The 72,089-nt window shown below is 39.2% G+C and overlaps 2 protein-coding genes and 2 long non-coding RNA genes across 4 annotated transcripts; 3 read left to right on the top strand and 1 right to left on the bottom strand.

The window, feature by feature from the left end:
* Positions 1-38,390: 38,390 nt before the first annotated feature.
* LOC118489027 lies at positions 38,391-39,929 on the top strand. Its single transcript, XR_004885819.1, has 3 exons — positions 38,391-38,686; positions 39,176-39,489; positions 39,628-39,929. It is a non-coding gene; the product is annotated as an uncharacterized LOC118489027 (long non-coding RNA).
* A 25-nt stretch (positions 39,930-39,954) lies between these two features.
* Positions 39,955-41,473, top strand: LOC110922294. Its single transcript, XR_002583042.2, has 4 exons — positions 39,955-40,273; positions 40,338-40,511; positions 40,712-40,951; positions 41,211-41,473. It is a non-coding gene; the product is annotated as an uncharacterized LOC110922294 (long non-coding RNA).
* A 9,560-nt stretch (positions 41,474-51,033) lies between these two features.
* LOC110924423 (proton pump-interactor 1-like) lies at positions 51,034-53,019 on the top strand. Its single transcript, XM_022168430.2, has 6 exons — positions 51,034-51,192; positions 51,301-51,621; positions 51,701-51,895; positions 51,962-52,156; positions 52,627-52,725; positions 52,820-53,019. The coding sequence occupies exons 1-6, from the start codon at positions 51,037-51,039 to the stop codon at positions 52,958-52,960; spliced, it is 1,107 nt and encodes a 368-aa protein (XP_022024122.1). The 5' UTR covers positions 51,034-51,036; the 3' UTR covers positions 52,961-53,019.
* A 606-nt stretch (positions 53,020-53,625) lies between these two features.
* LOC110923005 lies at positions 53,626-56,689 on the bottom strand. Its single transcript, XM_022167203.2, has 4 exons — positions 55,018-56,689; positions 54,683-54,931; positions 53,898-54,017; positions 53,626-53,808 (listed from the first exon to the last, which is right to left on the bottom strand). The coding sequence occupies exons 1-4, from the start codon at positions 56,089-56,091 to the stop codon at positions 53,758-53,760; spliced, it is 1,494 nt and encodes a 497-aa protein (XP_022022895.1). The 5' UTR covers positions 56,092-56,689; the 3' UTR covers positions 53,626-53,757.
* Positions 56,690-72,089: the final 15,400 nt, after the last annotated feature.

Below are 72,089 nucleotides of genomic sequence, written 5' to 3'. Positions count from 1 at the left end.
GACCTTCGGGTCACAAATAGAAAAAAACGAATTGTTGAGGTCTCACCTTAATAAGGTAAAAAGGTGAAAATATAAAGGAATAGCCTACGAGGCTGAGTGAAAGAACCTACGGGTCAATTGGAGAAAGCGAGGGAACTTGCTACGATCCCTCGCGTAAATGAGAACGGAAGGGAATAAATTATGGGTTGTCAATTTACTTGATATGAGTAATTGACTTAGTTAAAAAGGAAAACATTAAACTAAAATTTAGTTTTAACAAATATGAATATTATAAGACGAATTTAGAAAATGATTAATATCAAAGAATTTAGATCTTAACACCGATGGGTGCAAGGCAATGCATTCGAAAGAAAGATTTTCGATAAGATAAGACGACATAAACTTAAACATGACGTGATGTGATCACAGTCACAAAGGTGATACAGAATATAACCACGTTATAACGTGAGTTGCAAGATATGAAATCATAAACACGCAAAAGGCCAATGACGGCAATATAGTAAACCCGGGTGATGGGGCATAAGGTAACCGGTGACTAACAAGTCTAACCGCCAAATTAAATAATCAATAAAGATAATGGATACCAGCTGAAAGTAACGACCCTCGAGGCCTTACACATGAAAGACGCACGCGTCAATATAAAAGTGAAAACTTTTGACCAAAAGGAACGGATGCCTTGAAAACGAAACTAGGTTCGTTTGATTAAACCAATGAACTACGTAAATAAGGTTTCGGGGACAAAACCTCTTTAAGGGGGGTAGACTTGTAACACCCCAAAAATGGGTTTGGTAATTAAACCATGTTAATACAAAAGAGCGGGTAAAATACTGTTAGCGGTAAAGATTAACCCGGAAATTTATTAGGATTTAAATAAATAAGCCTAATAATTAATAAAAAGGAGAATAAATGCTTTGAGAAAACAAAGTTATAAAAGGCCCGAACTAACGAGACTTAAAACATAACAGGTTATAACTTCCCAAACCCGTTAAGGTAACTAGGAATAATTAACCTAGTTGGTAGCATGAGATCAAATGACTAATGGTGAGTTATAGCTTCAATTGGTCAAGGTAAAACATGAGGGACTAATATTGCCAAGTGGGAAACTTGGTTCATTAAAACAAAAAAATAAAACACAACACACACATTTGTTGTGTGTGTGTGCGTGAAATCGTCCAGGAGAAGGAGCAAGAGCTCCAAACCCTAGCTCATCCAAATTCATCAAATTGGAGGGCCAAACGACGCTTAAATTCACAACCGAACGTGGATTAATGATCACCCGAACAAGAGATCATAAGGTTTGTAAAATCTTGGTGTTTGGTGAAGTTGTAAGGATTTCATAATCATCCTAATCGCAAATTAGGCATGGATTAGAGAAGCTATGGCTAGATTACTGATGTATACTTGCTTAGGAACGAAACCCTAAGTGAAAATCATATATAACATGCTATGAATTGAAGGATTTGATGAATTAACACACTTAGATAAGTGGATTTTAATGTTATGATAAAATTGATGATATAACTATGCTTAGAATCAACATGCATAATAACAAATAGAAGGTGTTCGATTAAACCATGAATTTGGGTACAAGATCATACTTCTCACGAAGTGGGTTTTGTTTGATATAAGAGAATTGATGTTAAGATTGTGATATAGATACTTGAAATCATGTTACCTAGTAGTTAGTGTGTAAAATTTGATTTCGTTAAGAGTTCGGATGAAATGCCTAAGCGAAATTCAATAAACCAAATGTAGATTGAATAAGTTGATAAGTCGATTGACTTTAAAAAGTCAAACCAACCAAGTACATGATCGAATGATAAATTCGACATAAGGAGCGTAGGATGGAGTAGTCGTAAATGATTATGACTAACCTAACCATCTTACAATTTCAATGATAGTTTGACGCTTGGCAAGCTAGGTGAAAGTTTGGGAAAGGAAGCGGGTCAAACAAATCAAGAATGAAGGAAAAGCATACTTCGGATGCAATGTAAGTATAGCTTATGCTAGTCATATATTTTGGAATATTCTTTGTCGTATTGATCACGAATAAGACAAATACCTAATTGAGATATGGTGTTCCGGCGTGTAGTTGTACGGAACAAGATAATCAAATATGATAAGAAACCATAGTGATGGCTAAAAATGAGTTAAATCGGTAATTCGATCATGTTATGACGAATGAAACATGTACTTTTAAGGGTTACCATATAAGGTAAATCATAATAACCAATAAGGGTAAAATTGTAATTGGTCACTCGTTGACAATAATTGTTGTTTTGAAAGATACATTATTTTGAAAGCCTTGATAGGCCAAAAGGCGTTAAGAAGTGATTTATAATTAATATGACCGCACGATGTAAACTGGAGCGAGTCGTGTAGGCGAGATGGCAATAAGCTCCGTCTCGCCTATATAATCGGTCAATTAAAACAAACGGGTCAAAAGGGTGAAAATATCACCCTTTGATAATATCGACTAGCAGTTTGTCGAGTTGTATGATTTCAGGAATAAATATCAAATGGATACTTACATCGCTATTACTTAGCGGTTACTAAGGCAAGGTATCGAAACGGGTCAATATAAAAATTGATCCGAGCCAGGTATGTATAATATAGATTAACTACTCAATAGGAACTAAAGGCTCCTTGATAGTTAAATGCAGTCATATAGACATTTGGTTACTTTAATCAGCAAACCGAATGATTCATATGATGATCGTTGTGTTTTGAAAATATAATGACTTTTGAATCAAATGCATAGTTTAAAACAGGGCTTTTGGGTCGAAAATGCTTTTAAAAGTCCTTTATATTAATGAAAGGACTAAATGGACCAAAATGCCCTAGTAAGCTAAATCGAGCGAACGACCCATAAAGGTTGTTCGGAAAAGAGTAATATGCATAATTAAACACTTAGAATGAGTATACAAAAGCGAAAGATGTGAACCCTTAGTCATTTGACTCTATAATAGTCCTTGCCGTAAAATAATGATTCGAGGGGTAAAACTCGGAGTTTAGGAATTTCCACACTTAATACAACACAAATATAGTTGTAAAAAAAAGATTATTTGAAAAGAAATGTGGTAGTATAATGCTTGATGTGAGTGAAAGAGATTCATGCTTAAAATAGGCTTAATTACCCGTAACGGGTCAAAATAAGCATATGAGCGAAAACAGGTTAAGAATGCGTAAGGAGCGCGTGATTCGAACCTAATATGATAGTCAATATTGAAATGATGAATCTCATGAGTTTATAGATCAAATAAACATGTTTGTTTGATAATATCACGAACGGGTCAACATTTGGTAAAAAGGGTAATAAGTCGAAGACCTAAAAGTCAGAAATTTTGTTAATCCGGATGTTGGATTTTAACTCCATTAGATGGAGAATTAAATTACGGATGCGTAGGAAAAAGAATCGGGTAAAACGGATTAAAAACGAGAGAGTTATGATCGTTTCCGTGAAATCGGGTTATGCTAGGAATATGCAGCACCAGCAAACAACAATCTGATGAAAATAGGTCGTGGCGTAGCGCAACGGGGAAGGCCCCAGGTCGTGGCGCTACGCGAGTGGGTGTCAGTTTCTCGAAAATCGTTTATTTTAACCGTTAATGCATTGCGAACCCGTTTAAATACGTTCTAAGTTACGTATGACTAATCCAACTCATGTTTTATGAGTTTCAGGTTAAATTTTAGCACCGGAGGACGATCAAGCACAATGAAGAACCGAACACGATCAAGAAATAAGCTTCCGCGCGACGTTTCGTTGTTACTTTTAAATGACGAACTTAGTCACGTTATGTTCTAAACATGTAAATTGTTAAAAGGTTTTAATAAACCGTATTTCCGATGTATATGTAATCTTAATTACATGATTGTTTTGGTAAAATATACGTTAAACTTTGGTTTATAAGAACGGGTGTTACAAGTTGGTAATCAGAGCTCAAGGTTAAAAGAATAAAGTGTTCGGTTCGAGGCTTGATCGCAAATCCGGTAAGTACATGTATGTTAATAGTTTAGCATGCTAAATTGTTGTAAACACCACATAGGGCTATCGTGTGATACACATTATCCCAATTAAAATGATTGATATAGTTGATAAAAATACGCCCGTTGACGCATATAATAGAAAAAGCCTTGTATTATAATACGGGGGATTATTGAAGTTGACATTACTAACTTTTGTGAATGTTTTAATTGAAGGACACTCGCGTCTAAAGATGACGAGAGTTGAACGAATTGTGGATATGATGATGGAACGGTCCGAGGTATGACAAGAAGAGCATACTCATCGAGGACCTAAATCGCGTAACGATCGCAAATAAGTAAGGAAAGGAAAGCCCGTTAGGGCAAGCATTTACCAGGTGCACGTTTAAATTTAATTGCATAAATAGTAATATGCAACAAATACGTAGAGATTGAAAGTTGCATATGTAGATTGAAAACTTGGAAAACCCCGAATAGAAAACCTATCCGGGATATTGTTTCCAAGAGAAACAAATAGAGGCACTACTTACATGGGGTGTAATGTGTAAATTATAAAAAGGTCATGTATACCAGGTATTGATCGCTTACTCTGGCCAAGTAAGTGGTGAGCACGTGGCATCATGAACGTTTTATGATGGACATGCTTACATTCGATGTAGTAAGGACGGGGTGAGTGGGACAAATTAAAAGGTACCCAACTGAATCAAATGAGCAAAATATTTGATAATAATGTAAACGCACAGCCGGGTGACGGAAGCGTATTACATTAGGATAATGAGCCCTAGTGAAGGGACGAAGAAACATGTAAAATGATTAAAATACGCACTGGGAGGGGGTGTACTTACACTCGAACCCGGAGAATGCAAACATGTAAAACGATTAAAGTACGCACTGGGAGGGGGTGTACTTACACTCGTACCCGGAAAATGCAAACATGTAAAACGATTAAAGTACACACTGGGAAGGGGTGTACTTACACTCGAACCCGGAGAATGCAAACATGTAAAATGATTAGAATATGCATTGGGAGGGAGTGTATTTACACTCGAACCCGGAAAATGCAAATATGCCTCTTAACGGGCCCTTTTTGGTAAAACGTCAAACTTGAGGACAAAGTCGAAATATAAAAATGAAGCGAGGTCTTAATGTGTACCGGGAGGTTTGCAATAATAACGACTTCGGTAAAACACCCGAATGACAGGTAAGAACTAAACACATGCGTAGACCAAGAAACGGGAACTTGGATGGAAAGTTAAAAGACTCGGGTTTTGAGTCATAACTAAGAAAGCTGATGCCTTGAGTAAACTCGCTTCTCTCACCTTTGCCCATCTCACCAAAAAGGTATTAGTAGAAGTGTTGAAAGCTCCATCAATTGAAGAATTGGAAGTTCAAGACATAATCACCGAAGAAGGCACCAACTGGATGACCCCAACTAAAAAATTCCTTAAAAATAGTGAGTTACCTACTGATCAATTAGAGGCTGAAAGGGTTAATGTCAAGTCTAGACAATACGTGTTACAAGATGAAATACTCTACAAAAAGGGTTACCTTGCACCCTTGCTGAGATGTGTCGGTCCTGAACAAAGCTAGTGCTTGATCAAAGAGGTTCATGAAGGTATATGCGGAGCTCATATTGGAGCTAGAACGGTGGTTGCTAAACTAATGAACCTTGGGTATTTTTGGCCCTCCATGCACCGAGACACCGCTGAACAACTGAGAAAATGTGATTCCTGCCAAATTCACGCACCAGTCCCAAAGAGCCCTAAGCATGATCTTGTCCCGATAACCTCAGCATGGCCATTTCATAAGTGGGGAATGGACATCGTTGGCCCATTCTCACCAGCCAAAGGTGGAGTGAAGTTCTTATTAGTGGCCATAGACGACTTCACCAAGTGGCCTGAGGTTAAACCACTTGCAAAAATCACAGGCAAACAAGTCATTGACTTCGTTTAGGAAACATCATTTGTCGCTATGGATTGCCGGGAGTGCTTGTCACCGATAATGGAAAACAGTTTGCTAAAAAGCCTTTTAGCGTTTGCTGCAAAGAATTCAGAATAGCTCAGGTTTTCAACTCAGTGGCATATCCACAGTCAAACGGTCAAGTGGAAAGGATGAATAGAAGCATAGTTGACGGGATCAAAGCCAGATTGGGAAGACACGAAACCAATTGGCTTGAAGAATTGCCAAGTGTTCTATGGGCCATAAGAACAACTGAAAAAACAAGCCACAAAAGAACACCTTACAGCTTGGTGTTTGGATCTGAAGCCATGATTCCAGCTGAAGTAGGAGTTTTAACTCAAAGAACGTTCAACATGGATCTCGAAGCAAACAAAAAAGAGACCATGTTGAACTTACAACTCCTAGAGGAAGCACGAGACAAAGCTGCAATTCAAGAAGCCAAGTACAAACAAAGGATGGAAGCTTACTATAACAAAAGAGTCAAGAATGAACGTTTCAAGCCAGGAGACCTGGTGCTTAGAAACAATGAGGCTAGTAAGAAAGAGAACCAAGGAAAGCTTGGCCCAAAATGGGAAGGGCCATATACAATCCTTGAGGCACACAAGGGCGGATCCTATAAGCTAGCAGACTCAGAAGGTAAAAAGCTTCCAAGGCATCGGAATGGAAAAACCCTTAAGAGGTTTCACGTCTGATCAAGAAAGACTGGTTTGTATTTCACAAGTTCTATTTCAAGAGTTGTCCTATGATCACCTTTTGTAACACAGTATCTCTTGAATGAATGAAGATGTATTATCAAATTTGTCTTTCTATCCTAAAATCATGTTGAGAACCTAGCAAAAAACTCCATGGGAAATGGCCATGTAAGGGGATGAGCTCCTAGGCCATATCGCTTAATAGGTTCAAGGGTTGAATGAACCTATATAAGGGGTGAGTTCCTAAATCAATACAACTCCATGAGACTTATAACTGAAAACAAAGTTGTCTCATAGACGGGTCCAAACAGCCTACACCAAATGTTCCTTAAGCCTTAGAAAAATTATCAAAAAACAGGCTTACGAAATAAAATCAAACTAAGGAAAGTAATGAATAGGATGGGTACTATGTCTTCTTGTTAAAAATACCAAGGCTAAGTGATGACTGTCGAACGCGTCATGCAAAAACCTAATTAACCTAGGTAGCTAGGGTAAGCAGGGTATCAATCCAGGGGAGTATGTGGTCAGTTAAGTTTTCTGTTTGATTAACTAAAACAAACTAAAATAAATTGAAAGTGGAAACTGAGTGCTTTAAATAATTATATAAAAAACTAAACTAAACGGCTAAAACAATAGTAAAATAGAGCAACTCCCTCCAGATTTCAGGTTCTAGATTTGACATGTTCTGAATTAATTAATTTAACAGAACCACATAGACATAGTTCTGTTAACGTTTATTTACCAGTTGTGATAATTAAGGACCATTTACCCAGACTGACCTAACAGCGTGGGGTTATCTCAAAATTACCAACTACACGTTACCAATCCACCTACCTCTCTAATATAAGCCAATTACTAGAACTCTCGGCCATTGAAAGATAAAGCAGGTGAATATAAAATAACGCAAGTCTATTACAACCGGTTCATAAATTAGTTAATAACTAGCAATTAATTATATCAAGTGTACCCTCTTTATGTCACACCCAACCCGCTCAAAGTTTTGTCATCAACCGAACACGTTGTAAAGAAGGAACTCAAAATAAAAACAAATCACAAGTCAACCGAACCAACCAAGTTAAATATCTGTCACATAAATAACATAGATTGAATACATAAAAAACTCAGACATGAAAAACCTAGAAAACCATCCACCTGGAGCAAGCCGCGAAGAGCCTAGCCGCACATGTGGGTTGACTGATCCTTCCAAAGCCCCCCCCCCCCCCCCCCCCCCCGATTCTGTCGATGATGATAAAATCCCCCCTATTTGGCGGCTGGCCTCCTTAATTTCTCTCCCTTTCTTTCTGTGTATCATATATTTGTGTTAATGATGAATTCCCAATTAACCCCCAAGTCCAAGATGTATGCGTATAAGCCCCTTAATGTCCAGAGTGTGATGATTGTAATGATAAAATTCTTAAACACAAACCCAATGCTCCCTAGATCGGCCCACTATGTCCGCCCATGTCCAACATGTGCCGTCCAACTCTTTGCCAAAAAAATCCCTTTGAATTAATGTTGAAAGTCATTCAAATTCCTCCCACATGGATTGTCGGCCCACTTTAGGGTTTTAAATTATCTTCTTTTTTTTTAATTCCATCCAAACATGTTGCCTTGTATCTTTGTGCCTTAAGCTATGCATTTGAGCCGTAATCTACTGTACGAACTTACTGTTAATACATGTACTCACAACCGTAGGTTATGCTTTGATGTCTGTAGCCTACGTTTGAAAGCTGTTGGATCAGTTATTGTATATTTTTAACATCACAACTTTCATGAAATGGCAAATAAGCCCCTGAACTTCATTCTTTTGTGTGTCTAGCGCATCCAAGCTATCGCTTTTGACCCGAAACATATACCGAATAATGTAATATGTCTTGACTTCCATCCACGGTCGTTCCGGTTCATCACTAAACACTTCAACTTTACCGGTTTAAGCCGACTAACCTGTAAAACCACAAACTCTCGTAGTTACTATATTCGAAACATATAATCGCATAAACCGTATTAAATCACACAAGATAATACTTTTAAGGCTCGTGTTTCAGACTCCCCATCACATCCCCACACTTATCATTGATTGTCCTCAAGCAACCATCATACACATTACTCACCTTGTTAACAAATCACCATTAAATTCCTTACCGAATTAACAAATCACATACGTTAAAGTAAAAGTCAATACACATAGTGTAAAGGTGAGCATACAAGTGTGATAATAGCATATAGAGTTTGAAAGCATTACGCATAACCAGCACGTACACAGTGTAAAATGAGGCATGTTAGTTATCGACATGAACCTATCGATACCAATGACTGCGGGTTGACTGCCCAAGGCAGTTCGCGATACATTCTCACCACTGTGAGCCATGTAGGTAATTGTCCTTAACAACCCTCGAGTGAACGGGTGCTGAGTCCAAAAACAAAGTACTACCGTTGCTAAGGCAGGTAGACAGCATTCCATGTGTAAACATAACAACAAGCATTCATTTAGTCACGTATAACATGCGGTAATGGTTAGCGTTTAAAGTACTGCATAGTGTGTTCGATGTGATTTAGTATAAGTAAGGTATGTAACACCCAAAAGTGCGAAAGCAAAAAGGGATCGAGTACACTCACAACGGTTGAATGGATTGAAGGGAGCGTTTGAGAATATGGTTAGCCTGATCAGAAGGATACGATAAGTGACGCGTAAAACGAAACAAGTGTTGGTGGTTCGAACAGCTGGTCGATCGGATGGTAGTCTGTCACACCCCCAAAAATCCACACGCGGAGTATCACCGCTTGGGAGCGTGACTGACCAGGATCAAGCCACCAGTCATATTGAACATGTAATTTAATATCAAGTAAAATAAATGCAAACCAATCATTCAATACGATAGGTGTTCAAAACATAAGTATAGTTTCAAAGTGTAGCGGAAGCATAATATGAAAACCCAATGTAATAAGTTTCAATCGTCTAAATGTTTAACATGACATCCTCGTTCCATGTCCCACAACGACCTGCTCCTCCCTGTGCAATCTCCATAAGTACCTAAGGTCCTGCAAGGCATGCAGCAGAGAGTCAACAACTAGTTGAGCGAGTTCACAGTTAATAGTTCAGTAATCGTAATAGTGTGCATAGAGTTATGTTCGTTCATTAAGTCGTGTATCGTATTAGTTTTCATCACGGCCCTCTAGGCATGTGTGCGAAGATTAGGGGATGTTTTCCCAAGTATTCTAGACTATGTATATTTGTATTCGCGGCCACCCTGGCATGTGTGCGAAGTTTTAGTATATAGTTCGCGGCCTTTCCAAGGCATGTGTGCGAAGATCAGTCATAATATCGCGGCCAACCCCGGCGTGTGTGCGAAGATCAGTTCAATTAGTATACTAGTCTAGCCGTATCTTATCATTTACTATCCTCACGCTGAGGACCATATCATTAAATTCTATCATCTGAGTATGTGCGAATAAATCATCCAATCCCATTCCCACCCTGGGAACCCCATGCCTTGGCTGTGTGAACTCACCTTGGTTTGCTCGGTATGCTAAGTATGTGCTCAAAGTAAATCAATAACGTCCTAAAGTATGCACGTATACAATAATCAGTTTATATCCAAGTTGTGCACGTATAGGTATAATCACAGGAGTACTGAATACGTATCTAGTATCATACAAGTCATGCATATCACTTAACAGCAGTTAATCATTCCAGTTAACATTTAACAGAGTTAAATCGGGTCACAGTGCAAGTTACCCATTCGGCGAAACACCCCTGTTTCGCCGTGAATCCCTTTCGACGAAACGCATTCTGTTTCGTCGTGACATCCCTCGACGGAACACTCTTGATTTGTCAAGTTTGTTTTACCTTGATTAATCTCGGCGAAACACAATGTGTTGCGCCATGTCCGTTTCGCCGTCAAAGGTGTTTCGCCAATGCATTTATTACGCCCCAACCCAAAACAATAATACAGATTCTAAATAAGATTATTAGTAACAAATTATTGACTTGGCTCCCTAGCACTATTGGGCCGAAGCCCACCACCAATGATTTCGGTTGACCGCCCAACCCCCACCAATCAAAATGTCTCACCTCATAACCTTCTGCAAGCTACTGACTTATTTTCATGAAACATGTGCACCACCAAATACCTATATGCTAGCCGCCACTTTTAGAAATCATCATTTCACCCATCATTTTATAATGAACCGACCATTATTGGTGTTTGACTTAATATAAATGATAATCTCATGCTATTGGACCGATTATAAGGGTGGGTCGGTTCACAATAATCTAGCCGACAATTTATATGTAATTCACCATAAGTCTCATTTAATTCAATGCATAGTGGCCGACAAATTTTTATCATCCCCAAAGTGTTATTGGACCAAAAAGATTAGTGAGTTTGACAATTATACAACACCTACATATGATTAAATCTGGATATGCATATACACTGAAGACGAAAATAGCCGCCCAAGACATGATTGGACCGATTATATGATGGCACTTCCATGACCTTTGATTTTTTTTTATTTTATTTATTTTTCAATATGATCAAGCACCAACAGGAATAAAGACTCCTCATGCAAACAATAATCATAACAATCTGACATGACATATACTCCACATCAACAGTTAACAAATTAGACAAACAAGAAATAACACTAACCAATAATGGTGATCCCAACCGGGGGTTTTTCTTTTGCTACTGCCGTTCGCCTCTTGCCTAGGGTTTGCGAAAATATGATAGGAGTTGTGTATTATTCCTCTAATGCGCGTATACATAAACCCAGGGAAACAGTTGGGCCGAATCCAATGATGTTGAGGGGATTTGGGCCGATTCAAGGAACTTATTCTATGCTAAACTGAGCCCGATTTGACCCAGGCCTACGCAGCTAAGTTGGGCTCGGCTAAGTTTGTTCGGGTCGGAATAAAGTGTAACACAATTTCTAATATGGCCCGATAATTTGCGGCCCAAACGCAATGCTAATAATATTAGTTCGGTAAAGTTGTCACGCACACTAAGCAAATTTAATAGGCAAACATAAATGCGGAACGTATAACACATCCAGAGTGGAATAATAAAGAATGTTATTTAGAAAATTAGGCGTTACTAACGTTAAAGGTTCGGGTTGTCACATTATCCCCAACTTGAAAGAAATTTCGTCCCGAAATTTAGCATGCAGTTACCGAGGAAGCTGGTTAATTTGTATTGTTTACTGGTTTTCCTGGGGTGTCACATCATCCCCCCGTTGATTTGGAATTTCGTCCCGAAATTCTGCAGTAGTAGCTTCAGCCTCAGTAGTGGTTGCACGGTTTTCGAATAACTGGGGATACTTGAGTTCCATTTGATCTTCTCGTTCCCAGGTATACTCTGGGCCACGACGGGAGTTCCAACGAACTCGTACAAGAGGTATTCTAGTGTTCTTAAGGACCTTGACATCCCGGTCCGTGATTTCAACTGGTTCCTCGACGAACTGCAACCGCTCGTCGATAGTGAGTTCCTTGAAAGGCACTATGAGGGTCTCATCTGACAGACACTTCTTCAGATTCGACACGTGGAAAACATTATGAACTGCACCGAGTTCAGCTGGTAGGTTTAGTCTGTAGGCTACCTTGCCTATTCTTTCAGTGATTTCGAACGGTCCAACGTACCGTGGATTGAGCTTGCCCCGTTTACCAAATCGAACCACACCCTTCCAGGGTGAGACTTTGAGTAGCACTCGATCCCCAACTTGGAATTCGAGCGGTTTTCTGCGTTTGTCAGCATAACTTTTCTGGCGATCACGTGCTGCCGCCATGCGTTGTCGTATCTGTGCAATTCGTTCAGTAGCGTCAACTACCATTTCTGGACCTGTAATCTGACTATCCCCCACCTCTGCCCAACAGAGAGGTGACCGGCATTTACGTCCGTACAATGCCTCGAATGGAGCGGCTTGTATGCTGGTGTGATAACTGTTATTGTACGAGAACTCCACCAACGGGAGATGCTTTTCCCGGCTGTTGTCGAAATCGATAACACACGCCCGAAGCATGTCTTCTAGGGTTTGAATAGTGCGCTCAGACTGCCCATCCGTCTGAGGGTGATAAGTTGTGCTCATGTCTAATCGAGAGCCAAAAGCTTTATGCATCGCTTGCCATAGCTCTGACGTGAATCGTGCACCCCATCCGAAATGATGGAGATGGGCACCCCGTGCCTTGAAACAACTTCTTTAAGATAAACGTCTGCGAGAGTGGAGAACTTATCTGTTTCCTTTATAGCCAGGAAGTGTGCAGACTTGGTGAGTCGATCCACGATCACCCATATAGTATCATTCCCACGCTAGGATCTGGGTAGGCCTGTAACAAAATCCATGGAAATTTCTTCCCATTTCCATTGCGGTATCTTGGGTTGCTGAAGTAGGCCTGAGGGTTTCTGGTACTCTGTCTTGACTCTCGCACAAGTCAAACATTTGCCGACGTAAGTTGCAATGTGGGCCTTCATACTAGGCCACCAATATGTAGTTTTAAGATCGTGGTACATTTTATCCGAACCTGGATGTACCGAGTAGCGAGACTTATGAGCTTCATCCATCACAAGTTCTCGTAAACCGCCATATAGTGGGACCCAAATACGTCCTGTTACATAGTAGGCGCCGTCTTCCTTTTGTTCTAATCGTTGCCTTGAGCCGCGTAAGGCTTCAGCCTTGACGTTTTCGGGTTTCAATGCTTCTATCTGAGCAGTTCGTATCTGAGCAGGAAGACTGGACTGAATGGTGAGCTGCAGTGCTCGTACACGCCTAGGTGTAGTGTCTTTCCGACTGAGGGCGTCAGCCACAACATTGGCTTTGCCTGCATGGTACTTGATAGCGCATTCATAATCATTCAAGAGTTCAACCAATCGCCGCTGACGCATATTCAAATCCTTTTGCTTGAAGATATGCTCGAGACTCCTGTGATCGGTGTAAATTGTGCACCTGGTACCGTACAGGTAGTGTCGCCATATCTTAAGTGCGAAAACAACAGCTCCCAGCTCTAAATCGTGCGTTGTGTAGTTCCGTTCATGAATCTTGAGTTTCCGCGAAGCGTAGGCAATAACTTTATCACGCTGCATCAATACACAACCAAGCCCCTGTATCGATGCGTCACAATAAACCACAAAGTCGTCCGTGCCCTCTGGCAATGAGAGAATAGGTGCGCTGCAAAGCCTATCCTTTAAGTACTGGAAAGCAGTTTCCTGAGAATCTCCCCAACGGTAGGTGACACCCTTCTGTGTCAGTAGTGTAAGTGGCTGCGCGATCTTCAAAAAGTCTTTGATAAATCGTCTGTAGTAACCCGCCAAACCCCAAAAATTGGCGTATTTCCGTTGGTGTATGAGGCGCAGGCCAATTTCTGATCGAATCTACCTTGGATGGATCAACATGAATCCCATCCCTGTTCACCACATGGCCTAAGAAGTGGACTTCACGAAGCCAGAAGTCGCATTTTGAAAACTGGGCGTACAGTTGTTCCTTTCGAAGAAGTTCCAAGATAAGACGTAAGTGTTGCTCGTGTTCCTCCTGACTCTTGGAGTAGATCAGAATGTCGTCAATAAAGACAATTACAAACTTGTCTAGATAGGGTTTGCACACCCTGTTCATAAGATCCATGAAAACTGCAGGCGCGTTCGTTAGCTCGAATGGCATGACAAGAAACTCGTAATGACCGTAGCGAGTTCTGAATGCTGTCTTGGAGACGTCCTCATCCCGGACTCTTAGCTGATGGTAACCTGACCTTAGATCTATCTTGGAGTAGTAACTCGACCCTTGCAACTGGTCGAATAAGTCGTCGATGCGAGGAAGAGGATAACGGTTCTTCACGGTGACCTTGTTCAGTTCGCGGTAGTCTATGCACATCCTGAAAGTACCATCCTTCTTTTTCACGAATAATACTGGAGCTCCCCAAGGCGAAGAGCTAGGACGAATAAAGCCCTTATCCAAGAGCTCTTGTAATTGCTTTGACAGTTCTTCTAGTTCAGTTGGAGCCAAACGATACGGTGCGCGAGCTATAGGTGCTGCTCCTGGAGCTAGCTCACCTTGAAACTCGACCTGGCGATGAGGCGGTAGACCAGGTAAATCTTCAGGAAACACTTGAGGAAATTCGCGTACAACTGGAATATCCTCTATTCTTTTCTCTTTCAAAGCTGCATCAGTAACTAGTGCCAAGATAGCCGTATGACCCTTTCGTAAACATTTCTGAGCCTTCAGGAAAGAGATGATGCCAACCACAGCACCACTCTTGTCGCCTTGAACTTCGAGAGGTTCTTTACCCGAACGAGGAATACGAATGATCTTCTCCTTACATAAGATTTCTGCTTGCTGCTTGGATAACCAATCCATGCCAACGACGATGTCAAAACTACCCAGAACTATAGGAATGAGGTCGATGGAGAAAGTCTGACCAGCGAGGATAAGATTACAACCCTGAACTATGTGTGTTGCTTCTAGACTTTTACCATTAGCTAACTCTATGACATGTTTGGTGTTTAGGGGAGTTGGAGCACGTTTTAACATTTGGCTAACTTTAAGAGACACATAACTTGTATCCGCACCCGAATCAAACAAAACAGTAACGTAAAAGTCGTCAAGAAGAAACTTACCCATGACTACGTTGGGATCATTTCTCGCTTCACCCTGCCCCAGCACAAATACACGACCCCTTGCTTCGTTGCCGTTGTTGTTCCCACTATTGTTGTTGTTGTTGCCATTTCCCTGATTGTTGTTATTGTTGCGATTCTGGTTCTGGTTCAACTGGGGGCAATCCCGCTTGAAATGACCTTCAGCCCCACACTGAAAACATCCCCGGTTTCCTCGTTGTGGCTGCTGCTGCTGGTTCTGTGGAGCTGGTGGTGGGTGTTGCTGATTCTGACTTGCAGGTCGCGAACTCCTGCAGTCTTTAGCTTCATGCCCTATCTTGAGGCATCTCTGACAACGCTCCTTGCGACACCGTCCACTGTGGTGTCTGTTGCACCTATTACACAATGGGTGAATTCCCCGATATCCACCCTGCCCCTGACTGCCTGATGATTGCTGACCCGGATTCTGGTAGTCATTTGTCTTACGCTGCTGTGCTTGAGACTGAACAGAAACTGATCCCCTGCTGGAATCCCCATCCTATTTTCTCTTGTTGTCACTGGGAGTAGCAGAAGTAGTAACAGCAGTAATGGTAGCACTGATGTGTTTTGGCAGCTTGTTCTGTTCCACTGCCTGATCCGTAATACGATGAGCAAGGCGTTGAATAGCTTGGATGTTGTCAAGATTAACCGATGTCACATGGCTCTGAATCTCTGGCGCTAATCCCTTGAGGTACAACTCAATACGCTTAATTGGAGGGTCCACCATGGTTGGACACAGCACGGCCAGCTCGTTTGACCTTTTGGTATAAGCTTCAATTTCTGACCCAGTCATTTTCAAATGGTAAAACTCGTCTTCCAACTTGTGGATGTCTTCCCGTGTGCAGTATTCACGTTTAATCAGTTCCTTGAAATCATTCCAAGGGGTGGCGTTAGCAGCTGCCAACCCTAGGATCTGTACTTGCGCATTCCACCAAGTTAACGCGATTCCTTCCAAAGTACCAGTGGCGTACTTGACCCTGCGAGCCTCAGGGCATTCACACATCTCGAATACCGACTCGAGCTTCTCAAACCAATGGAGTAGTCCCAATGCTCCTTCCGTGCCACTGAATGTGCTTGGACGACAGTCCATGAAGTTCTTGAATGTGCAGACAGGTTGTGGAGCGTTTTGACCTATTGTGCATAGAATAGGATAATATTAAATACAAAGGTTGATTTAGGAATGTAGGATTCAAAGATCCTAGTGTGTATCCCATCCGCAGGGTATACTACCTGCTTGTGCAGCTGCAAGTGCCGCAGCTACTCGTTCATTGATAAATGCCGTCAACTGGGCTTGAGTCATGTTCACACGTCCAGACATGATCTTCATAGTAAAAGTAGAATAAGTGAGAAAGGTTCGCGAGTAGTGCGATGACAGAAGAGTGTAAGCACATAGGTATTCTCATGTAATGACGTATAGTAGGCAATGTAATCCGAGCATACTACGAGCAAAGTTCTATATAGTTCTAGCAAGCAGGTAATAAACGTAAACCTTATTACCTAGGATGTTGAGTCTTGCACGTGGAGCGAAGCGTCATTGTGGATCGTTGAGAGCACTGTTCTGGTTATAGTCTGGTTTTAATAAAAACGTTTTCCCATATTAAAACCAAGTTCTCTATAACCAATGGCTCTGATACCAATCTGTCACACCCCCAAAAATCCACACGCGGAGTATCACCGCTTGGGAGCGTGACTGACCAGGATCAAGCCACCAATCATATTGAACATGTAATTTAATATCAAGTAAAATAAATGCAAACCAATCATTCAATACGATAGGTGTTCAAAACATAAGTATAGTTTCAAAGTGTAGCGGAAGCATAATATGAAAACCCAATGTAATAAGTTTCAATCGTCTAAATGTTTAACATGACATCCTCGTTCCATGTCCCACAACGACCTGCTCCTCCCTGTGCAATCTCCATAAATACCTAAGGTCCTGCAAGGCATGCAGCAGAGAGTCAACAACTAGTTGAGCGAGTTCACAGTTAATAGTTCAGTAATCGTAATAGTGTGCATAGCGTTATGTTCGTTCATTAAGTCGTGTATCGTATTAGTTTTCATCGCGGCCCTCTAGGCATGTGTGCGAAGATTAGGGGATGTTTTCCCAAGTATTCTAGACTATGTATATTTGTATTCGCGGCCACCCTGGCATGTGTGCGAAGTTTTAGTATATAGTTCGCGGCCTTTCCAAGGCATGTGTGCGAAGATCAGTCATAATATCGCGGCCAACCCCGGCGTGTATGCGAAGATCAGTTCAACTAGTATACTAGTCTAGCCGTATCTTATCATTTACTATCCTCACCCTGAGGACCATATCATTAAATTCTATCATCTGAGTATGTGCGAATAAATCATCCAATCCCATTCCCACCCTGGGAACCCCATGCCTTGGCTGTGTGAACTCACCTTGGTTTGCTCGGTATGCTAAGTATGTGCTCAAAGTAAATCAATCACGTCCTAAAGTATGCACGTATACAATAATCAGTTTATATCCAAGTTGTGCACGTATAGGTATAATCACAGGAGTACAGAACACGTATCTAGTATCATACAAGTCATGCATATCACTTAACAGCAGTTAATCATTCCAGTTAACATTTAACAGAGTTAAATCGGGTCACAGTGCAAGTTACCCATTCGGCGAAACACCCATGTTTCGCCGTGAATCCCTTTCAACGAAACGCCTTCTGTTTCGTCGTGACATCCCTCGACGGAACACTCTTGATTCGTCAAGTTTGTTTTGCCTTGATTAATCTCGGCGAAACACAATGTGTTTCTCCATGTCCGTTTCGCCGTCAAAGGTGTTTCGCCAATGCATTTATTACGCCCCAACCCAAAACAATAATACAGATTCTAAATAAGATTATTAGTAACAAATTATTGACTTGGCTCCCTAGCACTATTGGGCCGAAGCCCACCACCAATGATTTCGGTTGACCGCCCAACCCCCACCAATCAAAATGTCTCACCTCATAACCTTCTGCAAGCTACTGACTTATTTTTCATGAAACATGTGCACCACCAAATACCTATATGCTAGCCGCCACTTTTAGAAATCATCATTTCACCCACCATCATTTTATAATGAACCGACCATTATTGGTGTTTGACTTAATATAAATGATAATCTCACGCTATTGGACCGATTATAAGGGTGGGTCGGTTCACAATAATCTAGCCGACAATTTATATGTAATTCACCATAAGTCTCATTTAATTCAATGCATAGTGGCCGACAAATTTTTATCATCCCCAAAGTGTTATTGGACCAAAAAGATTAGTGAGTTTGACAATTATACAACACCTACATATGATTAAATCTGGCTATGCATATACACTGAAGACGAAAATAGCCGCCCAAGACATGATTGGACCGATTATATGATGGCACTTCCATGACCTTTGATTTTTTTTTATTTTATTTATTTTTCAATATTATCAAGCACCAACAGGAATAAAGTCTCCTCATGCAAACAATAATCATAACAATCTGACATGACATATACTCCACATCAACAGTTAACAAATTAGACAAACAAGAAGTAACACTAACCAATAATGGTGATCCCAACCGGAGGGTTTTTCTTTTGCTACTGTCTTTCGCCTCTTGCCTAGGGTTTGCGAAAATATGATAGGAGTTGTGTATTATTCCTCTAATGCGCGTATACATAAACCCAGGGAAACAGTTGGGCCGAATCCAATGATGTTGAGGGGATTTGGGCCGATTCAAGGAACTTATTCTATGCTAAACTGAGCCCGATTTGACCCAGGCCTACGCAGCTAAGTTGGGCTCGGCTAAGTTTGTTCAGGTCGGAATAAAGTGTAACACAATTGCTAACATGGCCCGATAATTTGTGGCCCAAACGCAATGCTAATAATATTATTTCGGTAAAGTTGTCATGCACACTAAGCAAATTTAATAGGCAAACATAAACGCGGAACGTATAACACATCCAGAGTGGAATAATAAAGAATGTTATTTAGAAAATTACGCGTTACTAACGTTAAAGGTTCGGGTTGTCACATAGTCCGATCGGACGGCTGATCGTACGAGTGACAGTCCGTTTGGACGGCTGTCCGGTCGGATGGCCGTTCGAGTGGATTGTTGCTTCCTTTGGGAAAGATGTGTTTGCGTATGATGGCTTGACTTTTGAAGTTTTTGTTGTAGCATTTTGAAAACATTGAAGTATCTCTACCTTTCAGGTCGGTCGGTCGGACGGTCGTTCGATCGGTCGGCAACCCGATTGGTTGGGCACTTCAGTGAGAACAAGTTCACAACAGGTGGTCACTCGATCGGACAACAGTTCAATCAGGTGGCATCCCTAGTGCATTGAACATGTTGAAAATTGCTTAAGTGTTGAAGTTCAATTTTCACATGTTCGAGTGGTTAACCCGGTCGGATGGTAGTTCGATCGGACAACAACTCGTTCAACGATCAGACTTCAAATGTTGGTGAATAGTTTAAGTGTGGGACCCAAGGTGCAAGTCGTTTGGCCAGTTGTTCGGGTTGGCTGTTCGATCGGACAATAGTCCGATCGGACGACACTCCGTCCTGGTCGACATGTTCGTCTTACACTTAGTTGTTTTGATTGTTTGTCGTTTTTATCGAGGTGTTGTGACAACGTGCTAAACAACAGAAACCTCGTCAATACGTGGTACTCCTGATCGGACAGAAATCACCCAAATCCGATTAGTTAACCGTTCGAGACGGTGTTCCATGTTTAACCCGAAATCAGTGAACCTCGTGGATAGAATCCAGATCTTGGGCCACAGAACCACAAGAATAAGTAGTAGGTCGGCACAAGTTCCGTTCCTATCGGTTTTGAGTGCATTGAGTGTAAAAGAGTTGAAAGAAAGTTGGAAAACCATCTTTCAATCCTTTTCATTGTGAATATGTTTAGATCTATAAAAGATCTATGTTTGTTTATGTGGAAAGCGGTTAGATCTAAGTTGTTCTTGGTGGATTGAGGCCAAAACATGAAGTTCTTCAAGAACACATGATGACGTCATCCTAGAACACCTTGAATCTTGATGATTTCACGGTTAAAAGTTAAGATTCAAAAGACAGAAAGGTGTAGGAGTGCGTGTAGATTAAGGAAGTACAAGATTTAGGACGAGATCTTACCGGAATCGTGAGAAATCTGAAGAAAAGTGAGGAGAATGCGCTGGTCGGACGTCAATTGCCAAAAGTAGAAAGAATGATGGTGACAAGGGGTATTTATAGGGTTACCCAAAGTGGAAAGGGGTTGGTCGATCGGTTGGCAGGCCGGCCGGCTGGCTGGTCGATCGAACTGCTGTTCGATCGGGAAGCTGGTCGATCGGTCAGCTGCCTGATCGATCAGTCAATTGTTTTGACGAGTTTTGCTGTTTCGATTGCGATTGCGAGCGATGAGAATGTGATAGAGTTTCCTATTCAAATTACTTTTAATCCCAACTACTCATATCTCGCCTATCTCTTTTCCACCAATTATCATACCATTTCGATTTGCGATTGAGTTTCGATTGCGTTTCGATTGATTTCCACACACAACATAAATAAACATGCACAGGTAACACATAAGGTACACACACATATAATTAACTGAGATGCGTATTTCGAGTTGCGAGCGCGATTGTGATAACTGTCACACCCCGACCGCGTATAACATGCAACCACGGCGGAAACGTCGGGGAGTGTTGAGACAGAATTATTTGTTTCAAATCCATGGCAAATGAAGTTTCGTTTTATTAATCAAACATGAAAGTTTACATTGTTTAAACAAGAACCAAAGAGTACATAACATAAATTAACTAGTTCTTGTCTCGTTTTAAGTCACTAAGGCACAGGTCCGCCTAAGTATGTCTTGATAAGTCCTATGCATCATCTCCTGAAAAAACACATGTGAAAATAGGTACATCAGCATAAAAATGCCTGTGAGATACATAGGTTTTGTGAAAACAGAATTCATGACTTATGTTTGAGAAAATGTTTAGTCACGAACCTTGTAATTTGCTTTGTCTTGTAAATCATTTGAAAAACGATAAGATCAGATGATATGTATAAATAAGAGAATAATGTATGGTTAAATGAATAACCATGTAAAATGAGTTTGCATAAGATAAGTTGTTTGTAAATCAAGGTCTTGTGAAAAGTGTGTTATTTGTATAAAATGTTATATGTCTCAAATTGAAATGATTCAAATAACGCTACGATATGTAATACCATACAAACACTTATATATAGGAAGTACCAGCGGCGTATCCACCATGCTTGTATCATATTACACACGCCTCGTTACTTAGATCACTTACTCAAACCAAACCATCAAGATAAAATGTTTAACAATTGTAGAAATGTTTATGTATAGTCAAATGTCTATTGTCAAATGTAAATCATGTCAATAGATACAACTGGTTCACACGGTTCAATGGTTACAAACGGTTCATATAATCAAAGGGTTAAGACGGTTCACATAGTCAAATGGTTACAACGGTTCAAAATGTAGTATAATGTGTTCATATGCTAGATGAGCATATGCAACAGAAATGCAATGTAAAACAATGTACTAAGTATGCACATAATGGGCGTACGTAGCATGAAATGTATTGTAAAGTGATGTACTAAGTACGCACACAATGGGCATACATAGCAATAAATGTAATGAAATCATGTACTATAAATGTACTAATGAACATAGCAAGTATATGACGTGAAAACAAGAAAGCATGAAAGTAACAAGTAGGCACATGTGCTTCACCCCAAAACAGTTTGGAAAACAGTAAAAGAGGGGGTCTATGTACTCACCTGAGATTGCTTAGAAGTCCTTGTGTAACAACCAAACAATGCTAGAGATCACGGATATCAAACGGCACCTAATATAGGTAACTATGTTAATATATCGGACCTAAATCGGAGGATTGGATAGGATGCGGGTTCGTAAACCAAACGAGTATGGAGACTCGTGTAATATGGTTTAACAAAGCCCACATACTAAAGTGAAACTTAACCTAAGTGCTTACGACCCATTACGACCCGTTTTGGTAGCTTATGCTACCTTAACGCGTCGTTTGCGTAAAACGTGCTTGGAACGCCTAACGTCGTGACCATAAGGTATAACCTCGGAAGGTTATTCCCTATACAACTATGGTCACCTAATGTATATGGTCGGATCCTAAAGATCGACCAAATGGGTCGGGTTCGAAAGTATAAGCGATTGTTTAGATCGCTTTCCTTACGACCCTATATAAGCACTATACTAAAAGTGACGAGCTAAGCACGTTAGAACATGCTTAACTAAGTTTAGAAAACAGGTTTGGTATCAAAACAAACAGTTTTGATACCCACGAGTAGTTTGGTTGCAAAATACACAAGAATGCGCATTTTGGCCGAAACTACGACTCGTCACTGAGCCTAGATAACGTGGTGATCAGTAGGTGTAGTCACTAGGGACTATAACCATCGTGATCACGCTCACGTTATGAAGTTCAAACGAACTTCGTGTTGACCATAGGAGGGTCAACGCAGAAAGTCAAACATAGTTTGACTTTAGGACTAGAAAGCGATTAAAAGAACGAAAGAACACTTACGAAGGGTCCCCGAAAGCTAATCTCGATCCAGGAGCTCAGGTATGAGGCAAAGGCCTCAACTTAGAGCTTCAGATCAAATTTTGTGGGTTTTAACACAAATGGGGGGTATTTATAGGAAAAGTAGGACCGTTAGGATCGTTTCTTGAATATCGTGCCTTGATCTCATTCGTACACTTGTCAAAATGTTGTGGTATCAAACCATAACCCCAGAGATTGTGAAGAGGCATTGCCCCTTGGGTGCTTGAAAGGCCAAATTTTGCAAGAAAAACGAGTTTCTGCATCTGCAGGGCTGACGCGGCCCGCGTGAAGGTTGCCCCTAGGCTTACGCGGGTCGCCTGAAGGTGCAGTTCAGAAAACAAGTTTCATAAATGACAGTTTAGGTCCCTGTTGTGGTTTAAGGCCATTTCCGACACGTTCAAGGCCCGTTAAGCCATCTTTAAGGCCCTAAAATGATGCCTAAACATTGAGGACATGAAACATGCTCAAAAATATGTCGGATGTTGGTTCGTTTGGCCGTACGATCGCGATGTTCGCTTAATTACGACGGAATGCGCATAAGCGCGAAAAACGATCCAAATTGCGCGACGAATGGATTTTTCTCATGCCAAACACTAAGGCATAATATAAGGATGCTTACATAAATTTTTGGATGTCCGGATGTATTCAGAACGTAAGTTATGCGCGAAAGTGCAAACTTATGCACTTTTTGACACTTTTAGTCCCTGAATGATCCAAAAGTTTATTTTAGCACACCGAACACCTCAAAGCCTATTTATAAGCTATGGAGAGGATATTTATGGCATGTTTAACTTATGAGCATGTTTCGGAATGTCTGTATTAGTACGAACCGGCATACTTTCGCAGTTTGTCAAGTTTAGTCCCTGTAAGCGAATTAACTTGTTTTTTTTGCCATACCAAAGCCTTCAAAACTTATTTCTAAGTTATGTAAAGGTTGTTTAATGTATGTTAAGTATATGTTGATGTTCCGGAGTATTTGTCGCATTTAAACTGAGTACGTTTACGCACCAGTTTGCGTATAATTCTCCAGAAAGCGATATAAAGTTTAAAATTGAACAAGAATTGATATGTGCAAAAGATACACATATTTATACAAGATCCCAAGTATGAAATACAATATTTCATCGGCTTGGTATTTGTTTGATGGTCGCGGTGACACAGGTGTCACAGTCTCCCCTACTTTAGGAAATTTCGTCCCGAAATTTATTCGTAGGAGTCTATTTGTGACTTTGTCAAATAACCACCAGCGATATGCAAGGCAATATCCTGTCATTTCCTTAACGGTCATTCTTCAGAAACGAAAATGAACAGACGGAGTCATTTTTCTCAACGAGTATTCTTCAGAAATGGAAATGACGGAATAAGCAAACGAATGTTCATTTCCTCAACGGACAAATCTTCAGAAAGGAAAAATGAACAGACGGAGTCATTTTCAATGGTTGCTTCATCAGAAATGGAAATGAAGGATTACACAACGGATATTCATTTCCTCAACAGATAAATCTTCAGAAAAGAAAATGAACTAACGGAGTCATTTTCAACGGTTGCTTCCTCAGAGTTGGAAATGAAGGATTACACAACGGATATTCATTTCCTCAACGGATAAATCTTCAGAAACGAAAATGAACTAACGGAGTCATTTTCAACGGTTGCTTCATCAGAGTTGGAAATGAAGGATTACACAACGGATATTCATTTCCTCAACGGATAAATCTTCAGAAACGAAAATGAACTAACGGACTCATTTTCAACGGTTGCTTCATCAGAGTTGGAAATGAAGGATTACACAACGAATATTCATCTCCTCAACGGATAAATCTTCAGAAATGAAAATGAATTATCGGAGTCATTTTCAACGGTTGCTTCATCAGAGTTGGAAATGAATAGGGTTAGCTGTAGACACATGACAGAACTTGCTGTGATTTATGTGCACTAAATTCCATAATTATGTATGCATCCATAATTACGTAATCCCTTGCACAGTCCGCACAGTTTGTTTTGTAATGTTTTGGGGAAGGATATCAAACTTGTGATGAGGGTGACTAGACTTCCATCGGGTCCTTTTAATTAGATCGACAGGGGATCTTCTTAGTTAGGCCACCAAGGAGTCCTTTCAGCTATATCATCACATGATATCCCTAACCAGATTTTTGGATCAATCTGTTTAACTATACCACTCAAGGGGTCTAATTATGAAGTAGTACTTTATAATCCAAGGGACTTAACTATAACGTAGAAGTCCATTGAGGATTTTTATGTAGTACCTTAGGGTATCCTACTATGAATCCTTTATACGAATGATATGGAAGATTCTACAAGGATTTGGATAACATAATTTGGATCACACAACAACACATAAGGGAACACATAAGCACAAAGTCACATAATTGTTTAACTTGATTATAATTTGTTATTAACTTGTTATCGATTGAATACGGATATGGAAACCAGTCGACGAGCTTCAATGTCCACTGGGATCTATCTAAGAAGATAGGAAGATCTCCCAAAATTCGATTTTTGATTACAAGGAATCACCACATTCGAATTAAGGTATACAACAATTAAGGACTTACGGGAAATCCTTAGGTACCCTATTAAGGATTTATAGTGGTACTTTGGGTATTCGTCACGTGTTGTAACTTGCGCCTTGTACTTCGTTTTTCTTAGAAGAAACGGGTACTTAGGAATTTCGTGGAAGACGCAAGAAATCATAGAATGGGAGAATTTTGGGGGTAGTTTGTTCTTCAAGGAATACGGTTCCTTGATTGTCGGTATTGTAAGGGATATGTCGTTTATACATGCAACCACAGAAATACATTGCAATGTAAATAAAAGATTTATTTATAAACAACGATAACAACTGTTTCTTGGACCTTGACAACAAAAGAAAATAATACATAAGACGTGATTATTTTTAAACGATGTTGTCTTCTAGTCAGTCAGATGCTCATCCCTGTGCTGGATTTGCATTAGCAAGCTTTGGGCAATTTCTTCGGAAATGACCCATCTCGCCACAGTTGAAACAAGAGCCTGGTAGAAAACGACCTTGAGCAGGATTGTTGCCAGCTTGGTTTGGCGCAGCTGTAGCTGGGCAGACTCTTGCTGTATGGCCTATAAGTCCACAAGTTTGGCATTTGCGGCATTCTACATTGGCGTGATGATGGAGGCTACATTGGTTGCACAAGGGTGCAATTCCATTGTATGGTTTTCTAGCAGGGGGGTTGAGCTGGTTGGTTGGGGACGGCTTGACCATTGTGAGCGACCACGGCGAAGTTCTGAGAAGCCTTTCGCTTCTTTGACTTCTTAGGGGATTCAGTCTGTTCATCCATAGTCTTTGATTCCTCGATTGGGTTCGATTCCCCGTCCGGTTTCTTGTCACCTTTTCGGAAAAGTTTACCTTTCCTGATCTTTGATTCAGTCAAGGTTGCAGATAGCTCAATGGCCTGTCTAACTGTAGTAGGGTTGCTACCAGTCACAATGTCTTGTATTGAGTCAGGGAGGCCATCAATGTACTTTTCGATTGCCTTATCCAATGGTGTAACCATATTCGGGCATAACAAACTTAACTCCTCATAACGATCCGTGTAGGCTCGATGCTCACCACTAACTTGCTTAAGATCATCGAACTCCGTTTCCAAGGCCCTGATCTCGTGACGAGGACAGAATTCCTTCATCATCAGAGCTCGAAGCTCTTGCCATGTTTGAGCCAGTGCCACATCGGCACCCCTATCTCTCATCACACCATTCCACCATGTCAAAGCTCGTTTCTCAAAGACGCTAGATGCGAATTCTACCTTTCGCTCGTTTGGACATTGAACATGTCTGAAGGTGCTCTCTAAACTCTCGAACCATTGCAGAAGTGCAGTAGCTCCTTGAGACCCATAAAACTTTGATGGCTTAGCCGAGTTGAACGTCTTGAAGTTGCAGGGGGCATTATTGTTGTTGTTGGCTTGGTTCCATTGAGCAAAGAGGTTTGGGAATTGAGCAGCCATTTGCTGCGAAATGATTTCTGCCAGTTCGGCAGTCGCTATCTGGTTTTTGCGTCGAGGAGGCATTCTAAAAGAGAAACAAGAAAGAAAACAAATGAAATGGCAGTGGGTAAGAATAGGATGTTACAATTACCGACCATAATCATGGTTGATGGTCATTTGTTTGAAACACGAAGCAAACAAACAACACAAAGGCTGAATCAAAGCAAATAGATCCTCATAGTGTATCGAGAAGACATGCTCGCCTTTAAGTGGACACTCACCCTAAGAGTTCCCAGGTAAGAGTGGCTGGTCCGATTATGTGGATTTGTACGAACACTCTAACCTTAGACAGAAAACCCAGGGTACAGGCATTCACTCTTCCAGTTTGCACGTGTTCACACTATTTAGGACCCAAAACTTTGACGAGAGTTTTGAAAATTCAAAGGGGTTCAAAACCTTATAACAGAGAGTTCAAAACCTAGTAATCAATCATCCTAGAACAGATGATTAGTTTTCAAAGCGGATTCGGAATTGATGTTCTCGTTGTGGTTATCACCTAAGGATAGGTGAAGGTATCGTTTTATGACTAAACGCAAGTAAACTCGCGTTAGGTTCCTAGGAAGGTTATAGACTAGGTCAAAGCATTACTAATAACCTAATTCCCTATAACCATTGGCTCTGATACCAACTTTTCTGTCACACCTCGACCGCGTATAACATGCAACCGCGGCAGAAACGTCGGGGAGTGTTGAGACAGAATTATTTGTTTCAAATCCATGGCAAATGAAGTTTCGTTTTATTAATCAAACATGAAAGTTTGCATTGTTTAAACAAGAACCAAAGAGTATATAACATAAATTAAGGAATTAACTAGTTCTTGTCTCGTTTTAAGTCACTAAGGCACAGGTCCGCCTAAGTATGTCTTGATAAGTCCTATGCATCATCTCCTGAAAACACATGTGAAAATAGGTACGTCAGCATAAAAATGCCTGTGAAATACATAGGTTTTGTGAAAACAGAATTCATGACTTATGTTTGAGAAAATGTTTAGTCATGAACCTTGTAATTTGCTTTGTCTTGTAAATCATTTGAAAAACGATAAGATCAGATATAAATAAGAGAATAATGTATGGTTAAATGAATAACCATGTAAAATGAGTTTGTATAAGATAAGTTGTTTGTAAATCAAGGTCTTGTGAAAAGTGTGTTATTTGTATAAAATGTTATATGTCTCAAATTGAAATGATTCAAATAACGCTACGATATGTAATACCATACAAACACTTATATATAGGAAGTACCAGCGGCGTATCCACCATGCTTGTATCATATTACACACGCCTCGTTACTTAGATCACTTACTCAAACCAAACCATCAAGATAAAATGTTTAACAATTGTAGAAATGTTTATGTATAGTCAAATGTCTATTGTCAAATGTAAATCATGTCAACAGATACAACTGGTTCACACGGTTCAATGGTTACAAACGGTTCATATAATCAAAGGGTTAAGACGGTTCACATAGTCAAATGGTTACAACGGTTCAAAATGTAGTATAATGTGTTCATATGCTTGATGAGCATATGCAACAGAAATGCAATGTAAAACAATGTACTAAGTATGCACACAATGGGCATACATAGCATGAAATGTATTGTAAAGTGATGTACTAAGTATGCACACAATGGGCATACATAGCAATAAATGTAATGAAATCATGTACTATAAATGTACTAATGAACATAGCAAGTATATGACGTGAAAACAAGAAAGCATGAAAGTAACAAGTAGGCACATGTGTTTCACCCCAAAACAGTTTGGAAAACAGTAAAAGAGGGGTCTATGTACTCACCTGAGATTGCTTAGAAGTCCTTGTGTAACAACCAAACAATGCTAGAGATCACGGATATCAAACGGCACCTAATATAGGTAACTATGTTAATATACCGGACCTAAATCGGAGGATTGGATAGGATGCGGGTTCGTAAACCAAACGAGTATGGAGACTCGTGTAATATGGTTTAACAAAGCCCACATACTAAAGTGAAACTTAACCTAAGTGCTTACGACCCATTACGACCCGTTCTGGTAGCTTATGCTACCTTAACGCGTCGTTTGCGTAAAACGTGCTTGGAACGCCTAACGTCGTGACCATAAGGTATAACCTCGGAAGGTTATTCCCTATACAACTATGGTCACCTAATGTGTTTGGTCGGATCCTAAAGATCGGCCAAATGGGTCGGGTTCGAAAGTATAAGCGATTGTTTAGATCGCTTTCCTTACGACCCTATATAAGCACTATACTAAAAGTGACGAGCTAAGCATGTTAGAACATGCTTAACTAAGTTTAGAAAACAGGTTTGGTATCAAAACAAACAGTTTTGATACCCACGACTAGTTTGGTTACAAAATACACAAGAATGCGCATTTTGGCCGAAACTACGACTCGTCACTGAGCCTAGATAACGTGGTGATCAGTAGGTGTAGTCACTAGGGACTATAACCATCGTGATCACGCTCACGTTATGAAGTTCAAACGAACTTCGTTTTGACCATAGGCGGGTCAACGTAGAAAGTCAAACATAGTTTGACTTTAGGACTAGAAAGCGATTAAAAGAACGAAAGAACACTTACGAAGGGTCCCCGAAAGCTAATCTCGATCTAGGAGCTCAGGTATGAAGCAAAGGCCTCAACTTAGAGCTTTAGATCAGATTTTGTGGGTTTTAACACAAATGGGGGGGTATTTATAGGAAAAGCAAGACCGTTAGGATCGTTTCTTGAATATCGTGCCTTGATCTCATTCGTACACTTGTCAAAATGTTGTGGTATCAAAATGTGACCCTAACCCCAGAGATTGTGAAGAGGCATTGCCCCTTGGGTGCTTGAAAGGCCAAATTTTGCAAGAAAAACGAGTTTCTGTATCTGCAGGGCTGACGCGGCCCGCGTGAAGGTTGCCCCTACGCTTACGCGGGTCGCCTGAAGGTGCAGTTCAGAAAACAAGTTTCATAAATGACAGTTTAGGTCCCTGTTGTGGTTTAAGGCCATTTCCGACACGTTCAAGGCCCGTTAAGCCATCTTTAAGGCCCTAAAATGATGCCTAAACATTGAGGACATGAAACATGCTCAAAAATATGTCGGATGTTGGTTCGTTTGGCCGTACGATCGCGATGTTCGCTTAATTACGACGGAATGCGCATAAGCGCGAAAAACGATCCAAATTGCGCGACGAATGGATTTTTCTCATGCCAAACACTAAGGCATAATATAAGGATGCTTACATAAATTTTTGGATGTCCGGATGTATTCAGAACGTAAGTTATGCGCGAAAGTGCAAACTTATGCACTTTTTGACACTTTTAGTCCCTGAATGATCCAAAAGTTTATTTTAGCACATCGAACACCTCAAAGCCTATTTCTAAGCTATGGAGAGGATATTTATGGTATGTTTAACTTATGGGCATGTTCCGGAATGTCTGTTTTAGTACGAACCGGCATACTTTCGCAGTTTGTCAAGTTTAGTCCCTGTAAGCGAATTAACTTGTTTTTTTTGCCATACCAAAGCCTTCAAAACTTATTTCTAAGTTATGTAAAGGTTGTTTAAGGTATGTTAAGTATATGTTGATGTTCCGGAGTATTTGTCGCATTTAAACTGAGTACTTTTACGCACCAGTTTGCGTATAATTCTCCAGAAAGCGATATAAAGTTTGAAATTGAACAAGAATTGATATGTGTAAAAGATACACATATTTATACAAGATCCCAAGTATGAAATACAATATTTAATCGGCTTGGTATTTGTTTGATGATCGCGGTGACACAGGTGTCACAATAAGCGATAAAGCGAATAAACATGCGATAAATAGCGATAACATCGATTATTAATAAATACTCCACATAATACAACCAACGTGACGATAAAATAGACTAATTATAAGTCAAAGAAGCCAAAACAGGATTAGAGCAAGGAGTGACAGATCGCAATTAGCAATCTTTTCTTCCTTTGACTTCAATCTTGACTTTGACTTTGACTTTCGAAACACGGGGTGTTACACGTAGCCTACGTTTGAAAGCTGCTGGATCAGTTATTGTATATTTTCAACATCACAACTTTCATGAAATGGCAAATAAGCCCCTGAACTTCATTCTTTTATGTGTCTAGCGCATCCAAGCAATCTCTTTTGACCCGAAACATATACCGAATAATGTAATATGTCTTGACTTCCATCCACGGTCGTTCCGGTTCATCACTAAACACTCCAACTTTACCGGTTTAAGTCGACTAACCTATAAAACCACAAACTCTCGTTGTTACTATATTCGAAACATATAATCGCATAAACCATATTAAATCACACAAGATAATACTTTTAAGGCTCGTGTTTTAGACTCCCCATCACTAAGTGACTGCAGCACTGAACCCTTTAAGGTATGAAAAACATAAAGACAACACAAACTCAACAAAGACAACACTATAAAGAAATAATTCAAGGGGCAATGCAACAACATAAGTAAAAAGGTTGCACAAAACCCAAAACCCAAAACTCAAAAATACAAACCAAGACATCAAGTCATAAAACTAAAGTAGTAACCGGAAGCCTTGAAGGCTTCAAGCTATAAACATTCAAACAGCCAGAAGCCTTGGAGGCTTGAAGCCAACCAAGTTATAAACTTTCAAACAGCCAGAAGCCTTGAAGGCTTGAAGCCAACCAAGCTGCCTTACAAAACAGGCACAAACACAAAAAATATAACACAAGTGGAAACTTAGTAACATAATAGAGGAAGCCTTAACAGACTTCCAAACATCCAAGCAAAGTTAAAGCAAGCCTTAGTGGCTTGTAAACCTAAGAAATTGTTCAAACGGCAACCAAGGCCAAACCACAACCACAAAGCAGGAACCTTAGGGGTTCCTGCACAACCTAAAATTGTTTAAGATAGCATACAAACCATTTAACTATTTTTGGGTGCTAAGAAAGCTACGAATGTTTTTCAAACATCAACAGGAGGCTTAGAAGCCCCGGAACCATCACCTTTAACCTTCTTGGCCTTCTTTGACTTCTTAGACTTTGACCCACCATCACTACCAACAGCTGAACCTTGGAAACTGGCTTCCTTAAATACATCGACATCATCTGAAAAGGTTTCATCACTATCTCCAGAGCGAGAACGTTTCTTGGATAAAGAATCAAACACCTCAGCACAAACTTTTTCATTAAGCCCAGCCGGCTTCAGTTCCTGTAAGACAAAAAGAGCTTTACCAAAGCAATCAGCAACTTGACTTACATACGGGTAAGTTAACCTCTCCATCTGCTGGACAGAAGCCTTGAACACTTCGGAAGCATCAGGACGAAAAAGGGGAGATTGCTCCAAGGCCTGGCCAGACTCATGAAGTTTAAAGCCGGCAATAAGGCCTTGATGTTTCCCCAAGTTCAATAGCTTCGTATAAACCTCTCCAAGGGCAAAGTTGAACTCGTTGGAATGAAGAAGGTAGGTAACAACCTGATGGAAGCCTTGCTGGATAAGCCACTGGTTATCACCAGTGGCTAGAACAACGGAAGCCTTCAAACCATCTTTTTCTGCATCGAAAGCCTTCTGTTGAACAACCAAGTCCTCCCTATCAGCCATTAACTTCAACCGGTCAGCTTCGAAGCTTTTCCTGAGATCATTTACCTCAATCTCGTGCCTCCTTGTCAATTCACCCACCTTCTTGACCCAAGCTTCTTCTTTCTTTGAAAACCCATCAATCTCCTTCTTCATTGCAGCCATTGAAGACTTCATTTTTTCATTCTTCTTAGAAAACTCCTCATATTCCTGCATCCCCTTCTGAAAACGGGTAACACCCTCAGCCACCAAGGCAGAAAGGTTGCAGGAACTCAGCATCAACCTTGAAATGAAATGGTCACTTTCCATTTCAGATATAGCACCACAAACGCCAGGAGGAGCAAAGTGAGCTAACACATTAGCACAAACAGTAGGATCTTTGAAACTATCACCAACCTTCACAGTCCAATCAGGAACATAAACCTCATCTTCGTTCAACCCTTCAACGTCTCTGCTCGAGGAACCCTGAACAGGAGTAGTCATAACCTTCTTGGCTGAAGCCTTCTTCTTACCATGAATAACCAACTTTTTCTCCTTCTCAACATCAACATCAACATCTTGACCTTCGGAAGCCTCAATATCAACACTCAATTCCACTGGATCAGAGGAAGTGGATTGAGGTGCACTCCTTAACAAACGACGAGTAGAACGAGGGTTGAAGCCTTGGGAGCAGCAGGCTTAGTGAAACCCTTGACGTTGGAAACACTAACATAACCAGCATCTTCAAACCTTTGTTCTACACCCCTAGCAACAGCATCATCCCCTTCAGCGGCTTGAACATCCGTGAAAACAACATCAGAGTATCATCACTCTTGATAAAGTCCAAAACAGACATGACTGCAAAATATTTTTAAACAAATAAGCCAGCAAATAAAAATATCCCAAAGAGGCAAAACAAAGAAAAAGCATACCCTGGCCATTCCTCATAAGAACAGGATCCCGATTAGCCCTATCCCACAATTTGCTAACACCTAACAGAACTAGCAAATGCTCGGGAAAAGGACGAACCCTTGAAGGGCACTCTCGGATGGCTTTAAGAAAAACTTCATTCAAATCAGACTCGGAAGGTTCCGGTTCATTGAGAACGGCATCCGGGTGCCTCCACACCATTTCGAAGGGGATAATAGAATCAGAAACCCCGAAAAAACGATTTTTCCAAGTACCAAGTATGGTAACCATGGAGGAGATTAGGCAAACTTCAACCTTGGAAGTCTCAAAGGTGAACCAATCACCGTTTTTTGCCAAACGAAAAAACCGACGGAATAACAGCAATGAAGGGTCATAACCACAAGCACGACATAAAACTTCAAAGTGTAAAACCCTAGCCATGCCCTTCGGATGAATTTGACCAAAGGAAACCCGATAATACTCCAAAACGTTCAAAACCAAAAGCGAAAAAGGATGACGAAGGTTGGAAAATTCAAAGTGCCGACAGTACAGAGCAATCGAATCAGGGGGACATTGATCAACGGACTTATCACAACCCGGTGCAACCGGATTAAACTTAAAACCAATTCCCCAATCCATACAGAAGTTCTCCACTTCCTCTTGGAAGAGGCATGAATAACTAACGGAAAGATCTTTCCGAGCACCCATGATCAAAAGTAAAGAACAAGTAAAACACACAAATAAATCGGAACTAACCTGGAAAACGGAAACGGGAAAATGGAAGAAACTTGAAAGAAAATGGAGAAAGATTGTTGGTTGCCTTGAACAATAAATAAAAAATAAAAATCAATAGAGGTTATGATTACACGGCAGTTAATTAACCTGCCCTCTACAGAAACCGCCATCAGTCATATCAACTGTCTTGTCAAAATTCAAATTTCAAAAAACTCAACTGCAACGAACCCTTTAAGCCTTCAAGCCTTGAAGCCTTTAAGCAATACAAATAAATGTGTAAAAGTCAGAAGTCTTTGAGCTCATTTCCCAAAAACCTCTGACTTGGGGGGCTGATGACGGGGGTAGCTCAAGACCAAATAAAATGACTTAAACACATGAATGCTTAATAGGGTAAAAGGTTCAAAGGTTAAAAACCCTGGAGCTAGGATAAAGCAGCACGTGCACAGTAATCAGTCATGTCTCTGATTAGTTCACCAACTCTCCTAGCCGCAAAAGTAAGACAAGTGCACAGAAGGTAGTCTTTTACCCGCAGGTCAAAGCGTTTCAACCCTCAAAAGGGTAAGTCCCCAACTGCAAGCTTATTTCACTAGTCAATGGTCTCTTCTTTGGGAGATAACCTTTCCTATAAATTGACACTTCATTTAGTGTTAGAGACATGCTCCGATCAGCCCTGATTCCATTGGGATCTCTGGTCATTGTTCTTGAGTACTTGTTCCATGCAAGTCGGTTTTCTTCATATTCAAAACACACATTCTCTTTGCTCCGACACCTGAAGCTGAACACATTTCAGTGGAGGATCTTGAGCAAACAACAAAATCCAACTATTGAACCTCTCTCCACATCTTGCAAACGTAGGGGGACCCCACAACCTGCTTTAGGCAAAATTAAACCCTTCAAGCAAAAGAAAGATTCGGTATTGTGAAGATCTATTTTTCCATATTGGTATACATAATTAAATCCATAAACTCTAAGGAGATACTTAGCATTTATGAGTTTGATTCACAACTCGCAGTATCAATCAGTCATGAGATATGCGAAAGATCTTGCACGAAAAGGGGATGCGTTGGGACTAAAAGAAGCATGCACTGCACAGGTAATTTTGTACCAAGTGATCAGAAATGACAATCAAAATACCACTGATCGACCTTGAAATTCCATGTAACGTTTTTGTGGAAGAAAAGAAAGTTGGTATAGTCGGGTTGATTGCCCAATTTAAGAATTTATGTTAGGTGGAAGAGTACACCATGCATAATATAATGTAAACCAATTTCTTGGAAATTAAACAGTTTATTTGTGTAAAGAAAACAAATATTATTATCTGCCGTTAAGAAAATGATTGTGTTCATGTTCGTTTATGTTCGCTTTTATAAACGAATAATATACGGAAGTAAAATGGCCAAACATTATTGGACATAGATGGACGAATATAGCTAAATGAACACCAATCAAATGTAAACGTAAACATCAATCTGTTCAACATAGAAAATTAATAAATTAAAACTAGAATAAATCGTAAGAGGTGATATTTTAATTTCATAGAACTAAACTAAAATGTAATTGGCCAGAATATTTAAAATGTAAACTAGCGAACATAAATGGACTAAACGAACAAACATAAGTCATAAGTGATAAAAAAACAAACATTCAAACATATATCAACAAATCAGACATGTGTTTATATTGGCCAATTGGATTTTAACACCTCTAACTTTGAAGAATTGACCGATAACACCCGCAACTAACACTTTGATCTGTGACACCCCAAACTTTTAATTTTGTTTTTCATTTCACCACTCAGTTAAAAAATGACTAACTGAGTTAGTCTTCCATCCTACATGGCATCATTAATCCTACATGGCACCGATGACGTGGCTAAGACATGTTATAAGAAGCAAAATGTGAGGGTAGCTGGCATTGTTGTTCTCAAAGCTTACAATGCCGCCACCAGAAACCCCACATCGCCTGAAGAAAAATAAGTCTCCGGCAAGCGGAAAGTCTTCTCATAGTAACGATTTCCGGCCCAGATCTATGTAACCGAGTAATGAAAAAGGTCTCCATTTGTTATTTGCGCTTCGTCTCCGTCACCGAGTAAAGGTTCCGGCAAAGAACATGGTGGTGACGTGATGATGAACATGGTGGTGACGTGAAGAGGTTCCGGCAAAGAACCGTTGCTGCCATGGCTCTTGCAGTGGCGTAAGACAACAATTTAGGAGTTTCCGGTAAGAATTCACTGTTCTTTATTCAGTCAAATCCATTTAGAAGACTCAAATGTGGATTTAATGATTGAATTTTTGGTTTCTGATGTTGATGCCGGCGGTGTAGACACTTCCTCACCGCCGGTTAGTGATGTTTACATGGTGGGGATGGTTGTTAATGTTGGAATGGAAGAGAGGCAGGGGGTGAACTTGGACTATGGATGGTAGTTTTGGGTTAGGTAGATACAGGTTAGTGTGGGATGGTAGTAGTTGATGGTGACGATAAAAGGGGTTTCGGTGGTGGACGGTGGTGTTTCATGGTTGTTTACACGGTAGTCGGTGAAGGTTTTGAAAGATGAACACTGGGGACTGTTTAGTGTTTGGGTCATTCCTGATCATTCGCCACGTAACCCTGTCCACCTCATCAAGTATGTGCCACGTATGATAAGAAACAAACCTAGTTAGTAAATATTTAACTGAGTGGTGCCAGCACAAACAAAATTAAAAGTTTGGGGTGTCACGGATCAAAGTGTTAGTTGCGGGTGTTATCGGCCAATTCTTCAAAGTTAGAGGTGTTAAAATCCAATTGGCCGTTTATATTTGTTCTTTAACTAAATGATAGAAAAAATAAGTTCATATTGTTTGTTTATTAAATGTAAAGGCTAAATTGCACTTTTCGTCCTTTATGTTTCAGGGTTTTTGCAGGCGCTGTCCTTTAAGTTTAAAAATTACACTCTATGTCCTTTATGTTTGCAACCTATAACAGGCGGTGTCCTTTCTGGGTTTATGAGAAAGGACACCGCCTGTTATAGGTTGCAAACATATAGGACACCGCCTGTTATAGGTTGCAAACATAAAGGACACCGCCTGTTATAGGTTGCAAACATAAAGGACATAGAGTGTAATTTTTAAACTTAAAGGACAGCGCCTGCAAAAACCCTGAAACATAAAGGACGAAAAGTGCAATTTAGCCAAATGTAAACGAGATTTCAAAGGGGACATGTTTCACCATAGAGGTATTTGACGAGATAAACCAGGTCAATAGCGACCCATCAATACCGACGACCCTTTAGCGGAAGGTAATAGCGACGACAAAGCTGGGCAATAGCGGCGACAGTTGTCGCCGCTAAAGGTGCCAGTTTCTTGTAGTGTATTTTGGTGATATAAGATAATGATAAATTCTCACTTGCAATGTATTGGTAGGATTCCCAATTTTATTGTAAAAAATTGGATCAAAATATATATAAATGTCAAAATTAACTATCAAAACTCTAAAATTTCAATATCTGTGTCCGTAGGACTCCCTTTTCCCATTGTCATCTTAACAAAGTTGAAATCAATGGATATTTATCCGAAGCTTTAAGTCACTTGGAAGGGTGCGTTTGGTTCATGGAATATTTTGGAATTAGAACTTGTATTGGAATTAGAATTTGAAGGAATTTGATTTGAAATTTAAAATTTGAATTGGAATCTCAACTCCATTTTTGATGTGTTTAGTTGTCAAATGAATTCGAATCCATCACCCCGGCACCCAGCACCCACGGTTCGGGTAGAAACGGTACAGGTGGAAACGGTATGGGTAAAAACGGTTCGGTTCCAAACGGTTCGAGTCGAAATGGTACTGGTCAAAACGTTCGGTTGCAAACGGTTCGCGTCAAAGTGATTCTCGTCGAAACGGTTCGAGTCGAAATGGTTCGTGTCGAAACAGTACGCGTCAAAATGATTCAACACGAAACGCTATGGGTGGAAATGGTTCGGTTGCAAATGGTTCGAGTCAAAACGGTTCGGTTCCAAACGGTTCGCGTCAAAATGGTTCGAGTCGAAATGGTTCGCGTCAAAACGGTATGCGTCGAAACGCTTTGAGTTGAAACGGTACGGGTGGAAACGGCGTGTCCAACCATTCGAGTCGAAACGTGCGGGTCAAAACGGTTCGGGTCGAAACTGTTTCGGTTGAAACGATGCGGGTCGAAACAGTCCAAGATTTCAATGAATTTAGTTTAATTCATGCCCAATTTCAATTACAATTTTATTGTGAACTAAACACATGATGATTGGAATTGAGATTAAATTTTGTGAACCAAATATCTTAATAGATGGAATTTGGATTCTGATTCCCTTAAATTACCCATATATTAAAAACCAAACGCAATGAACAGTGTAATGGCACTTTTGTAATTTGCTTCTCCCCAACAGTTAAAAGTTAAAACCTGGAGAAACCTGTGTTAGAGAGAGAGAGAGGGGCCGATGATGACGACGGTTCCGCCGGTATCCAAACCTGCTCGTCGTCGTCAGCAACACACGACGGAGTTTTGATCATTGTGGTGGTGGTTGTCTTTGGTAGCCCAGAGTAGGGTCTGTCACGGAATTATTGTCATTGCGGTGGTCTTAGGCGGCGACGGACACGGTTTGTGCCGGAGAGCGATGAGGCGGTGGTCAAGCGGTTAGGGTTTCGATCCACTTCCGGTAACCCTATTTCTATTGCATGTTCAGTATTTTGTTAGATCTAGAATGCAGGAAACGAGGGAGATGACGGCGGTGGGTTCCAATCGCAGGCCTGGTCAGGGCTGCCTTCTGGTTTTTGGGGGTTTCCATTGTGGCCACTCAATAATGGATAGGGTTTCAAACATGAGACGTTGGTTGTTGACGGCGTCCGTTCATGGGCTCCTATGGTGGCGGCAATTGTTGACTATGCCTATTTTTCGGTTTCCTTTGTTAGGGGTCGATGATGGCTAGGGTTTCCTATGCTGAGACTCTAACCGACTTTGATGGGTGGTGGTTGCTTTTATCTACGATGTACCGATCACGATGGGTTTCTTCATCTGAGATGTTCTTGATTTGAATAATGAAACCCTAAGTTGCTTATGTATTATTTTTGCTGGTTAGGGTTTCTACAGATCATGTATATTGTATACATATAAATCTGTGATTTATAGAGCTCCTTTGATGATGCAGCTACATGCATTTGGTCTATGATTCTGTTTTTGGCGTTTGGGTTACTGAGGCAATGATGATTGTGTGGGTGTAAACCGAGTTAAGGATTGCACCGTGGTGTGGCATGTTTGAGAGATGGTAGATGTTCACCTGCAACCTCCAATGCAGCCACGGTTATGTCCTTCATTTACACCCTCTCTGAGCCTCTGAATCTATGCAACGTGATGGTATGTAATGCTCTTTTTATATCGGAACTGGTTGCATTATACATATGTATTAATAGCCACACATTTATCTGCTGCTAATTGGATACTTTTCGCTAATTCTAAGGATGGGTAAGTTAAATGTCCATACAATTTCATAAAAAGTATAGCAATGAATTATTGTTTTGTTGGTTATTGTTGAAATCATTGTGGGTTTATTGACATCAACATTATTCCTTCACTTATCTTCTAATCGTTTGAAATATGCAGGTTATTAACTCAGATTTAGGAAAATTTTCTACCCTGCAAGACACCGCATCAGGCAAGTTCTTAAAAAAGTTTATGTTCTCTTCATTTGCAAGTTCTTAAAAAAGTTTATGTTCTCTTCATTAATCTTGGATATTCAGATAAAAAAACATGTTAGAACGCCTTATTAAATTATGATGTTATTACGATATTCAGTGTGTATCATTTAAGATTGTCACAAATAGCTCATTTTGTAAAAAAAAAAAAAAAAAAATTTAAAAAAAACTCTTTCTATGCCCAAGGTTATATACTAGGTTATGGATTATTGTTTTAACCATGCTCGCGTACAGATTGTTGAAGCTGGGTTTGTGTTTTGTGTGGAATGTGTTTTGTGTATCCACACACAAAAAAAAGTTACCGGACGGTGGCAATAGTTAGCCAATGTGATCAGGGCAAGACGACGGACGAGGTGAAAGAGTACTATGAAGTACGAACACGATTATCTTGATGAAGATGGTGATGCTATTGGCGAGGAATTTGTTGTTAGGGTGAAAAAAGAAGAGTAAGCAGTTGCGAATTTGGCTTTGGAGTTGTTAGCGACAGTTATTGGATAAAAATGTGGAGAAAAGGACAAGAAGAATGCGACTCGATGGACTAAAGAAGAACACTGGTACTTTGTGTTTTGTCTTTTTTATTGATTACATCTTTTGTAATTACATTCGCTTTTGTTACAGACGGAAAGTCGGAAACCATTGCAAGATATGGGACATAGATTATATGGCAAAAAATGTTGGGTTTATACTCTCACACCAACCGCTTTAGCAATCACGGGTCAGCGGGTCATAGAGTGATATATATAGTCGGGTGGCGGGTTTGAACGGGTCAAAGAGGCTGGTGATTTTCAGCAGGTTTGTATTGATTTTGACTCTTCTTAATCATCTGTTAATGTGTTTGTTTGTGCAGCTAAGGCCTAAATAGTGTTGAGAAAAATCATAGTAATGCTGTAGTGTATTTGTCATTTTCTTTCCATCCACCTCACAACTCGCAACTCTCTTTGTTTTACATTAGTGTGGGGTTTAGTTATTGTTTATGGGTCACGGGTCAACAGGTCGTGGAGTTGAATATAAAGTCAGATTTAGTAAAGAGCAGCTGCTTCTCCAGGCGGGAGTGGGACATCATTCTTTGATAACATAACAACATCACTGGCGCCATATGCGAGCTGGCCTAGATCTGCTGCGAACATGATGAACACACCATCAACACAACTACAAACTCAGCAACAACACCAGCAACGCTGACCTATAACTGAATCCATGAGCTGACATCAGCCAATCGGCTAAAAAACAAGGTAAACACTTCCATCAGACTCAACGTGCTAAACTTTGTTATGATCGCAATTAATTAATTTCATTTACATTTAATCATGTACAAGACCAATTTAGATGTGATTAGCATCATGGTTAGGCACTTAAGAGTACACTTCATGCACTACTGATGAACTTTAGCAGATCTGGGTCACACATATGTTTTGATAGTTTAAGTTTATTTAATATATATATATATATTTTTTTTGTCATTTTGATTTTTCCCCTATATGTTTTTGGCAGCATTGACTTTTGGAACTGCAACACTTAAAAGTTTGGTGCAATGCAATGTGAGGGATGAGCACCCTGTTCTTTCATGTGCACTTCTTCCTAATAAGATGGGATCATTGCAATTAGATCTAGAATTTGATGAAGCTGGAGATTTAATCTCTTCTATTATTGGTATACGTTATGTATCTCACTGGTACTATGTTGGTCACAATGGGCATTCAAATATGCAAGATGATTCGTGTCCTTATGTTATTATTGCTTTGCGTTATCATGAATCCTCTATGTTTTACACTTGACATGCGTTATGTACCCGTACCCCGCCACATCATATACAGCAACATGATTAATTAACGAAAAGTTGTTAACATCAGGAATGCTTGCAGCCGTAAGCAAATGAATCTAACATGTAATGTCGCGTGTTAATCTAACATGTAATGTCGCGCAACGCGCGACACGACGAATACCCCTAGTTTTATTAAATTCATACGAACCAAAAGCACCAAATGATTAACATCACAGGAGAAACACTTGGTAAGTTCCATCTTCTCTAACCAAACTTTCATTTTAGAAAAAAAAAAAAAATAGAGCTTTTAGTGGGTTTTTGGACCCAATTGTCTAATTGCTCTAAATTTATGAAGCAAAAGCATTCATGTCCTAGTATTAAAACTTTAGGATACTGGTTTGATTTGGAATAAACAGAGTCTGCCTCTTATTTGATAATATAAAGATCAAATAATATGTTAAATACAGAAGTATTTTACTCCCTTTACAAAATAAGAAAACTAACACATTTAAGTTACCTCAAAAAGAGAGAAAGTCGGTTTCCGGATGAGTATCTTAAGGCTTAAGGGTGTGGGGGCGTCATCCCCGCCAACTCATCATCTATAGCGCTTCGGGGCGCTATACCTTCACACCCTCGGATTTAAAGGGGGGCGCTATAGGAGGGGCTCCATCATGGTAACGATGAAGAAGGGCGCTATAGGAGGGGCCCATTTGATTTAAACCAACGAAATCTTTTTTTTTTAATTTTGTTTAATACGGGCTTCATTCACACCATGCAAATTAAAGGGGACTCCATGGCTGAGGTGGATCCTAGGTGACGCTAACGTGGCCTGATAAAGCCCCTAAGAGGCTCCAACCACACCCTCCAGCCTAACAAATCTTATGTTGCATTTCGTCTTATGGGAACATATTGAGGTTGTGTGGATATGCTAGTATGAGCTAACTTGACTCCTGCTAATGATCATATTCATGACTGCTAATTTAATAGTTGCTAATGTCATTATTGATGGCAATCCTATAACAATAAGGACTAAGAGGGAGGGGCATCTGTCACACCATCACTAAAAAACCACAAGCTCCCATCTCATTCCATCTAACTCTATCACATTAACACTAAGGGTGTAAGGAGTGATTAAATACTTGAGAGTGGCAAACTAAAAAATCAACTAATGAGAATGTGTCATGTCAAAGTGGTAAAATATGCTCAAAAGTGTTAGCAATGGTTAGACACTTGGTGAAGTGGTAAACTATTTAAAAAAATGTGTGATTGGTTGAAATTGGAATGGACCCCACCTCACACTGCCCTTTCTCTCTCATACCCTCCCTTCACCACTTCGGCAAGCCTACACCGATTTGGCAATGAAACCGAGCGGCAAAGGAGTCGGTGGCGGTGTTACCGCGCGGCAAAACCCTTTGTCACTCCCCTTTGCCGCACTACTCCGGACACCCTAAATCAGTTACCGCCACCCATGACTTGAACCATTTCTATCAATTGAGTTTTTTTTTAATAAAATAAATTAAAAAACAACATTTTTTTAAATAAATATATAAATATGAAAGTAAAATAAAAACACGACCTAAAAGATAATATATATATATATATATATGGGAGGGTTTAAATGAGAACGTTAAATATCGCGAAAACCGTGAGAACGAATGAAAAAACCACGAGAACTTAGTCAAAAACAATTCAATCCAAAATTTCTTTTTACACTTGCATTATTATTCGAATACAATGTTAGGAATTAAATTTACCACGTTAAAATTTTCGTGAATTCATAAATAAAGAAAATTTACACATGTGTAAGTTTGCCATTTACACATGTGTAAATTTGTTATATTTACACGTGTAAAAAATCTAGTAAGAGTGATTTTGAGAGGGGAATGAATTATTTGATGTTGTAAATTCTTTTTTAATGTTGTATTTTTATTACAATGAGGTTTGTATTAAAAAATTCGGTTTTGATTGGTTTTTTCATTCGTTCTCACGGTTCTTGCAATATTTAGCGTTCTCAATATAACTCTCCCATAGAATCGGTTCAAATGAGAACCACCACCAAGTTGCGAGAACCACGAGAACTTTTTGATCCAGTGCGAGTTGGGCCAAAAATATTTTACACAAACATAGATGTAAACTTTATAAACATATCTGTAAGAAAAGTAAAAAAAATTGTCAAGTTGGTACTTTCCAAACACTTTCTTCACTTTGAATCCAAATTGCAAATGTGTTTACACCCCAATCCGTGTGAAGAATTTTTATTGGATATTGATACAACTCGGGCTGGCCCAACAGCAGATCCAGTCGCATCAGGTCCATCTGCAGTCAACAGGCCCTAGCGAAATGTCCAGATGCCCAACAGATTTATGGATTGAAGCTCTAAGTTATTTAATTCTACATTTTGTTTGCATTTAGGATCCACGTTTCTTTTAAGTCACATGTTTAATTGTTGCAAGTAGGTTAGTTGTGCATGTCATGTAGGTAGTTATGCATGATCTCCATGAAATAAGGGACATGGGAGATGAGCCTTGGTCTCCAGCATGTTTAAATTCTGCATTTTGTTTTGGAAAATATATCAGAAAATTGCCCCAACTCACTTGTTCTTCCTCTAATTTCTTGGAGTGTTTGCCTACTAAAAAAGGCTATAACATCTTGGTGCTTTCATTCTCGTTCCACCTTCCGCTATGCCGCCTCGCAAAGATCAATCGGGTACCGATGATCTTCCTCCTACCATCACCGACCAGTTGAACCAATTGATCCAAATTTCCACCACCGTTGCCAACGCCCAAACCGACATTAAAAACACCCTAGCTACCCTTGTTCAAGACACTTCAAACCTCAATACCAAACTTGATGGCCAAACCGACAACACAGCCCGCTGGTCAATCACATCACACAATTGACGGAGCAAATTGCCTCCGGACCTTCAAACCTCGACTCAACCAACCTCGGCCCCAAACCCGCGCAACAACACCCTCTTAATACCCTACGGCCGCCGAAGATATCACTCCCATTATTCGATGGCTCTGACCCACTTGCTTGGATATTCCAAGCGGAAAACTATTATACATACTACCAAACACCTCCGGCTGAACGTGTGACAATCACCTGCTTCCATTTTATCGGTGATGTGCTCTCATGGTACCAACACCAGTCGAATAACCGATTACTCGGCTCGTGGACCGATTTCAAACGATCCGTTGAGTTGCGTTTCGGACCATCGACCTTCGAAAATCACGAGGCTACGCTGTTCAAACTCCGACAATCCTCGTCGGTGACAGAATACCAGACTGAGTTCGAACGTCTCAGTAACAGAATCACAGGGTTATCTCCCCAAACCCTACTTAATTGTTTTCTATCTGGGCTTAAACCAGAAATTCAATCGGAGCTTGCAATTATCCGGCCCACTTCTCTTTATGAAGCCACTGGCCTGGCCTGTCGTGTGGAGGATAAATTGGCCCACTCTGCGAAGCCCAAACAGTCTTGGCCTTCTAAATCTTATACAGCCTCGACATCCATGACTACCCAGTTTACCCCTTTATCACCCCAGCCAACAACTTCAACTACATCTCCTAAAAATCAGACCAACCCTACACCTCCGTTGTTACCATCTCCTCCGAAACCATTACCATTTACCAAGCTTTCCCCCGAAGCGATCCAACAACGTCGCAAAGAGGGCCTCTGTTTCCGGTGCCTGGAAAAATACTTCCCTGATAACGACGATCAGTCCCCCTTACCGGAATTCCCTGAACAAACCACCTCCGATGATCAGCAACCTCCACAATTCATGTCTCTGTCCGATGCGGTATTTTTCGGTTTGTGTTCCGTTCAAACGTTACGCGTTACGGCGTATATCAATGGTAAACCCGTCACTGTATTGATTGATTGTGGAAGCACGCATAATATCATCCAACCTCGGATTGCGGCGTCACTCCACCTACCCACCAAATCTCTTCAACCGTTTGCGTTCATGGTGGGGAACGGCCAGTTTATACATTGTGAAGGCTATTGTCCGGATGTTCCACTTCAACTCCAAAAAACAAATTTCCAGATTCTGTTTTTCGTTTTTTCCAGTACAGGGCGCCGACGTCGTCTTGGGAATTTCTTGGTTAAGTACATTGGGATCCATCACAGCTAACTTCTCGATTCCAGAATTGTCTTTTCGGCATTCGGGTGTTCTCACAACTCTTCGCAGTGAACCATTGTCCCAGCAGGTATCCCCGAGTTCACTCTCGTCATTATTTTGTCATGATTCTGTTGCTTCTTTTCATGCACTTTTAATGGATACTAGCTCGCGTATTGTCTTTGAACCAACCGTACCATCTCACACAGACCCGAAACTTCACACCTTGTTACACACCTTCCAAACCTTATTCACAGAACCACACTCGTTACCTCCATCACGGCCACATGATCACCATATTCCACTTCACAACGAAACCGGACCTTTCAATGTTAAACCATACAGATACCCACATTTCCAAAAACAAATCATGACCCAATTAATCACCGAAATGCTTAAGGATGGTATTATTCGTCCGAGTCAAAGTCCTTTTTCATCACCCGTGCTTTTAGTTAAAAAGAAAGACGGCACCTGGCGCTTCTGTGTAGATTAACGGGCACTTAACGCCGTGACTATTCGAGATCGTTTTCCTATTCCGGCCATTGACGAATTATTGGATGAGTTGCATGGTGCAACTATTTTTTCTAAGATCGATCTCCGGTCGGGATATCACCAAATCCGAGTCGCACCACAGGATATTCACAAAACAGCCTTTCGGACTACCGACGGTCATTATGAATTTCTTGTAATGTCGTTTGGACTTTCTAATGCGGCGTCCACGTTTCAATCGGCTATGAATGATCTTTTTTGTTCGGTGTTACGGCGATTTGTCCTCGTTTTTCTTTTTGTTCAGTGTTACGGCAATTTGTCCTCGATTTGTCCAGAAGCCCAACAAATTTATGGATTGAGGTTCAAGTTATTTAATTCTGCAATTTGTTTGCATTTAGGATCCACGTTTTTTTTAAGTCACATGTTTAATTGTTGCAAGTAGGTTAGTGATGCATGTCATGTAGGTAGTTATGCATGATCTCCATGAAATAAGGGACATGGGTGATGAGCCTTAGTCTCCAGCATGTTTAAATTCTGCATTTTGTTTTGGAAAATATATCAGAAAATTGCCCCAAATCACTTGTTCTTTCTCTAATTTCTTAGAGTGTTTGCCTACTAAAAAGACTATAACAGATATCCATCCCTACTTCTACTCAGTGGCGGAACTAGAAGAAAAATTTAGGGGTATCCCAAATTTTTTTTTACCTACATTCATAAAATGGATAAATTTTTTTCCATAGTTTAGGCGATGGCGGATGCAAAACATTTTAAGGAGATGATCAAACTTATATTATGTTTATATATTCACAATCGTGTGTCGCCTTCTTTTTTTAACAATTAATGTACTCTAAACACAAAGACGATTGAATAGATTCTTTTAACGTTACCTTAATTACTACTTAAAGGATTTGATAAATTTTTTTTTTCATTAAAAAGTTTGAAAATGGATAGATCTATACAGTACATTTAAAACACCACCATCATCCACAACCATCCACCACCACCTGCAACTACCACCTGCCGACCACAACTACCGCGACTTTTAACTAAACGTTTCAGTTGAGTTAGGGCCGGGGAGTAAACTACCGAAATACCCCTACTTTTAATTGAACGTTTTAACTGAGTTAGAGCCAATGAGCAAACTGGTGACAAACTCGTAAGATCAGAAAGGAAAATGGCTATTTTTAAACTATTGGAGCAAAACCGTTAAAATGACCAAACCACAGGAAGTAAAAGGAAAGTTAACTCAAAAACTAATTACTTACAATTTTTAAACCGAAACCAACCTACTTTATTAATTATTTTGAACGAATTATTAAAATAATAATTTAAAAGAAGAGTACCGTAATATACTCTAATTTTATTAATTGATTTGAATTAATTATGAATTAAATTAATTTGAATGAATTATGAATTAAGAAAATAAAAGAGAAAGTAGTATGTCTTGGAAATAGTAATATTTAAATTAATTAAAAAATAAGATAGAGCATTAATAGCCTTCATTTACTTACTGCATCCTCTTCTTTTTTTTTTTTTTTTTGAAAGAATCATCTTCTTCCTCTTGTTCCAGAAACTCAGAAAGTCTTCTGAAAACTAATTGCCGGAAAATCTCCGACGACTCAATTTTTCATCTCCGAAAAAAATAAATTTTACACTACTGATAAGAAGTTGAGCCGTAGCCCGTGCTACGGCTAGTTTAATGCCAGGTCCGCCCCTGCTTCTACTTGGAAAGAATCTCCCAAAGAAGAAGCCTCGATTTTGAAAACTACGAATCACATAACACAAACGACGGATGTTTTCATTTTGAATTTTGAAATCTTTGTGTTTAGGTCAAATCTTGACACATGTAATTGCATTTGAATGCTTGATATCTCCCCTCTAAATATACTTCTCTCTCTTACTTACGGTCTAAGTTTTCATTTTCAATTTTTGTGCTCAAGTCAAATCTTGATTCTATGTTTTTGAATTAACAATCTCTTATTTATGGAGGAGCTAAACGTTTTTTTTTTCAGATACATTTTCGCTTTAACAATAGATAGTTGTTAGGGGACTGGGGGTGGTTCCGTGATGGACCACCATCACGAGTGATGGCACTTTGCACACCGCCGCCACCATATAATATCACGCATGGAATTAACAACGCGTTGAGCTCTTCAAGCGTTGAACTTGTTTGAGTGATGGGTTGTTGAGTGTTGTGAGTGATGGGTATTGTTGGGTGTTGTGAGTGATGACCAGTTCCACTAAAAAAAATGTTGTGAGTGATAGAAAATGGTTGATGACATGACAGAACTTGATTGGATGTTGTAAGTGATGGAATTCTTCCCACCCCACTCCCCTTAATAATACCCTTTAATGTCGTAAATTTGTTGAATATATTTTGACTTGATCGTGAATTCGTATATATTGACCGCTTTAATATGCATCTTTTATATTGTGATCCAAACATGCTTATCCAATAGAATGAGAGGTGTAAGTTTTATAATTTTTTTAGGTATATATGTTTTCGACACCTCGGTCGGAAATCTCAAGCTTCGCCACTAAGATCATAAACAAAATAAAATGCTCAGACCCATGGGATTACAACTTCATGAATACAACTTCAAAACCCTTCAAATTTATGTAATCTAGACCAAGACAAGAGCATTCCACAGTAAGAAAGTTTCATGCAGAAGGATGTTCATTCTAAAAATCAAATAAACATTAAGGAATTTCTTATAGTATTTCTAATAAAATATTAAATAAAATGCGAGTTATTTAGGTGGTTGATCACTAAACGTCTAAAAGTCAAATAATAATAATTCAATAACCATATTTAAACTATTGCCTTGAACCAAAAGGCTTGATATATAAATACTAAATACTGTAACTGATGCAGTTTCGCGTGTGATCAAATGGCTCAAACACAATGATTCATTCAAAGACCGGAACCAAATGGTTCAAAGAAACCTCAAGGTTTTCTTTACATTAATCAAATCAAAAACTGAATAACAATAAACCCTAGACCCTAATTTATAACTCTCACTCATAAAAATATTAGGAAACTAAATCACATAAAACTAGGAAATTCAAAATTCAAATAAATAAAAGATAACATTGATGCTCCTGCATCATACTCCCCTTCTTCGAAAAAACTCGTCCTCGAGTTTTGTCTTCAGAGTAAAGCCCCCTGGGTCAAAGGGAACATCAACCCGATACACATTAATTATTATCATCAAGACCCATCTAAACAACTTAACTTCACAAGTCATCTTATCCAACTTTGAACATGTACCACTTGGATCGAATGAAACACTGAACCATCTCCTGTTCACTAACGAATTGACCCGATCAAATATTTCAAAACCCCGGAACTTCCAAGGAGAATGAGTAGCATTTGTATTGACAATAAAGGGGACGATGGCAAACTGAATATGATTATCTAACCGTTGGGCTTTAGAAGTCGACACTCCAATAAGCAATAGATTTTCATGCAACTCCATGTAATCTCCCGAACAATTGCTCCCATCACACTTTGAACCCGGCCTATACTCATTAATCAAATTCATGCCTTTAACAACATCACATTTTGTTGAATACAAAGTAGGTCCATGATTATTACCTTGTTTCGATGGACAATTATTATCCAAACAAAGCAACCGCCCACTAGAATCAACCGACCCACCACAGACATTAATTTCTTGACCACAAAGTAAATTGCTAAAACTTAAAATATAACCCATAATAAAATCATGATGCTCAGATGGGTTTTCATTTTGTAGATGATCACTTTTCCCAACTAAACCATTCTTATCTACATTAAATATTTTTGTTCCTTCCTCATGCATAAAATTCCCAAGATCACTATTTACGTTATTATTATCCATATCTTTAATGAAATTTACCTCACCTTCGTAAATATCTATATGGCAAGTATCCCAAATATCTTTTGCCACTTCATTATCTATTATATTTTGAAATTCCATATTAACAGGAGATTTAGTCAAATCTCCTTTCAGTTGAATTTTCGAACTCAAAACACCTTCCTTTTGAAAACCCGTTTCTTCTAGCATGAAAGAAGTACATACCACAGACTGTGATTGAGATCCACCACTAGCCGTCAGACCATTTATCACAACCATAGGACCACCGGAAGCTATCGCATCACCTCCGTTTTCAACCGTAACACCCGGTAAGTTCCGATCACCACCGATAAACCAAGAATACCATTCCTCATCCCCGTATTCATCAAAACAAGGAGGTGAGGGGTAGATAACGCTACAATTCCCCGGATACTCCTCCTTCCCACAGTTCTCATCCCGGATGAAAGCCTCTGAGTCGGTTTCCAGAAACTTGTAACCGCTCCTCTTTCCCAACGATCTCATCCCAGATGACATCCTTTGGGTCAGTTTCCTGGATCTTGCGATCTTGTGAATCGAACACGATTTCATCGCTGCCTCTGTCGGCGATTCTGTGAGTAAAAAGGTAGTTCTCATCACGCAGAGCCATTTGAAAAACAAAGCTCTGATACCACCTGATGCAGTTTCGCGTGCGATCAAATGGCTCAAACACAATGATTCATTCAAAGACCGGAACCAAATGGTTCAAAGAAACCTCAAGGTTTTCTTTACAATAATCAAATCAAAAACTGAATAACAATAAACCCTAGACCCTAATTTATAACTCTCACTCATAAAAATATTAGGAAACTAAATCACATAAAACTAGGAAATTCAAAATTCAAATAAATAAAAGATAACATTGATGCTCCTACATCTGCATCAGTAACTAATATATAGAACAAGTGGCACGACAAGCAAAGTTGACTTTATTGCCGTGGGGTGCAAGTACACTTAATAAATTATAAATACAAGTATGATTTTATGAAGTTATGAACCATCAACTAATCACCAAGAATCAGATTCAGGCTGATCGCATTGATTGCAAATTCCCATTTCCTGAAAGCTTAGATGTCATTGAGCGTGATGGGAAACCATAATCATCAGTTTTATGTCGTCAAGAGTCGGCCTTGTCGTGAGGAACATGAAAAAGAAGAGGCAGACAAGCAATATCAGTCTATGAATCTTGCTCGATTTAGCATCAACGAAGATATAGCCAATCTGAAGGTAATCGAAGACTGATTTGAGTGTTCATAGTATGTGTGTATTATTCAAATCTAATTAAACCTCACATATGCTTCTATATATGTTTTCTTGTTGTACTATGGTCAACAGTTAAATGAACGTCAAATAAACCAGAAAATAATGAAGTTTTCACATCTTGATAAACAACTAAAGTGGAAGATTCAGAAAATTAAGGATCTTGAACTAGGAATCAAGCATTATTTGCCATTTATGCTGGAACCAAGGACAACTGGTTTTTTTCAGTTGCCAGAAAAAGATGCTCGAACAATGATACGACAGGGTTGTCAAAAAAGGCTGATCAAGAACGGGAGGATGGACATGGAGCATTTGCAACAAGTTGAAGAACAACTTTTATGTTCAAAGAAATCCATTGGGATAACATCATGTGGTACACAAGAACTAAACGATATGGTATGTTTAAATAATTTGTCAAAGCAAATCTATTTCTTCAATTTTACATTACCTATTATATTTCATTTGACATTTAAAGATCAAGAGCATGGTGCAAAGTATACAACATGGGAACAAAAAATGTGCCAATGAAATTAAAATCCAGCAAGAAATAGGCAAATTCATGGAGACGGTCGACAACGCACCAGAACCCGAACCTTATGATGATTGCCGGTGGAAAAGAATGGTAAGGTTTGAGAGAATATGGAAGCGAAACAAGGAGCATAGCATAAAGGTAGGATGATTCTTTTTTGGTACTAATCTTTTGATCAATATGATGTAATTAACTTTATTTTCTTAGATTCGGTTGGAAGAACTTGAGCAAATAAAAAGGAAAATAATTGGGCGTAAAGCTAAAGTTAAGCGACTTAAAGCTGAGTTGGAACATGTGAGAAAGAACATTAGTTCTTTAGAAAAGGAGATTGAGAATGTTAACACAAAGAGAAGTGAAGCCTATAAACGTGGTTACGAGCTAGGAGAGCAAAAGAAAGATTTGGTAATGTGAAAGTACTCATTTTCCATATCAGTAAACATAGTAAATTATTTACGGTAAATGACAAAAATCGCCCTTTATGTATGTCACTTATTGCAAACTGTGTCATTTGTCTTCAATAATTACAGAAAACTTACTCGATGTTTGAAAACTCTTGCAATTTATGTCCTTTAGTCCTAATTTAGTTAATTTTTGTGGTTAAATCTGACCAACTGGACCCCACATGAGTGTAAAATGACCAAAATACCCTTATGTGGAGTCCATTTGGTCAGATTTACCCACAAAAATTAACTGAGTTAGGGATAAAGGACATAACTTGCAAGGGTTTGCAAACATCGAACACGTTTTCTGTAATTATTGAAGATAAAGAACACGGTTTGCAATAAGTGACATACATAAAAGACGATTTTTGTAATTTACTCTAAAATTTATGAACTCCAGGAAGATACTAAACTTTTATGTTTTACATTCAGAGTTCATCTTACACCGAGTATCAGTCTCTCATGAGACATGCAAAAGAGCTTGCACATAAAGGGGATGTCGTGGGACTAAAACAAGCATGCGATACGCAGGTAACATTCTACCAAATGATCGATGTTGAAATTCCAAGTAACGCATTGTGGTATATCTTTGTAACAATCCCTGATTGATGGTTTATAATGTTAGGTCGAAGAGTTCACGACTCAGTGGAACGATAGCAAAGCATTCAGGGAAGATTACGAAAAAAGAAAGTTGGTAAGGTCGGGAGGATTACTCGTTTCAAGAATTCATGTAATGTGGAAGAGTTCAACACGCATAATATTGTAAAACAGTTTCTTAGAAATTAAACAGTATATTTGTGATCATAACTTCTAAAAGATTTGCTACTTTTATTATGAATACTAGAAATTAAAGAATATAAAAATTACTTTAATAACTATAATTGAGAACAATCAAGCCAATAATATGTGAAGGAAAAAAAATTTAATGTTTGTGTTCATTTGTTAAGAAAATGGGTGTGTTCGTGTACGTTTGTTAGTATAAACGAACGTTCATGGATGTAAACGAACACAAACAGACAAACATAATTGAGCATAGATGGACAAACATAACCTATCAAACACCAACCAACATTAAATGTGAACATCAATCTATTGAGAATAATAATTTAATAAAAGTAGACTAAATTGTAAGAAGTGATATTTTTTGTTTCATAATTGTAATGGACCTAAATATTTTAAATGAATATTAATAATTCAATATTAATATGGAGTCGCTAAGTAACATATTGCGAGATATGGTCGATTCGCTACGAAACGCGTGATAGCGAACGCTATCTTCGCTATCGATAACTATGTTTATAATTCACAATTCAATTTTCCAAGTTTATATTAATGTGTTATTGCGTTTAAACTTCACTATGTACGAGATTATACGAAATGAACTCATGTACAGTTTGGAAGCATTATTGAAAGAACGAAGGTGACACAATATTGAAGAAAAAGTTATTTAGAGAGAAGTTAAATTCCTAGATTTAAAAGCATTCAACAATTCAGATGCTATTTACAACTCATTTACATTCATGTAAACAAATTACAAATATCTGGATTACCTGTTTCATACCACTACTCCACAGCATGATAAAACCGAAGCAACTTCAATGGTGAAACGTTTTCCTGAACATACATTTAGAAAAAAGATATATATAAATAAATAATCCTAATATTTGTAAGGGAAAAAGAAAAAACGATAACAAATTCCTGACCTGCATGGCTTCTTCCGATTGGGAAGGGAAATAAAAACCAGTTGAGCAATTCTGCAACAATTCCGGGGCTTTTATGTACTCTTTGTGTCCATCACTAGCTTTCATTTTATACTTAAACATCTGAAACAATAGTACAATACACAAATCCTTAATATACACAATGGTGTTTGGACGAACGTATGAGTGACAAAACGGCCAGGTCATGTAACAGGGGGTCAGAAAATACCACTTTTGAAGAAAAAAATGGTCAAAGGGGCTCGTGTCAATACAAGTTGGGTCATAGACTCATAGCAAGTTTACCTAATATAATTATTTTATATTAACTAGTAGCGGCAGCAATGCCAACGGCGGCGACCGATTCAAACCCATTTTCTAATTACACTTTGCTTTTTCCGTAATGATAAAAATGCATGCGGCCCCATTCGACCAAAATGTTATATTAGAGTAGAAAATTACTTTCTTGGTCCACGGCGCAATTTATTCAAGGATTCAGTTATCTATCTACTAAACAAAAAAGAGTTTAAATAAAGTTCTATATAGAAATCCCAACTGTTTCCACTTTTGGGTTGCATGTTACTGATTCTACCCCTACATACATGAATGGAAGAATTCCTATAGCTGGTATTCTTGACTATCTAAAGTAGCAATACTCAGTATTTCAACACCAGAATAAACAGATCTGCCTCTTATCATAAAGATCTAATAATCAGATTTAGATATAATCGTTAAAAATTGATGTATTCTACTACTTTTATAAAACAAGAAAATTAACACATTTATCTTACCTCAGAAAGAGAGACAGTTGGTTTCTCTAGCTCGTCTCCACCAAGTTCTATACCAGTACCCTGGCATTCAGGACAAAATGCAGAATATATTTGCTTTTTTACATCCTCGTCAACCTTTTTCGATTTTGCTCCCTTTTTCCTCCTAGATCTTCTCTTTGGCTCAGGACCAACCAACTGTTTTGTATAAACTTCAGACTCACACAAAAGTATCCAATGTATAAGGCACGATATATGAAACACATGAAACGCCTGAATCATAATAGATATATATATAATAAGGGTCAGATAAAAAGACGTTCAAAAGATTAAAACGTAGATTAAAAAGAAGCACGTACCCCGTTCAAGTTTCTACTGCTGCAAACAATTCTACCAGTTTTCATATTAAGAAGTGTAGCCACGTTTTTCCCGGGAAGCATTTTGTGTTGACAGATGTCACAAACTCTTTCCGAAGCTAAACGCTGACGTGTCCTGATTTCTTTCCTAGTGTATTTGTCCGGCACAAGTCTTAACTGCAGTGATTTATCATCATATACATCCAAAAGATTCTTTGAATTAGAATTACCCGATTCTTCCCCAGAAGATTCTTCTTGGTTGCTTAAAGATTCACTTAGATCAGTATCAGACGGTGATTTCCTCTTCTTTCCTTTCTTATTACCCTCGATTTCTAGTCTAGAACTTGATGAAAGAAAATCCTGTAACTCATCAAGCACCCCTTTTCTACCGAGATCAAAGTCAAACGCAAATGACACAACTGCGAAATCATGATACAAAATCATATCATCATCAACTGAACCGTTTTTCCCAAGCCATTCACACCAAATTTTCTTGATTCCCTTCGAACCCTTATCTTTATCCCAAAACCTAACTGAAATTTTTCCGACACCAACTTCTCTCACTTCTAAATCAGAAACTTTATCTTTACATAACACATCAGGTATAACCAGGTCACCAACATCTACACCCTCATCACCTTGTCCTAAATCCAAACTTCCCTCAGACGAAAACTCATTCTCAGATTCATTTCCTTCAAAAGGGACAATAGCAAGACAATTTCCATTACCAGCACCATTCGAAGGCACCACACGACGTTCAACACCATCCTCACTATGAAAGAAAAGCATCCCATCATTAAACGGAAACGGATTCTGTTTCAACAACGTAGCTTTCGCAGCCTCATACATCTGCTTATGCAGATGCCCTCTCAGATGATCATGCAGCACCGAATCACTGTAACACGGAGACAAACACAACACACAGAAGAATATAACCTTCTTGTTATCTTCCCTAAGTTCCACATATGTATGCCCCTTCAATCTCACATTCCTAAGTGCAGTTCTAGCCAATTGTTCCTTTAAATTTATCACACCATTCCTTTCCACAAAACCTAACTCCTTACCACGTCCTGCCATCCAATCCACTCTTATTATCCAAACACTAGAAACCTAAATCCCTAATTTCCCAACATTCGAACCCCTAGAAACCTAAATCCCCTAATTTCGCAACATTCGAAACCCTAGAAACCTAAATTCCACAATTTCGCAGCACTCGAAACCCTAATAATCTAGAATTTCGTACGGAAACCAGATTGCAACTTAAAACGAGAACAAATTCTTCGATTTTCAAACAGAAATTGACGTAAACAACAGAAAATTACGACACGAACGAACGAAAACGTTCGAATGGAGTGATTAAGCGAAGGAAATCCTGAACTTACAACACCGAGGCGTAGATTGTATGGAATGTTTGGGAAAGCGTAGAGGTATTAGATCCAGCATAACGAGCGATTGTTGTTGAATTCCAGAGAGAATTTGAAGCGAGCAGATCTCAACCATAGACATAATAATATTCGAATTAGCGTGTTTGTTGCAGGAATTTTGGTGAAAGTTTTGGGGGGAGAATGAGAGGGGAGGAAGAAGAGTGAAATTGGGGGTTTTGTTATTGGCCGTTGATTTTTATGGATTTGAGGTGATTGGTGTTGGGTCGTTGATGGGGGTAGGATGGATGTTGCTAGCGTGTGAGGGGATCAAAAATTATTCCAGCGTTTATGCCAGCGTATCATGCTAGTATATTCTTGGTGATCATGGCATAAAATGTAATTTTTTTAAAATAATATGGTAATGTATTATGATGAAATGAAATGAAAATAAATATATTTGATTAACATGTGGTGATGGAATGTAGCATTCCACAAAAAAGGTAACTCATTTTTTTTTTTTTTGGTAAAGGGTTACCCCGGTGATTTTATATATTCACAATCGCAAAAAAACAAGTTGAGAGGAGACATCCTCACTAGTTCACTCAAGAGACATGCCTCAAGAGCGTAAACCAAATACAAACCATCAGAAAAAACAAAATCAACGACTAGACTAACATCTAGAAACAAAACAAAAGACACAAAACGAGTTAATCAGCCCCCAACGTCTTTCGTAGCGTCTTCATCAATCTCCCATTTCCCAAGCAAACGCCTTACATTCGCACACGATTTGAACTTCACGCCCATCAATTTGTATCGAACTATCTTTAGGATTATGTTACATATGGACTCCGGTGGGCGCGTTTGATTTTTAAAGAGTCTAGCATTACGCTCTTGCCAAATTATGTAAGTTGTCGCACCTACAAGCACACGAGCCACATAGTTGGCTGCCGTCTTCGAGTGACTTCTCGCCATCAACCAGTTGACAATCGAAGCCCATTTAGGCTCAACATCAACCATATCAGCCTTAACACGGACCGAGTTCCACACCTGAGAGGAGAATTTACATTCAAAAAAGAGATGGTCATGAGAATCGACATCCGCATAGCATAAGAGACAACACATCATATTCATGTTCTTCCTCCTAGCTAAGTCCCACTTTAAGATTTTATCTTGCGTCAAAATTTTCCGTCGCATAATCAGCCACACCAAAAAAGCGTGCCTAGGAATACATTGAGGAAACCAAACAATTGTAGCCCAATCAACTTCCTGCTCTCTAATCCGTAGAATATTCCAAACCGTAAAAGACGAGTGGTCAAGCATGTTATCGCCATCCTTCCAAAGCAACCGATCCAGCTTGTTTTGATCCGGACGAAGATGATCCAGCTGATTAAGAACCGGAAATAAATCCCTCCAAATAGCCGGCCATGCCCAAGAATCACCTCTACAAACATCCGCAACCATAGCATCCAACCGAAACCCTGCACTAGTGATAACCCTAGGCGATAAAACACTTGAAATAGGACCAAGATGGCACCAAGAGTCATACCAGGCTAAAATAGTAGTATCAGCGCCCAAAGAAGACCATATATGCTCCTTAACCAGCGGTCGCAGTTGAAGGATTTTCCTCCAACTCCAACTGCAATTAGAAGTTTCCTTGCAAACCCAGAAGCTCCGATCTTTAAGACGATACGAATGAATCCATTGCACCCACAAAGACTTTCTCTTCTTAAGAATACTCCATATATGAGAAACCATGAGGGCCTTATTAACATCTCCGACCCGACGAATCCCAAGACCACCTTCATATTTAGGCACACAAATAGCTTTCCATGAAACTTTCGTTTTCCCTCTATGAAAAGAACCCTCCTGAGCCCATAAGAAGTTCCTCATTTTCGCCTCTAGGTCATTTAAAATCCGAGCGGGTAAAATAAAGGTTGAAGCCCAGTAAATGTGCATAGACGACAAGACTGATAAGATTAGTTATAGCCTGCCCGCAAATGATAAAAGCTTGTTTTTCCAATTCATAATCCTTTGATCCAATCGTTCAAGAATCACACTACAATCTTTTACTCGAAGTCTCGATGAAATAAGGGGTACCCCTAAATATTTGACAGGTAAGAGACCCTCCTCAAATGTAACACCCCGAAAATAAAAACCCTTACCTTGAAATTTTAAAGAATTAATAAACAAGAAATTACTAACTAGGAACATAACCTAGTTAAGATCAAGTCTTGAAATAATGCATGATATGCCTAAAACACATTAATTTAAGAACAAAACAAAGTTGGGGGACTAAACTTGACAAATTAGAAAAGTTGGTTACTAAGAGTAACAAAACCAAACCAAACACACCAAAATTGGTGTGTCTGGTCGATCAAGAGAAGAGGGGCGACAAGGGGGTTCTTCAAACCCTAGCTTCACACCAAAATCCTTTAAATTGAAGCCCCAAATCTGTCTCAAATCAAGTTCTAAACATGAATTAGTGATCCCCTCGTAGTGAGGATCATAAAGGTATGAAAAATCTTGATATTTTGTTCCATCTTGAATCTTGGGTTAACTAGGATAAACTGAAATTTAGCCTAGATATGCAATGCATGAATGAATCTTGAAGTAATTTGATGTCTATGGTTAAACACTAGGTTATTCCTTGTCAAAACCTTACGTCATGTTTGTAAGAGTTTGGGTTTACATGTGGGGAACAAAGAACTAAAAGAAACTTGGTGAATACTAGAGATTTTGACTCTTAATTTAGCAAAATCTGAATTAGTGAAGTAATTCAGAAATATTGATGTCAAGATAATATAAACTTTTATGAAAATAAAGTGAAATTAGATGTTAAATTTCACGTCACGAACTTGGTAATTATTGTAGGAAAATTTGCCCCGTTAGGTGTTTGTTGAAATGCCTAAGTGAGGATTTAAATGTAAAAATTTGGATAAAAACGCAGATTTGATAATGGTCCATAATGATGTGATTCTGGTCATAAAAAGAGTTCTAAACATGTTGTAAACTGAAATTTTTAGGCAAAGAGTCCGGATCGTCAAGCGGACAAGCCGAAAGGAATCCACGGGGAAAGGGTGTGCTCTAAAGGTACGAAACTATTGCTTCGTTACATCAAGGTTAACTATCGTTCTTATATTATAGTGAAAAGCATGGTAAATAGGATAGAACATTGTGTCACGAAAGTGATTGTGCTTCTTAAACAAGTAAACGGGTCAAAACAAGTGAAAAGCATGAAATCTTGCATATCCTTAATGGTGTGTAAATTTAGCACCCAAACGGGTCAAACAAGTTTTGGTAATAAGCACGAAGCATGACACTATTATATAAAATGCGTGAATTACATGATGTGTAAGCCGTGTAGCGAACACCATAAGCAAATTAAGAAACTTTACTCTTAATATAGGAGTTAAGGTTTAGATTTGATGCATGACAATAGTACAAACGACTAACTAAAAAGCCTTGTAATTTAGTTTGTAAGTTAATTCCGTAGACATGCCCGCATAAGAGTAGTTGAGTATTATCATAAGTAAAATACATGTATGGAGAAATTAGACCAGTCGCTTAACAAATTATGTGAAATTAAGCTGTTTTGTCGCATAAAAGAATCAGCAAAACTGCATTTGAAACAAGGGGGTTTTTGTGCAGGGCTCACCGTAAATTACGGTGGTACCGTAATTTACGGTGGCCTGCAAATCTGTTACGGTGGGATCCTACTGGTTTACGGTAGGCTCCAATTTGTCCAGAAGCCACCGTAACTTACGGTGTCACCGTAAGTTAAGGTGGAACCCAGTTTGGTGTGATTCTGTTTTTAATTTCTTGAATACGCGTTCGAATCCGGTTAATTACGTGAAATTTTAGAATCATAATGCTAACGCCTGTTTAAAATATTAGTTTTCAGGTACTCAAGTAAAGGATGATGATCAAGCAATCGAGTCGAACCGAACACACAATACTGTAGGATCGTTTGCTGACCTGACGAGTCGTTCAGAAGAGTGCTTAGACTAATTCAGAGGCGGAATTCATTGAATTAGTCTTCGTAAAGCTTGATTTCACTACTTAACGTCTCCTGTATTGATTAAATGTCAAATTACAAGCTTTTGGAGACAAACAGGCAGAGCTTCGCTTTTTCACACACACATATGCTACCACTGGAACCGCTCATATGGACTCTATATATATAGATCCTATGGATCGCTTATATGGACATGCCATATGAGCGATCCACTCATTATGTCATAAAAGCGATCCAAGCTTTATGACATATGAGCGATCCATATACATAATGACATAAAAGCGGTCCAACTCATCTACCCTATAAGCGACCCTAAGTCTAATACAAGATTTCTCGTTTACTGTTCACAATACAATCAGCTCTACCCTAAGACTCGAACGAAGATGTAGTCGACAGACAACTGCACCAACAGACTCCCCCTTGAATGTTGACGGAATCTTCAGTGAGAGTCTTCAATCATTCACAGCTCTTCAATCTTGTTCGATCTTCTTCAGGAACTCTGCCTGGAATCAATTTTCTTCAGAAATTCCTTCCTGAAACCATATGCCTGGATCTTTCTCTGGTTCTAACTTTCATCAGACTCCCCCTATCATCATGCTAGGATCTCTGTCTGGAAATCGTTATCACCATTGAAATCAACTCCTGGCTTTCTCAGTTTAAGCTCTTCTCTGGTTCTGATATGTCTCCTGGCTATCTGTAGCAACAAGATCAGAAACCTGCAAAACTCAACCACTCTATCACAAACCAAAATAATTGTGATTCAACTTAATGAATTAACTAATCATTTGATAATTTTTACACTTAAACACTGATTCACAAATTTGAAACATTCCAATTTCTGATTCAACCTAATGAATCATTTTAAACATTTCAAACAACTTAACCAACCTGTCTGTTCATCAAGTATAGCCTTTGAGATTTTGAAAATCAGCTCTTCAACATCAGTTGTCGAAAATCTTTTTGGATTTTTCAAAATATGAAATGTAAATGCAAAAACAGAAATTTAAAGGCAAAACAAACATATTTTTGTGAGTTTGTGCAAGAGGATCATATCAGTTTTTGAGACACATCACAAGCACCGTTAAGCTTCTAATCGTTTTAAGTTCTAAACGATTCACGTAGATTGACGATATAATTGTCCTCTTAAATTTTCATACAATTTTCAATCTATTCAGGATACTATTTAGGTATTTTATGAACTTAGTTCAATTCATGTGTCCCACCTCTTGAATATACTCCCGTATCCAGAATCCCAATATTCAGTCTTACAGGTATGAACACTACAATGATGTCTGTACATAAATTAGGGGAAAAATGCGAGGACTGAGGGATCTCAGGTCAGAACTTCCGTTCAGCAGAGAGATATTGTCACAGCCCCCGATCCCTATCTCCCGGGAACGGGCGGCCGTGAACCAGTTTCGGTGGTATCACATTTATTTATTCAATTTGGCAGCGGAAATTTTCATCAGGATCGTAGTTAGGAAATATTTTAATCAGAGTAAACCACCATGTTTATAACATTAAACATATGGGTAAAAACCCAAGTTTTCAATACACACGTTTCATAGGAATATATCCTATTTATTTGAATAAAAACATCCATTTTATTCTTAGGTAACTTTATTGCCACTTTTCCAAGCCTTCAGTGCTGTCCAGCTGGCTTCTATTTGGCTTTCACATTTTGTTACCTGAAACGCGTTTTAAAAACATTTTGTCAGTGGGAAATACTGGTGAGTGAATCCCAGTTTAATCAAGTTTGAGTAAAAACCAATTTGCAGTATTGAGGGCACATCCGCAATTACATTTGTATCCAAGACATCACAATTAACATCAGTGGTACGGTCATACTCAACTTATGGGATGTTACCACGCCAGTAACCAATTTTGTATACAAAACCCCAACATACCCACTATAATTGTATTCTTTACAAATACTCAATAACTGTCATTCGCATGGAAAGGTATTTAAGGTTTTGTAAAAACATTTAACAAAAAGAAGATTACTCACAAAAATGAGTACATAAAAAGAAGGATCAACTCACATTGCTGTTTTAGGTTTTTCGTAAGGGTTTCCTGGAGATAATCTATAAATTACACAAATGCACGTGTGTTAGTATAATAACCCATTTTAACATTAGTAATACCCTCCCCGAGACGGCATTCCAACGACCACGTCGGGCAGAACCACGACAGCCGTTACGGAACCCTAGATCAATCGGGCAGCGTATCTAATACGTCTCCAGGGGTTATAATACTTACATCGTAGCAGAACCTCGCTATTTTAGGGGGTATAATGCCCGGCTATAGTGTATACTACTTCAGAAATTAAGAAAGAAAGAAAAGATTTGAGCGAGCAGACTGAAGGCCCGATGCCTCCTATTTATATTGCTGAAATCGCGTCCCCACGCGGCCCGCGTGGAGTTTGGGCCTGGTTCTACGCGGCCCGCATGGCCTAGGGCCTAGGCTTAGCTGATCCGGGTCATCTTATAGGTTCGACACGAGTTGGACACGTGGCCGCTCCGGGTCACGCCACAATTCCGGACACTCGCGGCCCGCATGGACTTAATCCACCATGTACGCGGCCCGCTTGGGCTTAGGGTTTTGGCAAATCCTGGTTACTACTCGCGCGGCCCGCATGGACTTGAGGTGAGGCCCTACGCGGCCCGCCTCAACTTAATAATTATTGTTTTTATTTATTTTATATAGTATAATCTATCTTGGGGCTCGGTTTTCACATACGGGGTGCATATAAAGACAAGTTGATATATTTACAATATATATTAGGGTGTCAGAAATATTATGAGGATGTCAGTTTTACCGAGGGTTGTTATATCCTCCCCACCTTGTTTTAGAGCTCGTCCTCGAGATCTACTGGAACAAGTGTGGATATTTCTTTTTCATTTCTGACTCAAGCTCCCACGTATACTCAGGTCCTCTTTTGGAGTCCCACTTTACTTTGACCAGAACCAATCTCTTATGCTTGAGATTTTTAACTTTCCTATCTTCAATTTGTAGAGGCTTCTCCACAAACTTGAGTTGCTCATTAACCTCTATATCCTTAAGAGATACTACGAGTGATTCATCAGCTAGACACTTTTTAAGATTGGATACATGAAACACATCATGTATTCCTGCCATTTCCTCTGGCAGTCGTAGCTGATAAGCTACAGGTCCTATTCTTCTAATAATTTCAAAAGGTCCAATATACCTGGGGCTTAGCTTTCCTCTTTTGATGAATCTTACCACTCCTTTCCAGGGAGAGACTTTCAATAATACTTTATCTCCCACTTGAAATTCTAATGGTTTGCGTCTGTTATCAGCATAACTCTTTTGGCGATCACGTGCTGTTTTCAATCGTTCCTTAACTTGAATGATTTTATCAGTTGTTTCTTGTACTATCTCAGGTCCAGATAATTGTTTTTCCCCAATTTCTGCCCAACAGACTGGGGTTCTGCACTTTCGTCCATAAAGTGCTTCGAATGGTGCAGCATTGATACTTGTGTGATAACTGTTATTATAAGAAAATTCTATTGAAGGTAAGTGTTCGTCCCAATTACCTCCAAAATCAATTACACAAGCTCTAAGCATGTCCTCCATTGTCTGAATTGTCCTTTCGCTTTGTCCGTCCGTTTGAGGATGATAAGCTGTGCTTAGATTTAACCTGGTTCCCATTGCTCTTTGGAAACTTGACCAAAAATGAGAAGTAAAACGGCTATCTCTATCAGAAACAATTGATAAAGGAATGCCATGTAATGAAACAATTTTATTTACATATAATTTGGCTAATTGTTCCATACTAAAGGTTTCCTTCATTGGTAAGAAATGAGCTGTCTTGGTTAATCTATCTACAATCACCCAGATTGTATCATTACCTTTCCTTGTTTTAGGCAATTTGGTAACAAAATCCATTGTTATCCATTCCCATTTCCAAACTGGTATTTCTAATTGTTGTAACAATCCTGAGGGTTTCTGATGTTCAGCTTTAACTTGTGAGCAAGTTAAACATTTAGAAATATAAGCTGCTACGTCCTTTTTCATTCCTATCCACCAGAAATTTTTCCTTAAATCCTGGTACATTTTATCACTTCCTGGATGCATCGTATATTTAGACTTATGGGCTTCTTCTAATATACGGTGACGTAAATTTCCTAATTTAGGTATCCACATTCTCTTTTTATGGAACCTCCAAATTCCATCCGTTCCTTGTTCTAATTCCTTAATCATTCCCTTTAACTTTTCAGTATCTTCCTTGATTACTAATTCTTGTGCTTTTCTAATTTGATTGTTTAAATCTACTTGTAGATTTAATTTAAGAGAACGTACCCTTTTTGGTTTTTCGTGATATTTTCGACTTAAAGCATCAGCCACCACATTTGCTTTTCCTGCATGATACTGGATATCACAATCATAATCACTAAGCAATTCCATCCAGTGTCTCTGTCTCATATTCAACTCTTTTTGCCCGAAAACATATCTTAAACTCTTATGATCTGTGAATATGGTAAACTTACTACCATAAAGATAATGTCTCCAAATCTTAAGGGCAAAAATTATAGCTCCTAATTCCAAATCATGGGTTGAATAATTTCCTTCATGACTCTTAAGCTGTCTGGATGCATAAGCTATAACCTTTTGACGTTGCATCAATACGCATCCATAACCTAATTTAGAAGCGTCACAAAAGACTACAAAGTCTTCAGTTCCTTCTGGTAATGCTAGTATGGGTGCATGGGTTAATCTTTGCTTAAGGATTCTAAAGGCTTCTTCTTGTTTTGGTCCCCATTCAAACTTAACAGATTTACAGGTTAGTTTAGTTAAAGGAATGGCTATTCTAGAAAAATCTCGAATAAATCTTCTATAATAACCGGCCAATCCTAAGAAACTTCTAACTTCAGTTGGTGACTCTGGGGTTTTCCATTTGGTAATTGCCTCGATTTTCGTTGGATCTACATGAATTCCTTCATGATTCACCAAATGTCCGAGAAATTGCACTTGTTCTAACCAAAATTCACACTTTGAAAATTTAGCATAAAGCTTCTCTTTTCTCAATAAACTTAAAAGTAAGTGCAAGTGCTTTGCATGCTCATCTTTACTTTTAGAGTAAATTAGAATATCATCTATGAAGACAATTATGAATTTATCCAAATATGGCTTACATATTCGGTTCATCATGTCCATAAATGCGGCTGGGGCATTGGTTAAACCAAATGGCATGACAGTAAATTCATAATGACCATACCTTGTTCTGAATGCGGTTTTAGGAATATCCTCTTCCTGTACCTTTAATTGATGATATCCTGATCTTAAATCGATTTTAGAGAAAAATCGAGCTCCTTGAAGTTGATCAAACAAATCATCGATCCTCGGTAATGGGTACCGATTCTTAATCGTGACTTTGTTCAATTCGCGGTAGTCAATGCACATACGCATTGATCCGTCTTTCTTTTTAACAAACAAAATCGGCGCTCCCCATGGCGATGAGCTTGGCTGTATGAATCCCTTTTCCAACAACTCGTCTAGTTGTTTCTTCAGTTCTTGCATTTCAGCGGGTGCTAAACGGTAAGGTGCTTTGGCAATCGGTGCTGTTCCGGGAAACAGATGAATTCTGAATTCAACTTCCCTGTCTGGCGGTAGTCCTGGCAATTCTTCTGGAAAGACATCTGAAAATTGGGATACCACTGGGATATCTTTTACTTCTTTTCCTTTAGTGTTAGTGATTATAGAAATCAAATACACTATAGATCCTTTTCTTATACAACTTGCAGTTTTCATCACAGAGATGAATTTAGTGGATCTAAAAGGTTTATCTCCTTTAATTGAGATCTTTTCACCTCTTGGTGATGTTAATTGAATTGTCTTTTGATCACATAAAATACTGGCTTTATTGGCTATTAACCAATCCATTCCTAACACCACATCAAATCCTACCAGATTCATTGGGTAAAGATTTGCCATAAATTTTTGATTAAAAATTTCTATTCTTGCTCCCTGCAAGATTTCAGAAATTTTAACAGTTTCTCCATTTGCGGTTTCCACTAGACATTCTTGTGGTAGTTTAGTTAATGATTGATTTAGGAGTTTGCAAAACGAAGTATTAATAAAACTTTGGTTTGCACCAGAGTCAAATAATACTTTAGCAAAAATATCATTAACTAAAAACGTACCAGCAATGACGTCTGGAATCATCCTGGCTTCCTCTGTAGTTAGCACGAATGCTCTGGCATTTTTAGGATTTTTGTTGGTTGCAGCTGGAGCCAATTTCGGACAGTTTGTCCTAATGTGACCTTTTTCCCCACAATTGAAACACATTCCATTACTGGATTTCTTCTTGCAATTCTCTTCCTTGTGTCCTGGGGCCTTGCAAAAATTACAGTAAGTAGAGCATCTTCCAGAATGCTTCTTTCTGCAGGCTTTGCAGTAGGGTGTAGAGGTAGAACCTACATTCCTACGATTGGAATTCCCAGAACGGAATTCTTGAGTAAGTCTTTGGGTTAGGTTTCTCCTCTGGTCTTCTTCTCTAGTACGGATTAACTCATCTGTCAAGGTATTAGCTAGTTCTACAGCTTCCTCTATGGTTTGGGGTCTAGCTGCCTTGACTACATGTCTAATTTCTCCAATTAATCCCCAGATGTAACGGGAGATTAACACTGGTTCAGGTGATGCAAGGGTAGGTACTATCCTAGCATATTCAAAGAATGTGGTAGTGTAACCCTTACTGTCTACCCCGGTCATTCTTAGATTCAGAAACTTATTTGCTATCTGTTCTTTTTCATTGGGAGGGCAGAATTTCCTTTCTACCATGTTCTTGAATTCTCCCCATTCCATATTATAAATCCTATCACTTCCTCTGGATTGGAGGATAGTGTTCCACCATTCTAAGGCTGCATTTTTAAACAGATTTGAAGCAAACAGTATTTTATCTTCTTCAGCACACTTGCTTATTTTCAGAACTGCCTCAGTTTTCTCTATCCAGCGTAAAGCTGCAATGGGTCCTTCATTGCCCGAGAATTCTATTGGTTTGCAGGACCAGAATTCCTTGTAAGAACAACCATGTGGCATGGTTCTTCTTCTTTTGGGAACGGGCGTTTGAAATATGGGTCCATTGTTCACGCTGTTTTCTGGTTCAGTTGGTCGCTTACTGCTATGCTTACTTTTATTATTCGCTTCCTGAACTGTTTGAATAATAAATGGCATCGCATCTATAATTCCTTGTGCCACAATATGCTGAACGGCACTATTATCCATTTGGTTTCCGTTGTTATTATTGTCCGAATTCTCATTAACCACGTTAATGTTACTCTGGTTATCGTTATTCAGATTTTCTTGATTTCCCGCGTCGGCCATCTGAATTTTAGACATTTACCAAATATTAATATCACAATTAATATTTGAATATATCCAATCACATAACACGCACGTTTACCCAAAAACGTCGAGCATTGCGACTTTTACTCTATTTATATAGTATGCATCAATACACACCAGTACAGAAATAAAAATTACAGTACCGACTGAAATGTAAAGCTACAATACTAATAGTATGCATCCGTAGTTTTTTTTTTTTTTCTAACACATACACACATATATTATTTTATTATTATTACTGTTCCTACCATCACCTTCACTGATATGGATTCATCCAAAAATCCATATTACGCTCATCGTATTTCCATACGAGGCGTTCTCCCACCTGTCGCATACGATCACTGCTTTCTAAAATTTCTTCCCCAAAAGTCCTAAGTTCCTGGACATTTTCTGCACTCATTGGGGGTGCAGGTTCTAGGACTGGGTTTGGAAACTGAGGTACGGGTTCCTGATACGGAGGTATAGGGGCTTGGTACGGGTATGGATTTTCTAAAATTTCCCTAACATATGCATCACTAATGTTGTAGGGATCTTGAGGATCTAACCCTGGGTAAGCTCCTAAGTTGGGTATTGGCACATTTTCCTGAATTGGGTTTTGTTGCACGTAGTCCCTAACATCGTCCCACCAGGGGTCGTAATTGTTTGGGTCTAAAGGATCAGGTGCAGGTATCCTAGGTATCTCCTCCGGGTTGAAATCAGGCATTTCTATCTGGTTTTCTATTTCCATGGGTTGATCAGGATTTTGTGGTTGTGGTGCTAGCATTTGTTCTAGGTTTGGGTCAGCAGCAGTGGTTGCTAAAATATGGATATTAGCGATACCCCTATTGAGCATATCCTGATTATAAGCATCAGTTTCTCTTTTTGCTGCGGCTAACACTCGCTGTTCCTGCAACTTTTTCATTCTTTTCCTACGCTCGTGCGCTCCCCTACCGAACCATCCCCTCTTTTTCTGAGGAAATGGCTCTTCAGACTGAGCCTTAAACACAAAGATCCCTTCTTCTGTGTCAGCAGAATACCCTGAGAGGGCAGGCTGAGAAGAGGAGGTGCCTTCGCTCCTAGGCGAACCAGACAGTTGACGATAGGCGTCAGAAGGTCCTTGGTCACTCATACTGTAAACTAACGAATAGTCAGATAACACATAGCAAGAAATACAATTATACACATATTTCCATAATTTATTTCCTAACACTTTGAATTTTGATGTCAGCAGAACACTTCTGTGGCTGAATCAGTGGCATAGCTCTGATACCACCTTCTGTCACAGCCCCCGATCCCTATCTCCCGGGAACGGGCGGCCGTGAACCAGTTTCGGTGGTATCACATTTATTTATTCAATTTGGCAGCGGAAATTTTCATCAGGATCGTAGTTAGGAAATATTTTAATCAGAGTAAACCACCATGTTTATAACATTAAACATATGGGTAAAAACCCAAGTTTTCAATACACACGTTTCATAGGAATATATCCTATTTATTTGAATAAAAACATCCATTTTATTCTTAGGTAACTTTATTGCCACTTTTCCAAGCCTTCAGTGCTGTCCAGCTGGCTTCTATTTGGCTTTCACATTTTGTTACCTGAAACGCGTTTTAAAAACATTTTGTCAGTGGGAAATACTGGTGAGTGAATCCCAGTTTAATCAAGTTTGAGTAAAAACCAATTTGCAGTATTGAGGGCACATCCGCAATTACATTTGTATCCAAGACATCACAATTAACATCAGTGGTACGGTCATACTCAACTTATGGGATGTTACCACGCCAGTAACCAATTTTGTATACAAAACCCCAACATACCCACTATAATTGTATTCTTTACAAATACTCAATAACTGTCATTCGCATGGAAAGGTATTTAAGGTTTTGTAAAAACATTTAACAAAAAGAAGATTACTCACAAAAATGAGTACATAAAAAGAAGGATCAACTCACATTGCTGTTTTAGGTTTTTCGTAAGGGTTTCCTGGAGATAATCTATAAATTACACAAATGCACGTGTGTTAGTATAATAACCCATTTTAACATTAGTAATACCCTCCCCGAGACGGCATTCCAACGACCACGTCGGGCAGAACCACGACAGCCGTTACGGAACCCTAGATCAATCGGGCAGCGTATCTAATACGTCTCCAGGGGTTATAATACTTACATCGTAGCAGAACCTCGCTATTTTAGGGGGTATAATGCCCGGCTATAGTGTATACTACTTCAGAAATTAAGAAAGAAAGAAAAGATTTGAGCGAGCAGACTGAAGGCCCGATGCCTCCTATTTATATTGCTGAAATCGCGTCCCCACGCGGCCCGCGTGGAGTTTGGGCCTGGTTCTACGCGGCCCGCATGGCCTAGGGCCTAGGCTTAGCTGATCCGGGTCATCTTATAGGTTCGACACGAGTTGGACACGTGGCCGCTCCGGGTCACGCCACAATTCCGGACACTCGCGGCCCGCATGGACTTAATCCACCATGTACGCGGCCCGCTTGGGCTTAGGGTTTTGGCAAATCCTGGTTACTACTCGCGCGGCCCGCATGGACTTGAGGTGAGGCCCTACGCGGCCCGCCTCAACTTAATAATTATTGTTTTTATTTATTTTATATAGTATAATCTATCTTGGGGCTCGGTTTTCACATACGGGGTGCATATAAAGACAAGTTGATATATTTACAATATATATTAGGGTGTCAGAAATATTATGAGGATGTCAGTTTTACCGAGGGTTGTTATAGATATCAGTTTCGACTTAGCAGTGTGTCCCCTTTAGAGGATCTTTTAGCTACAACAGATGATTATCAATTTTATTGTCTAATCATTCTGAGGGCTATAATGCTATGTTTCAAGCATTTTGCGGAAAGTATTAGCCAAGGACTAGGTCAGAACTACCGTTCAGCAGAAGTCCCGGAATAATACCCCAGACATCATAGAGTATAAATACCTAGTATATCAGAATACGAGACCTTTCAAACGAGATTTCAGGGGTTACCTATATATCCAAGTAGTGTTCCCCACGAATTTCACAAGTTTGTAATTTTTAGGTTTATATCCCGAATAAATCTACTAAATGTACAAAAACCTATCATCACATCATCAGTGAGACCGTTTATTACATTTGGCATTACATTTCTTTAGCGTGCTGTGATAGTCCTACTGATTTACTATCATTTCCTCTTTTTCGCAACAAAACTCATTTTTGAATTTTTCAATGTTTTTGACATTTTCAAATTTTCTAATTTTTTTAAAAAAATCTACTCCCCCTAAAATCAAAATATGTTTCAATTTTGATTTTCTGGGAAAATTTGAAACAAACTGTACAAAAATCGACAACATGATGAGAATCACATCAATTCTCCATCCACCTGGCATAAACAATCAGAACTCCCACTCACAACAAACTATTTTCCCATTGTGATTTCAAAACACTTAAGTTTGTTTTAATCAAAATGGTTTTTCCGGAAAATATAAGTTTGTTTACCAAACAATTTAGGTACGAGGTTACTTCATCATCTTGTTTTCCAAATTCTTGAATAATAATTAAATCAAGTCCAATTTAATGACCTTGATTTAACCACTTGAAAGATCAACTGGTTCTCATTCTGAACCAATTACAACAACCACAAACATATAATCACTTGTAGATTTAGCAATTCAAGTTCTTCAAACCTGTTTTTCAACCAATTACCATCTTTTGGTTGAATTCTCAAGGTGCCGATTCCTACTCCTCGCTTACAAACCTAGGAGTTCCGGCAAGTCCTGCAACTTTTCAAACACAAATTTAGAAAGATGCCGATTCATGATCCGCAATACCATCTTGGGATCTCCGGCAAGTCAGGGTTTTTCATTTAAAAAGATCCACCCAAGCCCGACCAGCCTTGGGTGTTTTCGACAATTTTTCCTCAACCAATGGCTCTTCTGGCTTTGACGAACCAGAATCATTGCCTGAATGTGGCTTGTCTGACTTTACTGAGTCAGATTCATCGCCGACATGTGACTCCTTTGTTTCCGAAGAAACAGATTCATCGCCAGGAAGTGAAAACTTCACTTTCTTCTTTTTCATCTCCTCTTTTGTCCCCAGATTTGTATCTGATGAATTCATTTTGCTTGTCTTTGCAACTGAGGGAGTAGATTCATCAGAACTGTTATTCTGTTTATCCCGTGAACCCGAGGACAAAATCTTCTCGAGATATTCTCTTGCTTTCTTTCTTTTCTTCCTCAGTCGGTCTTTTTGCCCCTGTGAAAGTTTCACTTTCTTTTCCTGAATTGACTGTTCTTGAACTTTAGGTTTCAGAACCTTCTGTTTCTGGGGCTTGACTTTGACTGGAATCTTTGCCATTTTCTGA

This window comes from Helianthus annuus, chromosome 17 (genome assembly GCF_002127325.2).
Source record: "Helianthus annuus cultivar XRQ/B chromosome 17, HanXRQr2.0-SUNRISE, whole genome shotgun sequence".
In the NCBI taxonomy this organism is placed as follows: Eukaryota; Viridiplantae; Streptophyta; class Magnoliopsida; order Asterales; family Asteraceae; genus Helianthus; species Helianthus annuus.
The sequence above is the reverse complement of the archived record's forward strand: the minus strand, read 5'-3'. Positions and strand labels throughout refer to the sequence as shown.

Coding starts and splice junctions, on each gene's coding strand:
- LOC110924423 (XM_022168430.2), top strand. CDS start 51,037: ATGTCATTGAGCGTGATGGGAAACCATAATCATCAGTTTTATGTCGTC. Junction 51,193..51,300: donor AAGATATAGCCAATCTGAAG/GTAATCGAAGAC, acceptor TATGGTCAACAG/TTAAATGAACGTCAAATAAA. Junction 52,157..52,626: donor GAGAGCAAAAGAAAGATTTG/GTAATGTGAAAG, acceptor TTTTACATTCAG/AGTTCATCTTACACCGAGTA.
- LOC110923005 (XM_022167203.2), bottom strand. CDS start 56,091: ATGGCAGGACGTGGTAAGGAGTTAGGTTTTGTGGAAAGGAATGGTGTG. Junction 54,932..55,017: donor GCAGTAGAAACTTGAACGGG/GTACGTGCTTCT, acceptor ATTATGATTCAG/GCGTTTCATGTGTTTCATAT. Junction 53,809..53,897: donor AATCGGAAGAAGCCATGCAG/GTCAGGAATTTG, acceptor ATGTATGTTCAG/GAAAACGTTTCACCATTGAA.